The 72,089-nt window shown below is 42.6% G+C and overlaps 1 protein-coding gene across 2 annotated transcripts; it reads left to right on the top strand.

Annotated features, from left to right (window-relative positions):
- The first annotated feature begins 4,453 nt into the window (after positions 1–4,453).
- Positions 4,454–54,685, top strand: SLC16A5 (solute carrier family 16 member 5). Of its 2 annotated transcripts, none has more exons than XM_089682644.1 (5): positions 4,454–4,533; positions 32,572–32,801; positions 42,517–42,660; positions 50,669–51,481; positions 54,028–54,685. In XM_089682644.1, exons 2-5 carry the CDS (start codon positions 32,615–32,617, stop codon positions 54,258–54,260), a joined length of 1,377 nt encoding a protein of 458 aa, XP_089538770.1. In that variant the 5' UTR covers positions 4,454–4,533; positions 32,572–32,614; the 3' UTR covers positions 54,261–54,685. The 2 variants fall into 2 exon arrangements, with proteins under 2 accessions (XP_089538770.1, XP_089538769.1); XM_089682643.1 differs by lacking the exon at positions 4,454–4,533 and adding an exon at positions 29,703–29,908.
- Positions 54,686–72,089: the final 17,404 nt, after the last annotated feature.

A 72,089-nucleotide genomic window follows, 5' to 3' on the forward strand; every position in this document is an offset into this window, starting at 1 on the left:
ATATCACGTGATCAGCTATGTTGCAGGATACAGCGATCACGGAGATCGCTGGGTCTGCACCCCCTGGGGGCGCGCGGGACGGTGTGTTCTGGGAGGACGTCATATGACGCCCTTCCAGGACTGGACAATCGAATGACGGCTACAGCGCGGTTGACAAGTGGTTAAGGAGTGGGCCAGCAAGCCAGCTGATGCGCCCTTAACCACAGATGACTCATCAGCTGTCAGCGGGGAACGGAGAAACAAAAACATCCTCCTGGTCTACTCCAAGCCAGAATTAAAAAAATGGTGAGGGGGCCCCCACAAAATCCATATTAGACCCTTATCCAAGCATGCAGGCTGCTTGCTCTTCCCCCCCTCTCCTGAACCATACCAAGCCACATGCCCTCAACATAGGGGGGGCAGGGGGGCTCCCCCCCAATGCACCTTGTCCCCATGTTGACCCTGGTCAGTGGTTGTGGGGATCTATGGGCGGGGGGCTTATCAGAATCTGAAAGCCCCTTTAACAAGGGGGCCCCAGATCACACCCCCCATGTGAATGAGTGTGGAGTACATTGTACCCTAAAAAGTGTCCAAAATATATAAAAACAGACAGTTTTTGACATTAAAAAAAACAACAAACAAAAAAAATGTTGCCTCGAAGTAAATGCAGCATCGATCACGATTAACGCCGCCAAGAACCCCCACAAAAAAGGAATCTTAAGAGAAAGCTAGTGCTTCTAAACATCAATGCAAATGCTCCTAAGCGCTGCAAAAAACACTGCTAAATGCCAGCAAAAAACAGTGATTTTTATGCTGCTAGTGTGCATGGACCCTAAAGGCGTAGGGACACATTGGACGCCCAGCATAAGCACAATGTCAGCTGAGACCATCCTATGCGCCCCTCTGTCAAATTCAGCTGACGAGCATCTAGAGAAACACAGCCCCATAAGAGAGCAAGACACTCCCCTACTCCAAGCTCACAGAGTAGCTCCAGACTGCACTGACCACTGGAAGACTGGAAGTTCAGGTAAGCTGCACTGAGAGAGCAGGAGCCAGTAGCACTGAAAGTTGTAAACTTCACATGCTTGGGTAAAAATTTTACCAAATAGTTTACTGAGGAATGTTTATTTCTACATGGTTAGAAAATCATTAAAAAAATTGGTTGTATTTGATAAAGATTGGTTGAACGTGTATGTGACAATGCCATCATTCTATCGAAATATTTCCCCCAATCGTCAACATATTATCAATTGTTAACAACATAAACAATATATTTATGATGTAAACATTTTTTTATCTTTGTGAACCTTCCCACTCGCCAACTGTATTTAAAAGAAAGATCTTTCTTTTCGTTGCTTGTACTTCCAGGGGTTACATTTTACATTCTGATTGATTCCACTAGTATCATTTAGAAAATTGATCGTTTATGCTACAATAGTCCGACGTGATGGTTCACTCTCTCAATCAACATGGACTACTTTTAATCCTTATGCTGCTAGCATTAGTAAATAGATAGGGAAGTCAGATATTAAGTATCTATTTACTTTGTTTTATATTTCTTTTGTTACTTCATGGTTTCCATGCCTAGGAAAATGATATTATACATCCCAGGAGTCTTCAGGAGGGGAGGGAGGGTTCTTAGTCTAGCTAATGCCTGAGCTAAGAACAGATGAATTATAGGAAGTAAAAGATACATGAATCATCTGCCCTTACTCAAGATGGCCACTGCCAGAGATACCAGGGGATGTTTTTCAAAATGATTTCTCAGCATAATAAAGCATGGAGACACGGGTGGATGGGGGAGTTTGCTGTGAATATAAAAATGAATTAAATAGCATTTTTGGTTTGTGGTGCTCAGATGCCCTTAGGCTTGGTTCACACTACTGTGATTCACCTTTTTACAAAAAAAAATAAATGCACGTTTTTTTAAAAAAAAAGGTAAAAAAATGTGCATTTATTATTTTTTTTTTCTGGAGCTTCTAAAGCATTGCACCAGAGATCGGTAGATCATTGGTGCCATGCAAGTCTCCTGCAGATCTGTCAGTGTATCTGCTTGCTGTACGGGATGTATGAGCAAGCAGATATACTGAGAGGAAGAATGAATGAACTACCATGGGGCTCCACAGCATCGTGCTGGTTCATTGAGGACTACAAGTGACAGCTGCAAAGGTGTCGGGACTTGTAGTTTATTCATTTACAGAACGCCCTGAATGAATGATGCGGCCATGTGAGCGGAGCCTGGCACTGATGTTTTTCATTTTAAATTGTGACAGCTAGTGGGGAGGAGAAGATCCCCTGCTAGCTGTCACAACATAGATGTGGGGGGGAGCGGGGGCCGGTCTGCTCGTACCATGATACATGTTACACCCTGAATATGGGTGAAACGTAACATGTTACGAAAGGTGAATTTATGCTTTAAGCGATTCTGTGTGACTCAAGTTACATCTGAAATTGCACATGTGTATCAGGACCAGGGCTTTTGTTCAGCAGGAACTTGGGGGAACGCAGTTCTGACACCTCCAGCACTGAATGTATGTAATGCAAGCGGTGCTTGGTGTGCTGGAAGATCTATTGTTGCTGGCTGCTGAGGGAGCTATTGTCACTGGAGGGGATCTATTTTTGCATGGCGTTCTATTGTTGTTGGGGGGGTCTATTGTTACTGGTGGGAAATCTGTTATTAATGAGCTTTAGTATGGGCTTTAGAATGGCGTTAATGAGCTTTAGTATGGGCTTTAGAAAGGCGTTAATGAGCTTTAGAATGGGCTTTAGAAAGGCGTTAATGAGCTTTAGTATGGGCTTTAGAAAGGCGTTAATGAGCTTTAGTATGGGCGTTAGACAGTCGTTAATGAGCTTTAGTATGGGCGTTAGACAGGCGTTAATGAGCTTTAGTATGGGCGTTAGACAGGCGTTAATGAGCTTTAGTATGGGCGTTAGACAGGCGTTAACAAGCTTTAGTATGGGCGTTAGACAGTTAGCGAGCTTTAGTATGGGCGTTAGACAGGCGTTAACGAGCTTTAGTATGGGCGTTAGACAGTTAACGAGCTTTAGCATGGGCGTTAGACAGGCGCTAACAAGCTTTAGCATGGGCGTTAGACAGGCGTTAACGAGCTTTAGTATGGGCCTTAGACAGGCGTTAACGAGCTTTAGTATGGGCGTTATACAGGCGTTAACGAGCTTTAGTATGGGCGTTAGACAGACGTTAATGAGCTTTAGTATGGGCGTTAGAAAGGCGTTAATGAGCTTTAGTATGGGCTTTAGACAGGCGTTAACTGTCTAACGCCCATACTAAAGCTCGTTAACGCCTGTCTAACGCCCATACTAAAGCTCATTAACGCCTGTCTAACGCCCATACTAAGGGCGTTAGACAGGCGTTAATGAGCTTTAGTATGGGCGTTAGACAGGCGTTAACGAGCTTTAGTATGGGCGTTAGACAGTTAACGAGCTTTAGCATGGGCCTTAGACAGGCGTTAACGAGCTTTAGTATGGGCATTAGACAGGCGTTAACGAGCTTTAGTATGGGCGTTAGACAGGCGTTAACGAGCTTTAGTATGGGCGTTAGACAGGCGTTAACGAGCTTTAGTATGGTTGCTAGACAGGCGTTAACGAGCATTAGCATGGGCGTTAGACAGGCGTTAACGAGCTTTAGTATGGGCCTTAGACAGGCGTTAACGAGCTTTAGTATGGGCCTTAGACAGGCGTTAACGAGCTTTAGTATGGGCGTTATACAAGCGTTAAAAACGCTCCCCAAACGCCTTATGCACATTTTTGAGGCGTTTTATAAGCATTTTACAAGCCTTCAAACTGCACCACAAATGCCTATAATAAACTCCAATGGTGTTAACGCGCTGCAACCGCACTGCAAACGCCCCACAAACACCTGCCAGGGCACTTGAGGAGTATCACCATAGACTGGAATGGGAGGCGTTGAAAGTCTTCAAACTTCAAACACGACGCTAACGCTTCAATTTTTGATAATGTGCACAGCACTGTGTCCTGCCCATAGTAACATTTCCATAGGCATTTGAGAAGCATTAAAACCCCCCCTCAAACGCCTGCTTTCAAAGCCAGCGTGAACGATGCCTAAATATAACTAACAGGGAAATGTTTGAGTAAAAAGAAGACTACTTTAGAGTACAGATTGAATTTGTGATCTGAGTTCACTTCCAGTTGCATAGCCTCCCTGAGTTTCCTGCCTTCCCGGGATGCTGAATTATTGTATAGATATTGTGTTTCCCTGTGAACTATTCCTCTGCCATTACTCGGCTCTTTCCCTAGAACTTCAATTTCCTGCATGTTCTCCGGGCTCATTTCTTGAATCGCCCTCCTCTTCTTCCCATGGTCCATTCCCCGTCTGACCCTCCATCTACCCTCCTCCTCCTAATCCTGTTTTCCTCCTTCTTTCTCCTGCGTTTATCTGCAATCCCCACCCCTTCCCTACTTCTGCCTCTCCGCTGACTTTTGTCTCTGTTCCAGGGATCGGCATCTTGCACCTAGCTCCTGACCTGTGGCACAGAGGCAAAAACCTCTACAGCAAGCGAGAGGGAGAAGAGGCAGGTGAGCCTACAAGAGACACATCACCCAGTAATACAAGGAGGGAGAATAGTCGGAATCTTTTTCCATAAGCTCCTTCTTTCTAACAGCTGCATAATCCCTTCATTCATAGCAGATCTCTTTCCCCTTTCCTGCCATTATACACACGTCTGACTAATGTGAACCTTGTCGGTTCAGTAGAATCTGCCTCCGGTTGTATGTAACATGAGCGGCTGGACCTCATGACTAATTGCCATGTGTGTTTTAATATAGCCAGCGTAACCTTTTCCATAGCAGACGCCCCGGACACATGTATCCGGCCTCTACTGCACCAGACCAGGCGCTGGAGAGCAGGAGAAACTTTTCTAAGTAGATGTGCATATAGATTCAGATTTTGGGGTATTATTTAACCACTTGCTCTCCAGAGGATTTACCCCCCCCCCCCCCTTGCTGACCAGGCCATTTTTGCAATACGGCGCTGTGTTACTTTAAGTGACAATTGCGCGGTCATGCAACGCTGCACCCGAATGAAATTTATGTCCTTTTTTTCCCCATGAATAGAGATTTCTTTCAGTGGTATTTGATCACCTGTGCAGTTTTTTTTTTTTTGCGCTATAAATAAAAGACAATTTTGAGGGGAAAAAAACTATAATTTTTACTTTTTGCTATTAAACATGTCCAGTAAAAACATTTTTAAAAATCTAATTTCGTCATAAATTTAGGCCAAAATGTACTCTGCTACATGTCTTTGCTAAAAAAAAATCCCAACATGTGTAAATTAATTAGTTCACGTGAAAGTTATAGCGCTTACAAATGGCGGTATATATACTGGGATATGTTTTTAATTTTTACTAGTAATGGTGGCGATCAGCGACTTATAGCGGGACTGCAGGACTGCGGCAGACATTCTGACACGGGGGGAACTGGCTTGGTGTCACTGATATCCCCAGTGACACCAATACAATGATCAGTGCTAAAAAAAAGAACTGACACTGTACTAATCGCACTGGGCAGGAAGGGGTTAACATGAGGGGCGATCAAAGAGTTAACTGTGTGCAGGGAGTGTTTTACTAGGGGGCGGTGTGTTGGTGCTTCACTGTAATCACACTGCTCTGGATGGCTGTGTGCCCGAGCCGATAGGGAGGAGGACTGTTAGTAAACAAAACAGTCCTCCTCCCCATCGGAGATCTTCGGAAATCACCAGGTGCTGGCGAGTAATTACCGGGAGTCAGTGATTGACAATCGTGACTGTGAATGGCAGCGTGGGTAGGGTGCGCGAATGGCGGCACGGGTACGTTTACAAATGCCGGTATAGATATTGGAATTTTAAAAATACATTTTTACTAATAATGGCGGCGATCAGCGACATAGTGGGACTGCAATGGGCATTCTGACACTGAGGGGAACTGACTTGGTGTCACTGATATCCCCAGTGACACCAATACAGTGATCAGTGCTAATAAAAAGCACTGACACTGTACTAATGGCACTGGGCAGGAAGGGGTTAACATGTGGGACGACCTAAGGGTTAACTGTGTGCTGTTTTACTATGAAGTTGTGTGCTGTGCTTCACTGTAAGCACACTGCTTTGTATGGCTCTGCTATGCAGAGCCATACAAAGCAGTGTGCAGGAGCTGACAGGGGAGAGGTCTGTATTGTTTATACACAGGTCTCTCCCGTGTTGGAAATCCTCTGTGCTGGCGGGGAATCACCAGCCGGGACCCGTGATTGACAGCAAAGGCCGCGAATGGCAGCGTGGGTAGAGTGCGTGCTGGCTCGCTTGCGCCCCCTACCCGGAACTGCAAAATCACGTATATATACATGGTTTTGTGCACCCGTGCCACCCTGTAGCAGTATCAAAATGGCCAAGTAGAAAAGGATATATGAAGTTGCAGCCAATACTGTATTGATCACACATAACATTGCTCTAAAATATATAATGACAGTGACATTAAACTCTATTCAAGTATGTATTCTTAACTCAGAAAAGTCCCTTAAAAAAAGCTCTCAATCTCCTCCAAATCTACAAATTGCTGCTGTGATCTGACTTCCTGTTAGACGGTGGCTACATCGTTCTCCATGGTCCCACTGTAGGTAGGGACATAGCCACCCTCTCTTGATCACTCCCTATATAGACTAGGGACTATGGGATTTGTAGTGTTCATAGATCAGTGCACATAACCTCAACAAACCTACTCTGCTCATTCTAAGCAAGTAGAAGTGAATGGGAATAGGAGAGGTTCGGGACCTCATGAAGGATGTTATAAAGAGGCAGAGGAACACAGAAACCTTTTCATGAAAAATAGATTACAGGGCCATTAACCTCCCTGGCGGTATTCCCAAGTGTAGATCGGGATAAAGTTTCAGTACCACAAGCGGTAACCCCGAGCTACACTGGGGCTTACCATGTGGCGCTGCTCCGGGATCCCTCGATCACTTACCTTGTCCTTCGCTCCCGCGATGTCCCCCCTGCAGTGTCCCCGGCAATGTAATCCGGCGGATGCCGGCATCTGTCATCTGGGTTCCGTCCCCTGCGAGCGTTGTTACGTACGGAGGACGAAACCAGTGGGAAATTTAAAACTGACGAAAAGTGACATTCACTAAAATCACTAAAATCACATAGTAAAACATTACTGTATCAAACCATTTCACATACATTTTGTCTCTAGTGCTTTGTCCTGTCCCCTGTCTGCATTTTGACTGTTCTTTCTGCCTAGAAACTGAGAAACGTCCATGGCGTCCAAAAAGCGTCCCTTTACGTCAAAATCGGTTTTAGACCAGCTAGAGAACAGCGATAGTAAATCAGAACCACTTGCAGAATTGAGTGATAATGATTTGTGGGGAAATTCGTCATCAGACACTGAAAACAATTTTGCGACTTTGCTCAGTGAGGTGCGAACTTGGTGCGATATTTCAAATTTCAGTGTTTTTGGTTTGATTGTATTATTGAAATAAATGTATTATTATATTATTATTTTTTATGATTATTAATTAAATTATAATATATGTTTCAAGTTTTATCATACCTGGGATGTTTACTAGACTCTTGTTCGGACAGATTTCAGTGAGTTATTCCTAAGAATTACAGCCTACAATATAAAACGCCAAATTTCCATGCAAAATAATGGTACCGCATTCAGCACCAAAAATCTGAAATAATCATACCGCCAGGGAGGTTAAAGTGATACTAAAGTCTTGTTTTTTTTCCCCCTAAAAATAACAAACATGCTATACTTACCTTCTCTGTGCAGTGGTTTTGCACAGAGCAGCCTGGGTCCTCCTCTTCTCGGGTTCCCTTCACCGGTGCTCCTGGCCCTTCCCTCCTGTTGGGCACCCCATAGCAAACAGCTTGCTATGGGGGCACCTGAGCAGGTGCACTCCCAAGCAGCTGTTCTGCGTGTCCATTCACACCGCCTCTCCCTCTCCTGTTTGACTTACTGGCTGTGATCGACAGCATCGGGAACCAATGGCTCCTGCTGTTGCCTCAGCCAATCAGGAGTGAGAGTCCCCGGAAAACAGAGGCTTTCGTGGACATCGCTGGATCGGGATGGGGGGCTGGGATGGCTGCTACACACAGAAGGCCTTTTAACCTTCATGCATAGAATCCTTGAAAAAATCCTTGAGCCTTTAGGCTCCATGCACACGGGGCATTTTGATAACGCTGGTAACATTAGCTGTGTAAAGTCACATTAAAAACGTGAGTTTTTCAGCTTTTTTTAGCGTTTTTGCATTAACATTTAGGTGCGTTTTCCCACCTTTTTCTGCGTTTGCTAGCTCTTTTTTTTGGTCACAAAATGTCCAAAAATGTCGGTTTGCTGCGTTTTACCGGGTTTTTCAGCGTTAGAGCGTTTTTACAGCTAAAAAACTCCTCTAGAAACCCACTAATTCTGGAGTTTCTTCCAGCCAATAAACATCCCTGACAAAAAACGCTGATCACAGTCTATGTGTGCATGGACACATAGGATAACATGCTGGGGGTTTACTGGCTGTAGAAAAAAACGCCAAAAGCCAAAAACAGCCGCTGTAAAAATGTCCCGTGTGCATGAGGACTAACAACCACTTTAAGTAGTGGTTGTATGGATTATCTATGGAGAATAAAGATATTGTTGGAAATCACATTATCTATTGTCTATGTTGCCCATCCAGTCAATGCAACATGGTGCAGTGCGATTTTTGAAAAGTTGTTGGTGCTTCTTAGATGCAGTATAGGGCATTTATGGCAGACTTCAATGGCAGCACATGTAGACTGTATGTACATGCATTTTCAGTGCATTTTTGGCAGAGTTTTGTGTTTTAATATCCAGTCTCCTACAAAAAATGCGTGAAGCCTGAAAACGCATCAAAAATGCATTAGTGTGACCCTAAGCTTCGTGTAACTTTAGAGCAGGGGCAGACTGACCATTCGGGTACTTGGGCACTGCCCGAGGGCCCGGGGTCAGTAGGGGTCCCCATGAGATGCCCCTGGTACCTTTCATAGGCTTTTTTGGGTGTGGTTTGAGTGTGGATGAGGACACAGTGGCCCCATGATTTCCTATTGCCCGGGGGCCCCATAAGATGTCAGTCCGCCCCTGCTTTAGAATAGAATTGAAGGCAAAACTTTTTTATCTAGTTTTGGATAGAGTGGAGATGGATTAGATCCCTGTCATATGTACGCGATGACGTCTGTTTATGACAAAACGTATCAGTTGGAGTTTTTCCTGTGATGTCAACACATACAGTGGGGATCGAAAGTTTGGGCACCCCAGCTAAAAATTTGTAGTAATGTGCATAAAGAAGCCAAGGAAAGATGGAAAAATCTCCAAAAGGCATCAAATTACAGATTAGACATTCTTATAATATGTCAACAAAAGTTAGATTTTATTTCCATCATTTACACTTTCAAAATAACAGAAAACAAAAAAATGGCATCTGCAAAAGTTTGGGCACCCTGCAGAATTTATAGCATGCACTGCCCCCTTTGCAAAGCTGAGACCTGCCAGTGTCATGGATTGTTCTCAATCATCATCTGGGAAGCCTAGGTTATGTCAGTCTCAAAGGTTTTAAATGCCCAGACTCATCTGACCTTGCCCCAACAATCAGCACCATGGGTTCTTCTAAGCAGTTGTCTAGAAAACTGAAACTGAAAATAGTTGACGCTCACAAAGCTGGAGAAGGCTATAAGAAGATAGCAAAGCGTTTTCAGATGTCAATATCCTCTGTTCGGAATGTAATTAAGAAATGGCAGTCATCAGGAACAGTGGAAGTTAAAGCAAGATCTGGAAGACCAAGAAAAATATCAGACAGAACACCTCGCAGGATTGTGAGAAAAACAATTCAAAACCCACGTTTGACTGCACGATCCCTCCAGAAAGATCTGGCAGACACTGGAGTTGTGGTACACTATTCCACTATAAAGAGATACTTGTACAAATATGGTCTTCATGGAAGAGTCATCAGAAGAAAACCTCTTCTACGTCCTCACCACAAAAATCATCGTTTGAACTTTGCAAATGAACATATAGACAAGCCTGATGCATTTTGGAAACAAGTTCTGTGGACCGATGAGGTTAAAATTGAACTTTTTGGCCGGTATGAGCAAAGGTACGTTTGGAGAAGAAGGGGCACAGAATTTAATGAAAAGAACCTCTGTCCAACTGTTAAGCATGGGGTTGGATCAATCATGCTTTGGGGTTGTGTTGCAGCCAGTGGCACAGGGAACATCTCACGAGTAGAAGGAAAAATGGATTCAATCAAATTTCAGCAAATTTTGGATGGTAACTTGATGCCATCTGTGAAAAAGCTGAAGTTAAAAAGAGGATGGCTTCTACAAATGGATAATGATCCTAAACACACCTCGAAATTCACGGGGGATTACATCAAGAGGCGTAAACTGAAGGTTTTGCCATGGCCTTCACAATCTCCTGACCTCAACATAATTGAAAATCTATGGATAGACCTTAAAAGAGCAGTGCGTGACAGACAGCCCAGAAATCTCAAAGAACTGGAAGACTTTTGTAAGGAAGAATGGGCAAAGATACCTCAAACAAGAATTGAAAGACTCTTGGCTGGCTACAAAAAGCGTTTACAAGCTGTGATACTTGCCAAAGGGGGCAGTACAAGATATTTAACTCTGCAGGGTGCCCAAACTTTTGCAGACGCCATTTTTTTGTTTTCTGTTATTTTGAAAGTGTAAATGATGGAAATAAAATCTAACTTTTGTTGACATATTATAAGAATGTCTAATCTGTAATTTGATGCCTTTTGGAGATTTTTCCATCTTTCCCTGGCTTCTTTATGCACATTAATACAAATTTTTAGCTGGGGTGCCCAAACTTTCGATCCCCACTGTACATGTTTACCTGGAAGTTGATGCCCTTCATGCAGATTTGATAATCTATATGCTGATATGCACATATATGCACTTACATGTTTGTAAGTGCGGTTCATGCCTAATGAATGGTGTTTTATGATGCTACACTATGAGAGGTGCTTATCTCTTATCGTTACATGATTATATCTCCCTACTTTGTATTTGCCTTCCATCTGAGGAATGGTGCAGGATAACAGCATTTGGACTGGACTGGAGAGTTGCCACTGTGGTTGAGCAATTTGAGCGTTTACTGACCACTCTTAATAGGGGGGTCAGTACATTTGGTAAGCCCGCATTTTGCCTTTGACTGTGGTGTTGGGTGACACTGGTGTCACTGGTGTCTGCAGAGGAGAGGGAGAAGACTCTTAAAGGGGACTGTCACATAAATTTCACTGTGGACTATTTCTTCATGTGATATTCTTTGGACATTTTTTTCACTAGAGGTTATTTAGTCACTTTTTTTTTTTTAACCCCTTCCCACCGACGTCACACAAATATGCGGCCTCACTGCGCTGGGCTTTTTTCCATGGGGCCGCATATTTGCGTACCTGTCTTTGTGCTGGGAGCGCGCCGCTCAGCACGCTCCCAGCACTGACACCGCGGTGTCACTGAGAGCACCGGGTCCCATTCTAACGATCGGGACCCGGGACTCCCGGTCCCTGATCACATGATCGCTGTGATAGCCTCTGATTGGCTATCACAGTGATCAGTCACTGTGCAGCCCGGCCCCCTTGTTTTTTTTCTCTCTCTGTAAATGGCGGAGATACATTGTATCTCTCTAACCCCTGGCATAGAGAAAAAGAAAATGTTTGTAAAAAAAAAAAAAAGAAAACATAAATAAATAAATATTAAAAAATAAAATTAAAAATAAAGAAAAATACCTAGATCAAGGTTTGAGCTAGTTCAGTGCCAGGGTTAGTGTTTAGGTCAAGGTCAGGGTCAAAGTTCAAGGTCAAAGGTCAGGATTTAAAAAAAAATTGGTATCAGTGTCAGTTAGTGTTAATGTCAGTGTCAGTGTGTTTTAAGTAAAAAAAAAAGACAAAAATAAAATGCGCACTATTGTTTCTGGGCTGTACTACGGGTACAAACGACAAATAACATACACATATATGGTATCGCTGCGATCGTCAATAGATGGAGAATTTATTTTGGGTTGTTCTTTGGTGGTTGGTTATTGTCGTAACAAGAAACACAGCTAAATAAAAAAAAGATTTTTTTTTTACTATTTTGGGCCAGTTTTCCTTTGATAATAAAAAGAAATCCGGAGATATCCATTACCATTTACCACCAAATGAAAGCCTAATTTGTCCTGAAAAAATCAAGGTATAATCCACCTGGATGTACACAGTAGTTGTGATGATATGGACGGTTTTACTAACACATGTCAATGTTGCAGAATTGTGCTTAGACATTTAGATTTGTTTTACCCTTAGGTGTGAAGGGGTTAATTTATTTCACACACTTTGGAATATATTCCTTGATATATTGTTTTGCATACTGTATACTTATTTTTTTCATTCCTGGCCATGCGGGATTTCCTGCATGGTAGGGGTTGGGGAAAGAACTGGCAACCTACCCTGTAAAAATAATTGCTAAGAGAATTCATGGAAAAAGTCGCTTACAAGTGACGGTCCACGCAATCGCCAAGAGTCAGATACGACTGAATGGATAGATAGATACTTATTTTTAGTTTGGTTTCAGTCTCCATTTGTGTGCGTGTACATGCAAGAGCACAACATAACTATGTATTGTTATCCACTAGAGAGGATATCTTCTTTTTTGTTTGTCCCCCCCCCCCCCCGCCCTTTTTTAAAATGTTTATTTTTAGAACAGTTTTGCGTGGTTTCCACTTCTTACAATAACAGGGTTATAACTGTCCCTTAAGCAGCCCATAAATTATACCGTTTTCTATATCCGCTGGCAGCGATTGCATGAAGAAATCTGACTGGCTGGTTGAACTGATGTTGATCGATGGGTCGACCAGCCTGCCAATGGACGGATTAAATACCAAACAGTTCAACAGGAGTTTTGCCTTTAGTTTTACTTAAAATATTCATTTATTTGAATTACTGTTTCTTACCAGGGCTTTTTTTCAGCGGGAACATGGGGTAACGTAGTTCTGGCACCTCCAGCACTGAATGTATGTAATGGCAAGGGGTGCTTGGTGTGCTGGAAGATCTATTGTTGCTGGCTGCTGAGGGAGCTATTGTCACTGGAGGGGATCTGTTTTTGCGTGGCGTTCTGTTGTTGCTTGGGAGGTCTATTGTTGCTGGTGGGAGATCTATTATGGAGGGGCTATTGATGCTTGCTGCTAAGGGATCTATTGTTGCTGAATGGATCCATTTTTGAGTGGGGGATCTTTTGTTGCTAGGGTGGTCTTTCTGGGGGGTTATTTGTTGCTGGGAGGGATCTACTGTTGAGGGAGAGGATCTTTTATTGCTGGCTGCTGGAGGGTTTAGAGATTTGATGTTGCTGGGGGTGATCTATTGTTGCAGGGGGGACTATTATTGCTGACTGCAGGGGATCTATTTTACTGCTTTATCTGTAGTAAATTACAAATTACTTAGCACAACAATATGATACTTGGTCCTATATTCTCTAGAAGGGGCAGTACTAGGAGGTGGGTAGGGGGTGGAGACAGGAGTGGCTCAAAAGGAGGGGGGGGCGGTCCAGCACCTATTCTCTGAGAAAAAAAGCCCTGTTTCTTACACATTCATTTTACCATCTTCTTTATTTATATTTTTTATTAGATAATGCAGTTGATAATGAGTGTGGCCACAACACTTGTACAATAGAACAATACAAGAATGCCTGTATTCATTATAGAATTATATATGAAAGTTGGAGTAGTGGTACTGAGTCTAGGGATGAACACTGAGCAGTACATGTTGGATGGATGGTGGTCGGTCTGGATGGATGGCGGTCGGTCTGTCATCCAGCAATTGCAGGATGGGGGAAAGGCCTCAGATACTAGAATATAAAATATATACTTTATTTGGAAGGTTGAGGATCGATTGGAGGGTCATAAGCAGGGGCAGACTGACAACCCATGGGGCCCCTGGGCAATAGGGGATCATGGGGTCCCTGTGTCCTCACCCACACTCAAACCACACCCAAAAAAGCCTATGAAAAAGCCTATGAAAGGTACCAGAGGCATCTCATGGGGTCCCCTACTGACCCCAGTCCCTTGGGCAGTGCCCGAGACCCCGAATGGTCAGTCCGTTTCTGGTCATAAGTAAGTAGCCTGGTTTGATATCTTTGAGTATGTTGGAGTCATTTAGCTATGGATTGTTGTGTATCAGTTGGAAGGGTTTGACTGAAAGATTCCAAGATATCCAAAAATTTGTGGACCTGTGTTTCCTTTTGTAAGGAGGCCTCCACCCATTCCATATGGAAAATGTAAGACGGCTTATCTACAGACAATGAGATAGTGGGGGATCAGGGTAGATCCACTTATGCAGGATGGCTTAATATCTTTATATCCACTAATTAAAGAGGAACTTCAGTCATTCGCCTACCCCATAATATTTTTCTCCCCCTGCCTACCTGATACTGTGTTCTGCACAGTAAGGATACTGACTTAGCCATCCAGTGTTGATCTGCTGGGATCCTCCTCTCTGCAGCCGGTGCATGGGTCCAGCGCCACCATGTTGCCTCCTGACAGCTGCCGACTCTTCCAGGTTCCAGGACCACCCCCTCCTCCTTACTGAATAGGACCACAAATCATGAATCCCAGGAGGCACTGGAGCACCAGTGTCATTTGCCTAGGCAAATTCCAGAAGATGGGGGGTGGGCCAAGGTTTATACACAGAACCCACCGATATCTGTGCTGCAGAAAGGGCTGGGCGGGTTGGAGAGTCAAGCCCCTTAGTTGTCTACATTCCAGCTCTATTTATTGACTCCATTTATTGTCATACACACTCAGGAGCTGGGACACAGTGTGAGAGGTCACGTAGTACACTGGCAAGTGTCCCTTGACACAAATGGAGAAACAGAAAAAGGGCGCACCTAGTGCATTATCGTTTAAAATAATTTATTGAAGAAACAAAATAGGTATCATACTCACAATGGACATAATAACACAGGCATGTCAAACTGAACAAGATGTATGATCCAAACAACATCTGAGTCCATACGATGGAACCCTGGATGACCAACTGGCTAACGCGTTTCGAGGACACAACCTCTTCCTCAGAGCCAACCAGTGTCCCTTGACCACTGCCTTTGAAAGCGGATGCAATAAACTGTCCATACTTCGCTTGAGTGTCATATAGGATTTCAAATTGAGGCCAATATGTGGCGAATGCAAGAAAGGACCCACACATGCAGTACTAATTATACAGGTGGTAATAAATTAAAATTGGTTGCAGTAATAACAGGTTCTAATTTAACATTCAGTTGCCTGACAGGTAGTTATTAATCAAAACATCCACTCATATGTATGGAGCAACACTGGGTTAGCAGCAGCAGGTATGTAGAGTGCACATTAAAGTAGAACTAAAGACAAAACTTTTTCCATTTTGTGTAAGTGTAGCCTGTGCAGAGGACTAATCCATATACTAAAAAAAATAATATATAATTATAACACATGTCTGCTATTTAATGGCACCGCAAGCACGACCCACAATTGCAGCGACTTTATGAAATGTGTGGCAAAATGCACGTGTGTTTTGTCGCACATTTAGGAAACGTGCAGGAGTGAATGCAGCCTGAGTGGTCATACTTCCACCATAATTTGTCAATGACCACATGATTGGTGGTGTGGCAGGGGCTGGGCCATGAATAAGGGGGTACCACTAGTCTTCCTGTACAGGCCAAGGCAGCTGGGTGAATCGGATATGGGCAGGAAGGGTGATCAGTATGGCTTTGGGGCAATTACTGGAACCACAAAAACTGGCTCTCTCTGCAGCAGCTTGAAGGAAAGAGTATCTGTTCCAGTAATCGCCCACCCATCACCCTCCCTGTGCACCATATGTTTCCCCCTGATGACCAGGCCCCCCCCCCTGTATTCCCCCACCCATGCAGTGCTTCCGGCTTCCCTCCTCTCCTCTCCTTCTCACTGGCAATTGCAATCACACAATAAGATCCTTCAGGACAAAAAGTGGGAGGAAGGGTCCTGTAAACATATCACATTTACCAGCCCCTTCCTCTCCTGAATGGACACAATGAGTGATCGGTACTGATTACTTACCATGTTCATTCATAACTGAACCATAATCAACTGTGATTTTTTTTTTTGGGTGGGGGGAGGCTGGCAGGTTGGCTGTTTGGGGCCCTGTGATTTCTAACAGCAGTCCAAGGCAGGCGTGTGTCCTTTACCCAAATTATCTGTTCTAATACGTGTGCTCCTCAGAGGGATGGGGATATGATGTTTTATTATTATCTGCATTTTTCATTTTATTTTGGGGCTTTTTTGGGTATCATTCTGTATTACAAATGACTGGCAGGGAGAGCTCAGATAAAACTGAGTCATGATATGAAGGGCTGATGGAACTTTATCTTGCGTAAAGAAGTAAGTAGACTGTAAAGTAATTAGGATTAAGTCATAAAGAGCATATAGTCTTGTTATCTCTCCAGGTGTTATCAAGGTTATACTGTGTAAAGGTTCATGAACACTGCCACTTGTGTTCTGCTGTTGGCATGGGTTTCAGAATCATGACCGAAGGTCCTGGAACATGCTGTGTACATTTTGAATTAAATCCTATAAAGCAGTGATTAGTTGTGGTTTATATGGGTTTTTATTCTGCAGTATGCTTGATACGGTAAAAGTGTCCATAGGAATGCAGTGTGAACATATGACAAGTAAATCTCAAATATATTTTATTCACGTCTCAAAATGCATCTCAAGTTCAAGCTGTTTTCTCTAACAGCACCAGGACAGACATGGAGACCTTCATAGCGGGTACACAGATAGCAATAACAGCCTGACCCTGCTTAACTTCATCCAAAACTGAAAAACACACAGAAAGTTTTGGCTTCAGAACAGGGGCGGACTGACAACTCATGGGGCCCCCGGGCAATAGGGGATCATGGGGCCCCTGTGTCCTTGCCCAAACTCAAAAAAGCCTATGAAAAAGGTACCAGGGGCATCTCATGGGGCCCCCTACTGTCCCAGGCCCTCGGGCAGTGCCCGAGTTTCCAAATGGTCAGTCTGCCCCTGCTACAGAAACACTTGAACCACTTCCATACAGGGCACTTTTACCCTGTTTCTGCCCAGGCCAATTTTCAGGTTTCAGCGCTCTCACACTTTGAATGACAATTGCAGGGTCATGCAACATTGTACCCAAACTAAAATTTTATTATTTTCTTCGCACAACTAGAGCTTTCTTTTGATGGTATTTAATCACCACTGGGGTTTTTATTTTTTGCTAAATTTTGAAAAAAAAAACAACACGTTTTCCTTTGTTTCTGTTATAAAACTTTGCAAATAAATAATTGTTCTTCATAAATTTAGGCCAAGATGTATTCTGCTACATTTCTTTGGTGAAAATAACCCAAATCAGTATTTATTATTTAGTCTGTAGGAAAGTTATAGAGTTCACAAACTATGGGATATATCTGAAAATTGATCAACCCTGAAGTACTGACAGCCAATCTAATTTCTTGAGGCCCAAAAATGTCAGAACAGTACAGATATCCCCCAAATGACCCCTTTTTGCAAAGTAGACAGTCCGACGTATTTCATAAGAGGCATGGCGAGTTTTTTAAAGTTGCAATTTTTTGTCATAATTTTTCGGAAAATGAAGAAATTAAATTTTTTTTTACAGTTTTACATATTGTCACTGCACGTACAGCATCATCATATAACTGGTGTGGCGGTGACCAGGGACTCTGACTGGTGACCGTACAAAAAAAAAAAAAAGATAATTTTTTTCAATTTTATTTATTTATTTATTTTTATTAAATTTTTTCTCTTTTTTTAAAGATTTTTTTTTTTCATATTGCACTATGACCAAAGTAGTAAAATGTTACCTTAGTAAGTCAGTATATATATTTTTTTCTTTTACACAATTTGATTATAGCAAAGAATTTCTTTGCTATAAGCAAGCATTTAACTGAATGAAACCGATTAATTCAGGTTTTTTTTGTTGTGATTAGCTGTGATTGGCCACGGCTAATCACATGACACAGATGGGTTGTGATTGGCCCAGCCTGTGCATGTGATCGGTGACCATTCACAGCTAGACACACTTGTATACAATGGATGGCATGAAAGGAAGCCATCGATTGTATACAACTGTCATGTGACTTGCTGTGATTGGTCACAGCAGGTCACATGGTACTGGCAACGGGGCCAGTACACAGATCTGTCATTGCCCTGCTGGCAAAGCGCACTCCGGGAAGGACGACATATGACACCCTCCTGGAGGGACAAAGTGTTCGTCCGGCCATCATTTAACCATAGGGCGGGCGGCAAGTGGTTAAAAGCTATATACAGTCATGTAAAAAAATAAGTGATTGTAAACCCTCACCCTGTAAAACAAAGCATTCAGTTTAAAATAGAAATGAAAGGCATAACATTTGTCTGTATTTATAAAAATCGTTATAAATACCTTTTCTCCCTTTTTTTTAATAAGTGATCACATTCCCTCTGTTCTCAGCTGCATAAGAGCTGGGGAGGAGCAACGGTATCACACTGATCTTCCCAGTGAATGGCTGTGCAGGGAGTGGGGTCAGGACAAGTCTGATCATTGAGTTCCCAGTATAGCTAGAGAAATTACCATGATGTGTTCTCCTGCTTAGTGTGGTCAGTTTTAATAGGAAAGTAGAGGGACTGGCAGGAACACCAGGGATTTCACACAAAGGAAGCCATACAAAGAAAACAGGATACTTTTTCATAGGAGTACATGGTACAGCAGACACATATAAGGAATATGAAATGCTGGGTTTACAAATCCTTTAAGTACACCCTATAGAAAATTGCTGACATTTTTACCATCATTTGAACAGGCAAACATTAGATCTTCATTCACACAGTGTTGACAGATAAAGATGATAAACTTGAATGCAAACACAAGAAGAATTTGATCCTTTACTTATTTATTCAACAAAATTAAGTACACCCTTGGCTTCCGAAACTGTTGTTACTTTTAGCAGAAGTTATAAATGCCCACTGGTCTCTGACATTAGCCCGGCTACATTTTTGATCACTTACATGAAAAATTTCTTCAATTGCGAGATGTTTGTGGGTATCCTTGCATTACCTGCCCCCTCCCCCTCCAAAACATAAATGAAAATCAATTTAGGGCTTTGACTGGGGCAGTACATAAGCCTCTCTTTCTTCTTTGTGAGCCATTCCTTTGTGAATTTGCTAGTGTGCTTTAGATCATTGCTATGTTGAAAGATACATTTCAGGTTCACAGTCAACATTTAGACAGCTGGCCTCACCTTAAGCCAGTGTTTCTCAACTGCAGTCCTCATGGACCCCCAACAGGTCATGTTTTCAGGATTTCCCTCAGATGAAACAGTTGTGGTAATTACTAAGGCAGTAAAACTGATCAAATCACCTGTGCAAAATAATGGAAATCCTGAAAACATGACCTGTTGGGGGTCCATGAGGACTGGAGTTGAGAAACACTGCCTTAAGCACACTTTTGCCTACGTCATGAAGCAGCAAAGCAATGCCACAGGCACACCATAATAGTTACACCACAATGCTTCACAGTTTGTATGAGGTTCTCCTGTTTTCAGTATGTGGCAAACATGCCTACCATTACCAAATAACTCTACCTTTAATTGATTTGTGGTTAGCATTTTCATTGCACTACAAGTCGTGATCTTTGCCAGTGTAAGAAAATAAGAGATGTTAAACAAATAATAATATGGGCATTAACCACTTTCCTATTACCCTATAGCAGAAATACTGCTGCAGGGTGGCAGGGCTGTGTACAATCATGTGTATATATATACGTGATTTTGCATTTCTGGGTAGGGGCGCGCACGCCACACACACGCCCTACCCGTGCCGCCATTGGCAGCTTCAGCTGATGATCACCGGGTCCCGGCAGTGCACAGGGGAGAGGTTTGTATGTAAACAACACAGATCTCTCCCCTGTCAGCTCCAGCACACTGCTTTGTATTGCTCTGCATAACAGCAATATAAAGCAATGTGCTGACACAGTACAACACACACATACACAATAGTAAAACAGCACACAGTTAACCCTTTGATCGCCCCAGATGTTAACCCCTTCTTGCCCAGTGCTATTAGTACAGTGTCAGTGCTATTTATTAGCACTGATCACTGTATTGGTATCACTGGGGATGTCAGTGACACCAAGTCAGTTTCCCCCCAGTGTCAGAATGCCCGCCGAAGTCCCGCAGTTCTACTATACTAGTATGAAAAAAAAAAATCCCAGTATATATATTTTTTTGTAGCAAAGACATTTTGGCCTAAATTTTTGACAAAATTTGATTTTTTAAATTTTTTTTACTGGACATGTTTAATAGCAAAAAGTCATAAATATAGTTTTTTTCTCAGTCTTTTTTTGTTTATAGCGCAAAAAATTAAAAATGCACAGGCGATCAAATACCACTGAAAGAAAGCTACATTTGTGCAAAAAAAGGACATAAATTTCATTTTGGTGCAGATTGCATGACCGCACAATTGTCAGGATTTATTCCCAGTGACACCGGGGTATTTTCTACTCCCATGGGCCACAGTCTGGCCCCCCTGAAGCCTGAAGTACAGTAAACTGGCCCTTTGTTTAGAAAGCTTGTAGACCTCTGGTGTATATCATAGGGCTACCTTACAGTGGTTATAAAGGTTGAAGGTTTTTTACTTTATGTGTGCAGCAGATCCCCCAGGCCCTTCAATACTTACCTGAGCCTCATCGTGATCCAGCGATGTGAATGACAGCTTCGGCTGTCACTGCTCTCTGCCTCCTCATTGGCTAAGACAGCAAGGGGGAGCCATTGGTTCCTGCTGCTGTAATTCACAGCCAGTAAGCCAATGAGGAGAGAGAGGGTGTAGAGCCAAGCTGCGGCTCTGTGTGAGAATGGACACACAGAGCAGCGGGTGCCCCCATAGAAAGCTGCTTGCTATGGGGGCACCGGACAGACAGGAGGAGCCAGGAGAGCCTGTGGGGGACCCGAGAAGAGGAGGATCCAGTCTGCTCTGTGCAAAACCACTGCACACAGCAGGTAAGTATATTCATGTTTGTTATTTTACACAAAAAAATTAACCTTTAGAATCGCTTTAAGTATATATATATCTTTTGATGACAGTTATTCAAAGTGAATTAGCAAGACATGCATCTTATGTTGAAAGCTAAACACCAATTCATATAACTTTGTAAAATCATTGCCTCTATTTTTGTATTTTTAAAATAATCCTGTGTATGTACCTAAATTTGATTTGGTATCAGTCTTTTGTAATCCCCTGTGCAATAAATGGGAGAGGGGTACAACACAAACAGTCATTTATTTATGGTGCAGTATACATGTACTGATAAGAAGCATTCAGACTGAAGGAGAGAATAGAATGAGCAGAGGGAGGAGCCTATCAGTCTGCTTCTACTCTTTACCTGTCCAATCACAGGCTGGTGTTGGGAAGCTGACATAGCTGTACTGCTCAAACTGCAGTAGAGAAAGTCAGGTCACTTGTCTGTGCTGGGTAAATCTAAGAACTGGGTGGACAGAATTACAAATACCCTGGCAGGTAAAGCAGCTACAATATGTGTATTTACCTGATTGTATGAAATCCAGCATTAAACGGGTTATGGGTGAGAATAATAAGCTTTGTTGATCAGTGGGCAGCATGCAGGGTTTGATTAAGGGGCTGAATGTCTTCAGAGTTGGAAATGATAGACATTAGAGGAGAAGATATTAATCACCACTCCGCTGTAAAAGGTATGCATCCAAATCAATGGTGGAGAAGGATCTGGGAGTTCTGGTAGATCACAAGCTTAATAATGGCATGCAATGCCAAGCTGCGGTTTCTAAAGCGAGCAAAATCCTCTCTTGTATTAAAAGAGGTATAGACTCCAGAGAGAGAGATATCATATTACCCCGGTACAAATCATTAGTAACACCTCATCTGGAATATGCAGTTCAGTTTTGGGCACCAATTCACAAAAAGAACATTGGGGAACTGGAGAAAGTACAGAGAAGGGCAACCAAACTGATAAGAGGCATGGAGGAGCTCAGCTATGAGGAAAGATTAGAGGAACTGAATTTATTCTCTCTTGAGAAGAGGAGATTAAGGGGGGATATGATCTCCATGTATAAATACATCAGTGGTTCATATAGTGAACTCGGTGTAGAGCTATTCATCCTGAGGTCATCACAGAGGACAAGGGGGCACCCTTTACGTCTGGAGGAAAAGAAATTTAATCTCCAAACACGGAAAGGTTTCTTCACAGTGAGAGCTGTGAAAATGTGGAATAGACTCCCTCAAGAGTTGGTTCTGGCCAGCTCAGTGGATTGCTTCAAAAAAGTCCTGGATTCTTTCTTAGATACACAGAATATAACTGGATACTAACATTTATAGGTAAAGTTGATCCAGGGAATATCCGATTTCCTCTCGGGGGATCAGGAAGGAATTTTTTTCCCCACAGGAGCAAATTGGATCATGCTTTGCTGGGTTTTTTGCCTTTCTCTGGATCAACTGTGGGTATAGAATTATAACTTTTTTGTTTTTTTCTATGCTTGAACTGGATGGACTTTTGTCTTTTTTCAGCCAGACTAACTATGTAAGTTTATAACTATGTAAAGTGGCTGGATGTAAGTAAATCTGGACATTATAGCCAACGTTCATGAAAATTCCCATCAGTTATACATTTGTTCATTCAAGAAAAATCTTCGATCCTGATCCTTCACTTTCTTTCATCACTGTAAATGAAAATAAACAATTTAATTGTAAAAAAAAATTAAAAAAAAACAAAAACCCTCAAATATGAAAATGAATGTTCAAACGTAATTCTGCTAGTGTACAGCCAGCTTACAGCAAAGCTAAACTCCAGGATACTTACCTCCCTTCAATCAGCCGGCATCTTTTATCTGGCTTCTTCCAGGTGCAAGGTCATCTTCATGGCCGACAGGGGATGACACCATTCCTGTGCATTCATAGAAGTGCAGTTATTCCAGCATATAGGCATTGTGCCAGAATGTAAACTGAACCTACGCAGCTCAGTGTACATTCCAAAGAATAATGCGAGTTGGCAGTTAGGTTTATTTTATTGTAGAAGAGACTTTGCATATCTGGTCTGCAATAAAGAGCCTACCTGCTCACAGCAGGACTTTAGTTCCTCTTTAAGAATGCATTGAGGGATACTTGGATAATTTCAATGGTGCTGTCAGTCCATTTCTAACAAAAACTATAATTGGTGAGAGTTACCAGTTAGTAGAGAGTTTTATCCCTCTCTTGGCAATGTGAAGGATCACATTGATAGATATTATTATGCCATTCCATGGATAATGTTTAATTATAACTTACAATGAGTTCAGACAGTCAGAGGAGAAGTAGACCCTCTCTTGGTGATACCTTCTAGGCTATCAGTTTAGGTGCTGGTGGATCTTTATGGTGGTGTTGCTTGAAATGTATATGATCACTTCTTAGTGCCACAGCTTTAGGCCTCAGTCACATATGCATACCGATCCATACGCCCGTGCGAAGGGGAAATTTTTACCTACACAGGATGCACTGGTGTTCCATACAGACCTGTGCAGGCATCTTGTTCAATCAATGACAGGCACCTGGCTGCATGGACCTGCACAGATCTTCATGTGCATCCTGGAGCGTACACATCTGATCCACATATTTCTCCCTGTCTGGGATGTGTATAGCAGGGCTGACTTAATAGCACCATGGGCTCCTGGGCAAAGTAATGCAGTGGGGCCCCTATCAGCCTGCCCCAATTTATGTACTTACTCTTAAGAATTAAAGTTGATAGAATTAAACATATATTTATTAGTACTTTCAATAAAATTGATTTTAAACAATAAGAAAACATGCCATAAATCAAAGAACAATCAATACAAAAGACACATTATAGGGGTGGGGGTGGGGGAGCTTAAGGGCACAGTACCCCATATGGAAGAAAAATGTATTTGAAATATATTTTAAGAATATTCTTCCCAAATATATTGACATATATTTGAAATGCTACAATTTTGGCCATATTCAATATATTTCAAAATATATTTCAATAAATATATATATATATATATATATATATATATATATAGATTGCATGTTGAAATGCATTTTTATTACAAAATATATGTATATATTATATATATATATATATATATATATATATATATATGTGTGTGTGTAAAATTATATGTTAAAATGACTTTTTTATATGTTAAAAAAATATGAAGAATATATTTTAAAAATATATATTTTTAAAAATATTTTTCATATATTTTGTAATACAGAAAAAACACATTTCAACATGCATTATGTGTGTATGTGTGTGTATATATATATATATATATATATATATATATATATACATTGAATTATATATATATATATATTGAATATGGCCAAAATTGTAGCATTTCAAATATATGTCAATATATTTGGGAATAATATTTTTAAAATTTATTTCAAATATATATTTCTTCCATGTGGGATAGGAGGAGGAGGGAAGGTACAGTACAGGTTCTGGGATGCTGCCTGGGCCGCTCTTGGACGGCTTAGTAAAAAGCGTGACTGTGCCAGCAAATCCGGGACAGTTGGCAAGTATGATGTAATGTAAGATTATCATGTGGCCCCTAAGCACTTGGGGCCCCTGGAAGGTGCCCAGGGGTACCCATTCATTAAGACAGCCCTGATGCATAGAGATCCATGCAGGTCCACTCAGTCCGCCACCTGTCATTGATTTGAATAGGCTGCCTGCAAGGAACATCAGTGCATCCTGTTCAGGTGAAGATGGTCCCTTGTGAATCAGGTCCTGCGCTTACAACCTCACACTTCCACTTTGGTGAATCTGTTATCAGCAAGGCAGGGTGAAGAGGGTAAATCCTCGTACACACAGTCTGAAATCAGCCGATACAGTGGATACCGGTCAACATTTGGCCTGTGTGTACGGGTCCTTGTTTGACAGGTGATCTCTCGGCCAGCAGCTGTCAAATGAGCATACTGGCAAACCAGCAGCCGATCTGCATCCAAACTGACATGGATGGCGGCCCCCTGTCAGAACACAATAGCTCAGTGGGGAGATCCCTGTACTAAAATCACATCATTAATACAGTGACCTCCTGGCGAGCTCCTTAGCGGGCTGAACAAAAAGAAAAACTTAACATGTGTACCATTCTTGAATCCTGCTAACATAGCCTCAGCTTGACATACACCTTAACCTAGTAAGGGTTCATGTACACTGCAGCTGATTTTTTTTTAACTCTTCCAGTTCCCGATGCTGTCTAGAGCCTTTTTTCATCATGAAAAATGCATGCAAAGCGTTTTCAAGGTAACCAAATGGACAAAACACTGAACACAGGATGTTCCTACCAAGCTTGTCACACATTGTAATGACCGATTCACACCTCAGACCTCTCCCACCCTTGGAAACAAAAGATATGTTAATGACCATTTACACCTCAAATTCCTCATGAAGACCCCCTGCCAGGTGACCTTAATGACTCACTCCACCAGACACCTTTCCCACCCTTGGAAACAAAAGAAATGTTAATGAGCAACTCACATCTAAGCTAATCTCAACATATACTGCTCTCTCTGCTTCTACTCTCTGTATTTCTCTGAAATAGTTAATAATTCACCACTTTTCAGTGCATTCTAGGCATTTGGGAGGTTCTCCTGTGCTTATCTTTAAAAAACGCTTCTAAACTCAAACGCGCATAAACGCGTTATACAAATGTGGCTAAACAGATGTTTTTTAACCTACGTTTTCCAGCAGTCAGTTTCCATCATTCAGAAGTGTCCCGTGCACATGGGGCCTAAGAGTTACAGTTTACTTAGTGTAGCAGGAAGGGAAATCCACATTTATATTTTTATTGTACTGTCTACAGCGATAAGTTATGTGTGCTAGATCTGCTAGAAAGCTGGGCCAAAGGTAACACAGGGTAGTGCATATGAATTTCTACCAGCACTGTGTACTAAATAACTGGCTATGGCACGATACAGTGTTAAAGGGACTCATGGTCTTTTTACAATTTTTAACTGAAAAACCAGTTTCTAGTAATGTGAAGCACCCACAATTTTCCAGGTTTTCAGAGACCTTGTGAAATTTGCCCAGACATTAGGCCCCAGGAAATGGCTTGGTGCCAATGTTGTTTTATTTAAGATACTGTATTTTTTTTTTCTAATTGAAAATAATCATGGCATTTAGTAATAATGACACATGCTCTATTTATTCATGCACATTGTGAGCAGGATATTTGGTAGATTAGTGTTGTTGGGCATATAATCACCTGATGTAACCATTAAAGTGTTACTAAACCCACAACAGTAAAATCAGTCTCTATATGCAGTAAAGCATGCTTGTTATACTCACTGTGGAACCTTAGGAGTTATTCTTCTGAATTGTGAAAAAATGCTGTTTGATCCTGACTTCCCTGATCCTCCCCTTCTTTCAGTGTCCCCCTTTTATCTTATCTCTTAAGACATATTGTGTGGAGTCACTCTGCACATGCTCAGTTTAGTGAGTATTGCTAGAGAGGTTTTTTTTCTTGGGAGAGTGCATGTGATCAGCACAGGGCCAACCAGTGCTGTCCAGACAGAGGTCAGGGGTTTTGCATCCTCCTAGAGCACAATGAAAACTCCTCCTACAAGCTTTAACATGTGCTTGGCTGGACACTGATAGAAGTCACAAGACTGCTCTAACTGCTTATGAGGAAAGGTATTTAGCAGTTTATATTTACTAAAATAATTGCATTTCTATGTTGTGTGTACTGTGTTAGACCAGATATAGTGAAGGCAGGGTTCTGGGTTTACTAACACTTTAAGTAAAACCTCTGGAAGCTATGTACAAAAAGTCAGACAGAGACCACAGGCAACCAGTATTGCAACCAGCAGATCTTCTCCCCATTACTGACATACCATGCCTTGTTCTGCCTTGTCTCTGCGCAGGAGTGGCTATCTTGGTAGTAGAGGCAGGATTTTGTCATATCATAGCAGGGCCAGACCTAACCTATCTGATCTGGGGTTGCAGTAAAAAAAAAAGTCAGGGGGCATAATGTCAACACTGTGTGTGAATCACTGACAGTCTGTCACACAGTGTCACAACCTGGGAAACACTAGTATGTTTTAGGCCAGGGCTTAAAATTTAGACTGGTCTAGACCTACTAGCCAGGCACAAAACTTACTCTCCACCAGTTACCCCACCCGACTTTGCCCAGGTCCGCCTCCAACCCCACCCCTAGCCTGTCCCCCAACCCCACCCCTGGCCTGTCCCCCAACCCTGCCCCCAGCCCTGCCCCCAACCCCGCCCCCTTAAAGCTTATGAAATTACCTCGTGTTCCCCAAAGTGGTGTCGAGTGGGCCTCGTGTCCCCCAAGGCAGTGGAGAGCGGGCCTCGTGTCCCCCAAGGTGGTGCAGAGTGGGCCTCGTGTCCCCCAAGGTGGTGCAGAGCGGGCCTCATGTCCCCCAAGGTGGTGCAGAGCTGGCCTCGTGTCCCCCAAGGCCGTGGAGAGCGGGCCTCTCCTCATGTTCCCCGCGGCGGCGAAGAAGAAACCGGAAGTCGGAAACTGGAAGTCGGCTTCACAACGAGGCTTGAAGCGCAAGTGGAACGCAAATCAATCCCCGGGGCCTGGGGATCACATTGCAAGCCACCCGCTCCATTGCAAGCCACTCGCTCCATCTGTGCTTACCACAAAGGGATTTCGCCTCGCATTTGGCGAGCGGGCGAGTGGAAATTTCAAGCCCTGCATTAGGCTATGATTTGATTAGGATAATTAAATAGAACCTGTGCCCCCTTATATTAGATGTCCCTATCAGAGTCCCCCTTTACATCAGGAATCCTCCTCATAGTCCCCCTTTACATCAGGTTACAATCAGCTTGCTTCCTTACATCAGGGTCCTCGTCAGACTGCCCTCGTACATCAGGTGCCCCCTTACATCATGGTCCAGATCAGAGTGCCCCCTTACATCTGATATCCCCATCAAAGTGCTCCCTTATATTAGGCGTCCCCATCCATGTGCCTCCTTACATCAGAGTCTCCCCTTACATCTATTGTCCCCAACACAGTAGCCCCTTACATATGATCAGTTATCTCCATCAGAGTGCTCCCTTACATCAGGTGTCCCCATCAGAGTGTCCTCTTACATATGACCAGAATGTAAGTGTACAATCCAAATGCACATGTTCCTGCGTTAAAAATGGCTGTGTGTATAAGTGGGTGCTGCAGTGACCGTTGGCTTGAACAGAATCAGCAAGGGAGAATGTCACCAGCACACTGAGGATCACAAATATGGGTCCATAAATTTTAATGAACGATCACATAGTTGAAGCACGCCACCACTGGACTCTAGAGTAGTGGAGACATGTTCTAAAAAGTGACCAATCATGCTTCTCTGTCTGACAATCCGATGGACATGTCTGGGTTTGGCGGTTGCCAGGAGAACAGTACTTGCCTGACTGCATTGTGCCAAGTCTAAAGTTTGGTGGAGGGGGGGGATTGTGGTGTGGGGTTGTTGTTCAGTGGTTGGGCTTGGCGCCTTAGTTCCAGTGAAAGGAACTCTTAAGGCATCAGCATACCAAGACATTTTGAACAATTTTATGCTCCCACCTTTGTGGGAACAGTTTGGGAATGGTCCCTTCCTGTTCTAACATGACTGCGCACCACTGTACAAAGCAAGGTCCATAAAGACATTGATGAGCCAGTTTGGGGTGGAGGAACTTGACTGGCCTGCACAGAGTCCCGACCTCAACCCAATAGAACACCTTTGGGATGAATTAGAGCAGAGACTATGAGCCAGACCTTCTCGTCTGACATCAGTGCCTGACCTCACAAATGCACTTCTGGAAGAATGGTCAAACCTTCCCATAGACACACTCCTAAACCTTGTGGACAGCCTTCCCAGAAGAGTTGAAGCTTTTATAGCTGCAAAGGGTGGACCAACTCAATATTGAACCCTATGGACCAAGACTGGGATGCCATTAAAGTTCATGTGCGTGTAAAGGCAGGCGTCCCAAAACTTTTGGCAATATAGTGTATAGGTTCCATTCACACTTGTGTGACTTGTCATGCGACTTTGGAGACATAGTCGCATAACAAGTTGCAGCCCATTGTTTTCAAAGGCACCTGTTTGGATCTATGTGACTTAAAGCCACAGCGACTTTGAAAAGGTTCCTGCACTACTTGCGACTTGAGTGCCAGAGAGTGTAAAGTCACACTCCAAAGTCGCACTGGAAAGCATGCAACTTTGGAGTCACAGAAGTGTGAAAGGAGCCTAAAGCTTACCAAAATCTGATTGAACAATCTCCTTTAGATCTCACAACAGCTATGTAATGGATACAAACTGATTGGATAGATCAGGTAGGTCCTTATGTTACAAAGTTTTGGTAAATCAGAGTTGTTTGTATGGTCAGCTTGTCATTGCATTAAATATTTGTGTATATGTAAATACATATAGTGTACAGATTTAGCACCCTATCAAAAAAACAACTGGTAAAATCCCAAAAAATAAAAAGACTAAGACTTTAAATTCTATTCCCTTTCGAACAGTTGGCTTGATCCATGTTTTGTGTACACAGGTCCCGGAGAATGCTGCTTTTAGTAAATACTGGATGAAATGACAGATTGTGTGCCCTCTTGATTACTGTGTGTGAGAGGTGATGTCCACTACGCCCTGTCCTGTACCACGGATCTCAGTTTACGCCCTTGTATTGCATAGATGCTGTGTCACGATTACCTGACGCCAGGTGTCCCTGGGATCCAGGTAAGGGGGGAGGGGAGGTCAGAGTGAGCTCTGCAGGCGTGCTTAGAGGGAGGAGAACAGTTATCACAAACTCCACAGGTAGAAGAGAGGAAGAAGGCTCCAGGAATAGTGACCAGGAGATGACTCAACCAGCAGAAGTAATGCGGTGGTGTTAGTGTACCGCTGTACACAGAGTTGTGCTGGTGTGTTGGATTGCAGAGGTATGCAGACAGAAGAATACTCCCTGAGTTATAATGGGGAGGGATGGAGAACCATAAGTCTGGGAGATATTCGTATGGGAGATGTGTATGGGAGATGTGTGTATGGGAGAGGTTCGTATGGGAGATGTTCGTATGGCAGAGGTTCGTATGGCAGAGGTTCTTATGGCAGAGGTTCGTATGGGAAATGTTCGTATGGCAGAGGTTCGTATGGGAAATGTTCGTATGGCAGAGGTTCATATGGGAGATGTTCGTATGGGAGATGTTCGTATGGCAGAGGTTCGTATGGCAGAGGTTCGTATGGCAGAGGTTCGTATGGCAGAGGTTCGTATGGGAGAGGTTCGTATGGGAGATGTTCGTATGGGAGATGTTCGTATGGCAGAGGTTCGTATGGGAGATGTTCGTATGGCAGAGGTTCGTATGGGAGATGTTCGTATGAGAGATGTTCGTATGGCAGAGATTCGTATGGCAGAGGTTCGTATGGCAGAGGTTCGTATGGGAGAGGTTCGTATGGGAGAGGTTCGTATGGCAGAGGTTCGTATGGCAGAGGTTCGTATGGCAGAGGTTCGTATGGGAGAGGTTCGTATGGGAGAGGTTCGTATGGGAGATGTTCGTATGGGAAATGTTCATATGGCAGAGGTTTGTATGGGAGATGTTCGTATGGGAGATGTTCGTATGGCAGAGGTTCGTATGGCAGAGGTTCGTATGGCAGAGGTTCATATGGCAGAGGTTCGTATGGGAGAGGTTCGTATGGGAGAGGTTCGTATGGGAGAGGTTCGTATGGGAGATGTTCGTATGAGAGATGTTCGTATGGCAGAGGTTCGTATGGCAGAGGTTCGTATGGCAGAGGTTCGTATGGCAGAGGTTCGTATGGGAGAGGTTCGTATGGGAGAGGTTCGTATGGCAGAGGTTCGTATGGCAGAGGTTCGTATGGCAGAGGTTCGTATGGGAGAGGTTCGTATGGGAGAGGTTCGTATGGGAGATGTTCGTATGGGAAATGTTCATATGGCAGAGGTTTGTATGGGAGATGTTCGTATGGGAGATGTTCGTATGGCAGAGGTTCGTATGGCAGAGGTTCGTATGGCAGAGGTTCATATGGCAGAGGTTCGTATGGGAGAGGTTCGTATGGGAGAGGTTCGTATGGGAGAGGTTCGTATGGGAGATGTTCGTATGGGAGATGTTCGTATGGGAGATGTTTGTATGGCAGAGGTTCGTGTGGGAGATGTTTGTCCTGTTACAGTTAGACAATTAATGCAATTCTCTAGGTATCAGTCTGTATGTTGAAGTGAGTATGGAAAACCACCCTGTTTTCTATAGGTTTATGTTCAAGTTCCTCTTTGTATAGGGGCTTATGTATACCAGGCGGTGGCGGGCAGGAGTGCGTTTGTGTAGGTAGAAGTTCAAATGCAAGTTCACAAAATCCTCCACTTTAAATGTCCGATGATTCGAATGTGTTGGTCTGTGAAACTTTATATGTGTGACTGCAATTCTTTATACCTATTTGTAAAAGTTTAATCCTAGGTCAATGTATTTTCTTCCTAATGTAATATACTGTAAATACAAGTAATGATGATCTTATTGATACCTAACATGAATGACAGTAGTAGATACATTGTGGTACCAGGCAGCACAGTGGCTAAATGGTTAGCACTTTAGCCTGGCAGTACTAGGGTTGTTGGTTGGAATCCCAACCACGTCACCACCTGCCTGGAGTTTGCATGTTCTCCCTGTGCCTATGTGGGTTTCCTCTGGGTACTCAGGTTTCCTCCCACACTCCAAAGACATGCTGGTAGGTGAATTGGATCCTGTCTAAATTGGCCCTAGTATGTGTATGTATGAATGTGAGTTAGGGACTGATGTGAATGTACAATATATATATATAATGTAAAGCGCTGCATAAAATTGATGACACAATACAAGTACCTGAAATAAAAATAATGTCTGGGCCTAAAGTGCATCTAAACCCAAAAGAACATGTAATATATTGCAGCTTACCAATTCTTAGATGTGGTGGCTGTATTTGTTTCCTTTTTTAGGCTTCTTTTCCTTTTTTTCACCCGGTGATCCAGCCAGTAAGTCTGTTGTTTTTCAACTTCCTCTAACAAACTAAGCCATCCAGGGTTGAGACAAACTATTTACCACTACAATGATTAGCTTTTATTTATTCATTTAAAACCTTTATCTCAAAAAGTAAAACTGTTGCTGTAACTGCCTTTACAGTGTTGGCTTGAATTCAGATTTAATATGTCAGACAAGTCTAAATCTAGTGCATCTAAGGCAGCCCATAGATGAGTCAGTTTCTCAACCCTCTGGTTGAATGAAAAAAACAGTCCCGATTCCCCCATCCATACACTTGATGTGGATGGGGGAATTCTCCCTGCTGAGCTATTGTAATTTGACAGTGGAGAGATTTCCAGTATTCTGCGCTAGCATAGTTGAGGAATACTGGTCATACACTGGCAGATTTTTTTCCTTTGACCTGTAGACTGCACGGAAAAAAAATCAGATTCCTCCATCCACAATAACAAAACAGCCAGATGACTCGCGCCTGCAGGGCTAGTCTGACAGCCGATGCCAATTTCATCACATCAGATACATTTTATTTAAATGTTGTCTTGCTAAATATGGATTAGTACAGACTGTAATTACATCTTCTCGTTGTGCAGGTTACACCACAGGAGATTGCCTGTGGGGGGGAAAAAAGGCAAAATGGAAACCCCGGATGGACAATGGGCATGGTGTGTTCTGGCTGCTTCTATGGTGACCTATGCAATGACCTTAGGATTTCCTTCATCTATTGGAGTATTTTATACAGACCTCCAGAAATCTTTTAGTGCAACCAACCAAGAGACCTCCTGGTTTCCATCAATTATCACAGCTGTCCTGCATGCTGGAGGTTAGTATGTTCTCTACATTGACATAAATAGTAATGATCCATAATGTACTTTTACACACAATGTCTGTTAACAATTTTAATGTTTAATTATAGCAAGTTAATGTATTTTAATGAAATATTTGTGAAAAAAACAAGCAAACCAATAACACAAGCCTACTCAGACTAGCCATGCAAGCAATGAGATAGAGGCTATTGAAGCAACTGGTTGTAGCACGGACATGGACCTACTGTTTGCTTAACACCATTCCTGCTTTATGGTCTGTTGTTAAAGTATATCTAAAGGAAAAAAAACTTTGAGATTTATATAGAGTCAGGAGGTGTTGGAACCCCTGTTTGTCTTTTACTTGCTGCTCAGCAACTGCTGTCAAGTTGTTCCTACATATGAAGAGCTCAATATTGGTTCAGATTGGCGAAGTCACTGTTTTCTCCGAGTACATCCAAATTTTATCCTTTGTTGAGCCTTGATGAAAGGAGAGTAGTATTGCCCCTGAAACGTGTTAGATGGTTTTATATGACTTTTTTTTTTTTTTTAAATGATCTTGGACTTTTTGGTTCTGCTCTGGTGCTATGGATGTTCCACTGTTGGGTGCCCATCAAAGCCCAGAAAGCCTTGCTGTGTGGAAGCCACCTCACCAGATCTGTTGAGCTCAGGGGCGGACTGACCATTTGGAGACTCGGGCACTGCCCGAGGGCCTGAGGTCAGTAGGGGGCCCCATGAGATGCCCCTGGTACCTTTTTCATAGGCTTTTTTCAGTTTGGGCAAGGACACAGGGGCCCCATGATCCCCTATTGCCCAGGGGCCCCTTGAGTTGTCAGTCCGCCCCTGGTTGAGCTCGTTTGAGGTCTTCCTTCTTCTGACTACACGTTCAAGTCTAACAGTTCCCAGTGCCTCTTTGAGTATGCTGTTCTGGTTTTTATTGCTGTCTGTGTCCCTGCTGGGGAGATTAAATCTCCCGGAGTCCTTTGTCATTAGGACTGAAAGTGAAGCAAAATCTAAAATTTTGAGTTCCACCAGAAGAGGACCAAAGGGGAAATCCTCCAACAGGGGCACATGTTTTGTCAAACTGTCGAAGAGGAGAGAGATTTGGAGAGATTTGTTTTTACTGTTGCGTCTTCAGGACAGGAAATGAAAGAATATCTCTTAAACGGAACATGGATGGCGAAAAAAAAAATGTGTTAACCATTAACTATTGTATTTAAAGAGAAAAAATTGGGCTTCAGATATATTTTAATAACTGAAGCACTGACACTGTCCTGGTTGTCTCCTGTGGTTGGCCATGTGACATGTAGATCACATCATCAAGTATAGGGGATGCATGGAGAGGATCACTGTGCGGATCATTTTCAGTGTCCTTCTTTGCTGTGGAGGATCTTCTCTGCCTGATGCTCGGTTCATATTTTGTTTGACAATGGTGTGGAATGTGTTACCATTGGCTGCAAATTGGCACTGCAGTATCTGGCCAATGAGGTAAGCATTGATCCATAAACTCAGGTGATAGTTTAGATTTTGAGGGTTACATAAATTAAATACTTGTCTACCAAGGTACATTTATAAATGCCATTGTAGGCAAGTGATTAAATCAAACTCACAGCTGCTGCTGCAGACGTGAGCTTCATACAGGCTTTAAAAGCTGATTTATTTCAGGTACTTATATAGCGCTGTCAATTTACGCAGCACTTTACCTATATATTGTACATTCACATCAGTCCCTAACCCTCAAGGAGTGTACAATCTAAGGTCCCTAACTCACATTCATATATACACATACTAGAGCCAATTTAGACAGGAGCCAATTAACCTACCAACATGTCTTTGGAGTGATGAAGGGCTCTCTGCTTAAAGTGAGTCACCTGACCACCTGTGTGTACCCTCCAACCCGCAGTGGATTCTGGACTCTCTCATTCCACCAGGGAGCCTCAGCCGCAGGAAACAACTTCCTTAGTGAGCGCAGGAAGAAATCCCTCCTTTATTAACCACTTGCCCTCCAGAGGATTTACCACCCCTTCGGGACCAGACCATTTTTTGTGTTACGCCGCTGAGTTACTTTAACTGACAATTGCGTGGTCATTCAACACTGCACCCAAATTAAATTTACGTCCTTTTTTCCCACGAATTGAGCTTTCTTTTGGTGGTATTTGATTGCCTGTGCGTTTTTTTGCTCTATAAAAAAAAGACTGACAATTTTGAGAAAAATACAATATTTTTGACTTTAAAATTTTTTTTAAAAAAATCTAATTTCATTATAAATTCATACCAAAATCTATTCTGCTACATGTCTTTGCTACTAAAAAATCCCAATACGTGTAAATTAACTGGTTTGCATGAAAGCTATAGCGTTTACAAATGGCGGTATATATACTGGTATTTTTTTTTTTAATTTTTACTAGTAATTTTTATTTATTTATTACAGGTACTTATATAGCGTGATCAATTTACGCAGCGCTTTACATATCTATTGTACATTCACATCAATCCCTAACCCTCAAGGGGTGTACAATCTAAGGTTCCTAACTCACATTCATGCATACATACGTGCATGCATTCATACACATTCATGCATGCATCCAAATTAGACAGGAGCCAATTAACATACCAGTATGTCTTTTGGAGTGTGGGAGGAAACCAGAGTACCCGGAGGAAACCCACGCAGGCACAGGGAGAACATGCAAACTCCAGGCAGTTGGTATCATAGCTGGGATTTGAACCAGTGCCCTGAGTGCCCTGAATGGCAGTGATCAGCGATTGATAGCGGGACTGCGGTGGACATTCTGACACTGGGGGGGGAACTGACTTGGTGTCGCTGACATCCCCAGTAACACTAAAACAGTGATCAGTGCTAATAAATAGCACTGACACTGTACTAATGGCACTGGGCTGGAAGGGGTTAACATCTGGGACGATCAAAGGGTACAGTTTTACTATTGTGTATGCGTGTGTTGTACTGAGCAGAGCAATACAAAGCAGTGTGCTGGAGCTGACAGGGGAGATATCTGTGTTTACACACAGACCTCTCCCCTGTCCACTGAGAGGTGCTGGCAGGGAATCACCGGCTGGGACCCAGTGATCGACAGCTGAAGTGGGTAGGGCGTGTGTATGGCGTGCGTGTGTGCGCCTACGCAGAAATGCAAAATCAGTGATACCAATATGGTGATCCTCAGTGACACCAATATGGTGATCAATGCTAAAAAAAAAGCACTGACTGTACTAATGGCACTGGGCAGGAAGGAGTTAACATGAGGGGTGATCAAAGGGTTAACTGTGTGCTGGGTGTGTTTTAATAGGGGGTGGGATGTGTGTGATTCACTGTAATCGCACTGCTCTGGATGGCTGTGCTGTGCACAGCCATCCACAGCAATGTGCCCGAGCTGACAGGGAGGAGGACTGTTAGTAAACAAACCAGCCCTCCTCCCCATCGGAGATGCTCGGAAATCACCGGGCGCCGGCAATTGACAGCCGCGGCCATGAATGGCGGCGCGAGCAGCGCATGTGTGAGCCCACCTGGAAATGCAAAATCACGTATATATACGTGATTTTGCACACTGCTGCTGCCCTGTAACAGTATTTCTGCTATACGGTGGTCGGCAAGCTGCTAATGACCCCAGGAGCGACATGTATTATGTCATTTCCAGGGACACAGCTGTCATTCCTCTGCTACTGTAGCTGAGGATGCAGCTAATCAAACACAATCTGTGTTTGAATAGCTGCATTGGTCGGCAGGGGAAATATTGGGGGTCTAATAGGCTCCCAATGTCTCTATAAAAAAGGACCAGACACTTGACCAAGCTATCACATATGAGGCTTGTTAGCCCTCTTGTGATAGCGGTAAAGTAAAAAAAATAAAATGTGTAAAAATAAATGATATAGAATAAATAAAAACAACAAATTACTTTAAAGCACTCCCGCCACCCCTACACACACCCCATATAGGGTGAGCACATGTATGTAAATATGAATTACCCCGCACATGTCCGGTATTGACATGAACATCGGAGTGAAAGCAATAATTCTAGGACCATAGTTCACAGTTAACTCTAAACTGATAACCTGTAGAGGTTTTTAACCCCTAGCCCACAGGGCACTTATACCCCCTTGCTGCCCAGGCCAATTTCCAGCTTTCAGCGCTGTCACACTTTGAATGACAATTGCGCGGTCAAACAACACTGTACCCATATGAAATTTTTATCATTTTTTTGTGACAGATAGAGCTTTCTTTTGGTGGTATTTAATCACCTCTGGGCTTTTTATTTTTTCTTAAACAAACCAAAAACCACTGAACATTTTGAAAAAAAAAAGTTTTTCTTAGTTTTTGTTATAAAATTTAGTAAATAAGTGATTTTTCTCCTTCACTGATGTGCGCTAATGAGGCTGCAGTTATGGGCACTGATAGGCTGCACTGATGGACACTGATAGGTGGTACTGATGGGCACTGATGAGGAGGCACTGGTAGGTAGCACTGATGGGCATTGACAGGCATCACTGATGGGCACTGATACATGGCACTGATATATGGCACTGTTATGCGGCACTGACTGGCACTGTTATGTGGCACTGACTGGCACTGATAGGCAGCACTGACTGGCACTGTTAGGCGACACTGACTGGCACTGTTAGACGACACTGACTGGCACTGATAGGTGGCACTGATGCACACTGATAGGCGGCAATGATAGGCGGCACTGACTGGCACTGATAGGTGGCACTGATTGGCAGCAATGATAGGTGGCACTGATTGGCATTGATAGGTGGCACTGACTGGCACTGATGGATGACACTGAAAGGCAGCTCAGATGGGCACTGATATGTGGCATTGATGTGCACTGGTATGCACTGGCACTGATTGGCACTGACAGCTGGCACTGATGGACTTTGACAGGTGCCACTGCTGGGGCTACACTGATCATCAGGGCACACTGATCATCAGGGCATACTGATCATCAGTGCCCTGATGATCAGTGTATATGTCCCCTCCGGAAAGCCGATTACTGGCTCTCCTCTCCTCTCGAGCTGTCAGCGTGACAGCTCGAGAGGAGAGAAATGCCGACAATCGGCATTTCCCTGTTTACATGTGATCAGCTGTGATTGGACACAGCTGATCACATGATCGAGCCGACATCTTCGGCTCTTTTCGTGATCGGTGATCCGCTGAGGGACACAGCGCACCGCCGATCACCACGCTGCGCGCTCCTTGAGCCGCGCATGTGCGGTGAGAATGGGAGGACGTCATATGACGTGCTCTCAGAACGAGAGAACCACCTTGCACCCGTCATTGGTCTATATGGCGGGCGGGAGATGGTTAAAGTATCACGTATGAAAAATTTTTGGGTACCATAGTTTTGGTAATTCCACAGGCATGCACAACTTAAGACTTGACGTGTTTGGTATCTATATATTCGGTGAAACACAATCTTTTATATTCTACCAAATATTGTGTATAATTTTGTGTTTGCTGGCACTAAAATTAATTTTATTGTATTTTTTCCTAAAAATATGTGTTTGATAAATAACTGCATATCATCCCCTTCATCAGGAAAGAAAATATAAAATCGGATGGTATGGACTTGGAGGTTGTGATTTAAAAACTGTATATTTAAAAGAACTCGGTCATGTTCAGCAGCTGGTTAGGCCAAGTTCTTTTAGATATACAGTTTTTAAAAGCACAACCCCAAATCCATACCAGCTGATCTGATGTTTTTGTTAATGTGTTACTAAACCCACAACAGTAAAATCAGTCTGTATGTGCAGTATAGCATGCTTGTTATCCTCACTGTGGAACCTAATGGGTTAATCCTTTGCATTGTGTAAAAAGGCTGTTTGATCCTGTCTTCTCTGCCCCCTCCTCTTGTTGAAATGTCCACTTGATACAGTCTGAATCTGTAGTCACATACACATTTTCAGTTTGGTGTGTATTGCTAGAGAGGTTTTTTTTTTCTTGGGAGAGTGCATGTGATCAGCACAGGGCCAATCAGCACTGTCAAGACAGAGGTCAGGGGTTTTACATCCTCCTAGATCAGAAAGAAAACTCCTCCTGCAAGCTTTAACCAGTGCTCTGCTGAAGTCACAAGACTGCTCTAACTGCTGATGAGAAAAGGCATTTAGCAGTTTATATTTACTAAAATAATTGCATTTCCATGTTCTGTGTACTGTGGGAGACCAGATATAGTGAATGCAGAGTCCTGGGTTTAGTAACACTTTAAGCCCTGAAGAAGAGGGTGATGTACGGCATCCAAAACATGTTGGCTGTTGTACCCTTTTACATGTTTGAAATAAAACCCTATTTTGAACTCTAATATTTCAGTGTGGTGCTTCAATGTTTTCTACTCAAATATTGCTTTCACATTCCAAGGTTTCTGTGGCAGTTCCTTGGTGTATGAAAGCAGCCCACATATCACCCAGATGCCCCAATGGGTCATTAATTAATACAGTTGTGATCAGGGGCGGACTGACCATTTGGAAACTCAGGCACTGACCGAGGGCTCAGGGTCAGTAGGGGGCCCCATGAGATGCCCCTGCTACCTTTTTCATAGGCTTTTTTGAGTTTGGGCAAGGACACAGGGCCCCATAATCCCCTATTGCCTGGGGGCCCCATGAGTTGTCAGTCCGCCCCTGGTTGTGATAAAATCAATCTCAAGGTTACAGTAGCTGGTATGGTAGATTTTTCCGTTCTCTTTAGCAAGGATAGAGGAATCTGTTCGATTTTTATTGTTCATATTGCAGAATACCAGTGTCCTTGTTAATACCTGTGCACTGAAATGATATACAGTATCAAACAATGATATCCGTTTTCCAGTTATCTTGTTTGAACCCCCCCTATCTATTAGAGATGAGGCATGGAGGAAGAGTTAGTAGTCCAAATCAGGAGTGCAGGCTGGATAAAACCATGGCTCCTCGATAAATACAGTGAGTGTTGCCACCCTAGCATAGGAAGTGTGTTCACAGTATTACCAGGTAAACATACTCTAAAGAAAAAATCCTGAGAAAAAAAAAACTAATGCAGACATCACATCTGAGGAGTTGTGAACTGTAAACCATTACATTAGATACATACAATACATTTGTGTTTTTGGGTTAGATACATTTTTTTAATACTTGCAGTGCCTACAAATCTATGAAAAAATACCCTTTGAATTTTCACTCGATGTAGTAGCATAGTGTTGGCAATGGGATTAGAGAACTTTGGAATGTATACTTCAGAAGCTGGAGCACATTGTTCTTTTACAGTCCATTACAGCCAGAGAACAATAGAATGCATTCATCAACATTTCAACATATCAAGTTATTCCATGGTCATGGAAACATCTAAATGTGTTTGTGTTACAATATGATTTACATTTTACTATTTATATTTAAAGTGGATGTAAACCCTAACAAGTAACTTCAACTATTTGCTGCCTTTTGTTCCGTTAAGCCACTGGAAGGGTTTTGTTGCTTCTGTTTGATAAGTAAAACAAATAAATAAAATCCCGTCGATCCTGCCAGAAATCTGGTGGTTTGCTAATTTCCTGTGCTCTCTGTGCCAACCATTGTTAGTTCCATTGTTTTTAGTTGGCTCTGAGGGCTACAGAACCGCATCCCTCTATGTTATGAACCATAGGAGAAGGGCAGGGTTCTATAGTCCCATCCTGTTTCTGTTCTCCTGATACAAAAGGGTGAGTGAGTGTTGTCATCTTAGGACAGGAAGTGTGTTACTGGCAGGATCACCAGATGACATAAAGTAAAAAAAAAAAAGCCTGAAAAAAGAAAACTAATGCATCTACTATATTCAAGGACTGCTATGCTGCAATATATTACATTTTTGTTCTTGGGATTTAGATATGCTGTAAGGTCGTAAAGTATTTACAGTAAATATCTGTAAGACCTTCTTTTTGCAGACCACCTCTTTCAAAAATGCCAATTTACTGGCTGCCTTGCTGACACTTTTGCTTCAAAATCATTGAAGCAAAACAAGAATGTAGACAAGGAGTTCTGCCCTTACTCCAGCTCTCCTGATCTGCGCTAACTTGTTCCAGGTCATTGAGTCTGAAAGTCTGGGGCTAGCATGACAGCCAAGCAACAAGAATTTTTTGGAAGGAGGTCCGCAATGGCCCCATTTTCTATCTTAACAGGTTTACTTTGACTTTGAATTATTATTTTCGTATGAATTTTCCTAATAATTTTCATACAGATTTTGTTCGAACTTCTCCTTGTGTATATACTGTATAGCTCTATCACTTTCTGGCAATGGTCATCAGTACAACTAAAGTGGGTCAGTCTCAGAAGTCGGAACACAGACAGCAATAAAAACCTGACAGAGGGTCTGACCTAAAAAACATAGTTTGGCCAGGGGCAGACTGACAACTCATGGGGCCCCTGTGTCCTTGCCCAAACTAAAAAAAAGCCTATGAAAAAGGTACCAGGGGCATCTCATGGGGCCCCCTACTGACCCCGGGCCCTCGGGCAGTGCTCGAGTTTCCAAATGGTCAGTCCGCCCCTGATTTGGCCTTCACATACATTGTAAGATAAGTTAAAGTGCTTGTGAACCTCTAACATGAAAAATGAACAAAGTATTCCTTCTATAATGTGTATTAACCTGAATTCAAAGCACTGTCATTTCTCTCTGATCTCTCCCCCCTCTGCTAGTATTACCCACTGATAATACTCTATGCTGACACAACAGCCTCCTGGGTGACTAACAGCCTTAGCTGCGTACAGTATATTTACCTTTTGATTCTAGGTTCACACATATGTGATTGGTGTGTGCTGTATTTGCATGGGCTCAGCAGCCCATTTGTTGATTGGGTTGCTGTTTATGTGTGAATGCAGAAAAAAGCTACATGACCCTTTTCCCAAAACACACCCCCATGGCAGCCACAGGCAACTGCACCATGTGATTTCCCACACCCGAAAATGTGCTGTGTTTTCAGACATTAAGAATGAGTGGCACCCCTGCGTATCTGCAAAGCATTTTTCCTGCAGGTGTGGGAACACGTGTAATTTACAGTCTCCCGTGCCTAGCCTGAGTATGTGTACTGGTGGTGCGTCCCTTCCCTCACTCAGGTTTCAGATTTCATTGAGCTCTGAACTCTAGCTGTGCAGTGTGTATGATGTCAAGTCCCCACTCCCTTTCTTTTACTGTTGAGAAATAGCCTTTGATTTGTGTGTGTTTAAGAGGATATAGAGGAGATAAACAGGTACAACTTTATTTAATCTCCATGTATCACCTAAGGCTAGTCACTTCAGTGGGTATATGTAGGGGTTTACAACTACTTTAAAGCAGAACTCTAGCTTCCCCCATCCCTCATGCCATACAATTGCCTTTGTGATTTAACTTTAGAAAAAATTCCCTGTGTGTATCTTTTTTTTTCTGCAGTCTTCAGGCTGGTCTGGATTAAGGTAATCACTGCAGCAAAAGTTGTTTTTTTTTTTAATTTTTACAGAGGCAAGGCAGCATTTTTACGAAAGAGAGTCCAGGAGTTTCACATTATTTGTAAAATACTCAAGACTTCAATGTATTAAATACAAAACTATTTCAGATTTGTTACCTCCAAGGACAGCTTTTGAGCAATTCACAGAATTCCCTTTGCTTATTCAAATATCACATTACTGTATTGTAAAATTTGAGCATACAATTTACTAGGAAACAAAATGTTCAAGAGATTCTGATCAGAATGTAACAGTGTCTGGAAATGTTATTTTGTGATCCAATTTGTTATTTCTAACATTTCATCTCATCTACAGGTCCATTATGCAGCATAATGGTGGAAAGGTTTGGCTGCAGGATAACGGTCATAGTCGGTGGTGTTCTTTGTGGAATTGGATTGGTTACCAGCTCCTTCTCTCAGAACATAATACACTTGTACCTAAGTGCAGGGATTGTTGGAGGTGAGGAGATGTTTGGTTTTTTACCTTTTCTTGAAAAGTCTCAAATCTTTGAGTACCAAAACACAAGCACAGCCCTTGTAGAAGCCCTCCTGTGTATGGGTTGCCCATTGTTTCTGTCCATGCTCGATCTGATAGTTGATTAAGCTTTGCTCAGTAACAATAAGTGCAGTCCTTGATAATAAACATGATGTCTTTGATAACAGTCAGTGGTCATCTATGCAGTCATTCTCAGCCAGGGTTCTGTGGCACCCTAGAGTTTCTTCAGACATTCAAAGGGTTCCTTAAGCTGTGGCTGATTGAACTCCCATATGATGGTGCCTCCATAGTTCCAGGTCCAACACCACTTGGCAGAGCCAATGGCATGACATCTTATATAATGATCTTATTTAGCTGTGTGTAAGGGTGACATTCTGGCAAGCACTGTAAGGCAGGCATCCTTGCCACTGACCACCAATGTCCCAATGGCCCCATGATGGACTAATCTTAGCAGGGGTTCCCTGAGACTTAAACCTATTTCAAGGGTTCCTCTGGGGTAAAAAGGTTGTGAAAGCTTGGCTATACTGTATTCGACAACAGACCATGCTGTACTTGAAGACAATACATCCCATCCTAGATGACAATCCATATCATTTTAAGAAGCCAGCTATACAGTCCATGCTAACAGTTCATAATACCTCAAAACCCATCCACACTTTTGTAAAAAAAAAACAGTACATACAATTCTTGAAGCCGAACCAAAGAACAAACATTTTATATATTGCAATCCCTAGATGCAATGGCCACATTATTTTCATTTTCTGCCTGTACAGAAATACTGTCCTTGTCACCTCACGTGAAAAAGAAAAAAAGAATCTTAGCTCTCCTCTGTGAACTACCAGTCTCTCCACCCCAAGTTTAGTATAGATGAACAAAACTAACCTGGGTGACAACCATGACTCCTTCCATAGATGCAGTGGAGGAGTGAGTGTGGCCATCCAAAGATAGAAAGTGTGTTATTCACAGGATTATCTAGCAAAAATTAAAGAAAAAATCCTCAAAACAGAAAGCTAATGCAGCCACCTCATCCAAGGACTGGTAACCTGCAATATATTACAGTTTTGTATTTAGTTTTAGATATGCATTAAAGAGGTTCTGTCACTAGGATACAATTATTGTTATTATATAGTACCAACAGTTTGCAGAGCACTCATATAAAGGGAGCTCAGTTTCAATACAAGAGGGATAGGAGCAGGGGCGGACTGACCATTTGGAAACTCGGTCACTGCCCGAGGGCCCAGGGTCAGTAGGGGGCCCCATGAGATGCCCCTGGTACTTTTTTCATAGGCTTTTTTGAGTTTGGGCAAGGACACAGGGGCCCCATGATCCCCTATTGCCCGGGGGCCCCATGAGTTCTCAGTCCACCCCTGGATAGGAGGGCCCTGCTTATAGGAGCTTACAAACTTAAAGGTTGGAGCAGGTGGTACAAAAGATAATAACCTGTAGATAAAGTAACAGCTCAATGTTTATCTGGAGGTGGTGTAGGCTTCCCTGAAGAGATGAGTTTTCAGGGATTTCCTAAAGTATGAGATAACCATACAAATTGGGGTAGGGAGTTTCAGAATATAGGAGAGGCTCTGGAGAAGTCGTGGAGCATGAGATCTGGTGATGAGGAGCACTTTGAACCGTTTATTGAATACTGTAAAAAATGTATTTTGGTATGTTTTGACACTTTTTGATTTCTTTTTTTCTATTAGTTAAAAACACTGCAAAGGTAATAGGAATCCAATTCTTCTAGGATGGTTGAATCTCACGAATTGGCGATGGGCCCCCTCCTGTAACATTTATGCCATATTTATGGTTGTGAATTAAACATTCTCACTCCTTATATAAAATGACAACAAATTATTTTTCTCAATAAATACTTATCTGGATTAAATGGAAACCTTATTTACGGAACGTTTAGTTATAATGATATCCTGATCTTCAGTTCGGAGGCAGCAAGTTTTTCAGGTTTGCCCACACCTTGAATATTGTGCTATAAATGTTGCCCTCCTCCCTACTTTTGGGTTAGGACACTAATGAGTGTATTGTTATTGTTTCAAACATTTCCCACCAAATGGAATGTATCTTTACATTTACAGGCTTACAGTGTATTCGTCTCCTCTAGTGATGTTTTTAAACCTTTCCTACAGTAGTTATTAACAATGGTTGAACCTAATTCCTTCAATGCAGGTGTTTACATGTATTTTTTGGGCTCATCCTTTACAATTAGGTATTTTTGTTATGATGATTAATACATCTTTGGCAAACAGAGCTTGCACTCTATTTAGACAGCAATGATTGCATGCAGACTATTTTCTGGCTGGTGTTGTTGACATTCCATGTATCTATCCGGCAATGGAACGAGGCTCAGAGTGGAGTTAATGGGCCAGTGAATTCTATAATAAATTGACCTACGCATTGTTAATTGGAAACAATGTTGCCTGACACATCCTTAACCTCCCTGGCGGTATGATTATTTCAGATTTTTGGTGCTGAAAGCGGTACCATTATTTTGCATGGAAATATGTCGTTTTTTTATTGTAGGCCTGTCATTTTTAGGAATAACTCACTGAAATCTGTCCAAACAAGAGTCTAGTAAAAACATTCCAGATGTGATAAAACTTGAAACATGAAATCATAAATTATAATTTAATAGTATAATAATAATAAATTTAATTCAATAATATAATCAAACCAAAAACACTGAAATTTGAAATATAGCGCCAAGTTTGCACATCGCTGAGCAAAGTCGCAAAATCGTTTTCAGTGTCTGATGACGAATTTCCCCCACGAATCATCACTCAATTCTGCAAGTGGTTCTAATTTACTATCGCTGTTCTCTAGCTGGTCTAAAACCGATTTTGACCTAAAGGGACGCTTTTTGGACGCCATGGACTTTTCCCAGTTTCCAGGCAGAAAGAACAGTAAAAATGCAGGCAGGGCACAGGACAAAGCAGTAGGGACAAAATGTGTGTGAAATGCTTTGAAACAGCAATGTTTTACTAGGTAATAATCGTTTTAAAAAAAAATGACATTTTTTAAAACTTTCAAATTTGCCGCCAGTTCCAGCGCCTGCACGTCCCGACGTCACAGGAACACGGAAGCCGGATGCCGGCACTAGCCGGAGGAAATGACCGGGGATGCTGCAGGGGACACATCGCGGGAGCGAAGGACAAGGTAAGCTCTGCAGGGACTCCCTGAGCAACGCCGCATGGTAAGCCCGAGTGTAGCTCGGGGGTACCGCTTGTGGTACTGAAATTTTACCCCGAGCTACACTCGGGAATACCGCCAGGGAGGTTAAAGGCCAACTCCACTTTTTTGGAAAAAAAATATAGCATATCAAAAGAAAATATAACATATGCAATTACTACACAAGACATGTGATATAATGTTATTTAGCCTGGGTTCACGCTGATGCGGTCCAGAATTTGCAGTGTTTTCTGTGCGAATTCTGCACCGCAACAGAATCGCACCCCGTTCATGCGAACCGCTGCAGATGTGTATGTTAACAACACCCCGAAATCGGTCCACAAAACGCGGTGCGATGTGCAGAACCAGATCGCATAGGTGTGAATACCAATGCGATCTGATTCTAGTGCGAACCCAAAAAAGGGTCCTGCACATTTTTGGTGCGGATGCGGTGCGATCTGAGCCATACATAATGTATGGCTCAAATCGCACCGCACACAATTCGCATGTGATTTGCACAGGAATGCGGTGCGGTTCCTGTGCAAATCACATGCGATGTACCGCACTGCATGAGTGTGAACCTAGCCTCAGTTACCCTTTCTTTTCAGTCTACAGTTGCTGTAACTTTATGTAAAGCCAGTTGCAATATGGCAACTAACATTTGGTGTACAGAATGCCCCCAGATATGCCATTTCCTGCTTGTGTGATTGGCTCACTGTTGTGCGTCTGTCTGCACTGAAATTCAAATCGAATGTTAGGCATCCCAAGCAATAGGAATTTCAGTTTTTATTGAAATACACCCTAATGGTAAAATACTTCTAAAGGGATGCAAACCCTGCAACCTTCCTCATTAGAACATTGAGGGGTTGATTTACAAAAACTGGAGAGTGCAAAATCTGGTGCAGCTATGCATGGTAGCCAATCAGCTTCTAACTTCAGCTTGTTCAATTAAGCACTGGCAAAAAAAACCTAGTTGATTGGTTTCTATGCAGATCTGCTCCCGATTCTGCACTCTCTAGTTTTAGTAAATCAACCCCTGAGAGTGCACCAGGTGATTATAATGAATCAGACCCTCCCATCCAGAATCAGACATGGTCAAATAGCTATTTCTTCAGAGCAACAAAGGGTTGAAATCTGCTACAAAGATTGGTAAAATTCCAACAACATACATTGAAGGATTTTTTTTAACCACTATCTGTCTGGCCCATGTAGCTAAACGGCTGTACGGGACCTCTGTGTGAGGTCCTGATTCATGTGATCACTGATTGGTCAATCAGTGATCACATGAATAGTAGTAAACAAGATGTCATTCCTGACATCATTGCTTACTATGTGTGAAATTTGTGAATGATCACAGAGGTCACATGCTACAAAGCTATTCACAACAGCCTTGTACCATGTGAAAAGCTGTGACCAATCACAGCTCTCACAGTATTTCTCAATGGCTGCAGGAATGCAGCCAGAGAGGAGTAATGATTGCTTTTACAGCCTTTATGGGTATAAAAACAATCAGTTTAAAAAAAGAAAAAAAAATCTTCATCACCCCCTACAAGTAGTACAGTGTCAATATGGTATGTTAACAAAAAAACCCATAAATAATAATATAAAAAATAAAAGAAAAATGTAAAAGAAAAAATTAGAAAAATTATAATTTTTGGTTATAAACTAATTTGGGGTTTTTTATTCTACTATAAAGATAGATAAATACATTTTGGCCAACATGTTTTCAAAATTTGTGGACTTTTTCATTTATACAGTGAGGAACAGAAGTATTTGAACACCCTGCGATTTTGCAAGTTCTCCCTCTAAGAAATCATGGAGGGGTCTGAAATTCACATTGTAGGTGCATTCCCACTCTGAGAGACAGAATTTAAAAAAAAATTCAGGAAATCACATTGTATGATTTTTAAAGAATTTGTCTAGCACTGCTGAACATAAGTATTTGAACACCTAAGAAACAGCAAGAATTCTGGCTCTCAAAGACCTGTTACTGTACCTTCAAAAAGGCCACCTCTACTCCACTCATTAATCTAACTTAGTAGCACCTGTCTGAGCTCTTTAAAGACACCTGTCCACCCCACAGTTAGTCAGATGCCAACTACTACCATGGGCAAGACTAAAGAGCTGTCAAAAGACACCAGAGACAAAATTGTGGACCTCCACAAGGCTGGAAAGGGCTACGGGGCAATTGCCAAGCAGCTTGGTGAAAATAGATCAACTGTTGGAGCAATTGTTAGAAAATGGAAGAGGCTAAAGACGACTGTCAGTCTCCCTCGGACTGGGGCTCCATGCAAGATCTCACCTCGTGGGGTATCACTGATGATAAGAAAGGTGAGGAATCAGCCCAGAACTACAAGGGAGGAGCTGGTCAATGACATGAAGAGAGCTGGGACCACAGTTTCAAAGGTCACTGTCGGTAGAACACTACGCCGTCATGGTTTCATATCATGCATTGCACGGAAGGTTCCCCTGCTCAAGTCATCACATGTCCAGGCCCGTCCGAAGTTTGCCAATGACCATCTGGATGATCCAGAGGAGGCATGGGAGAAAGTCATGTAGTCAGATGAGACCAAAGTAGAACTTTTTGGTCTAAACTTCACTCGTCGTGTTTGGAGGAAAAGGAAGGATGAGTTGCATCCCAAGAGCACCAACCCTACTGTGAAGCATGGGGGTGGTAACATCATGCTTTGGGGGTGCTTTTCTGCGAAGGGGACAGGACGACTGCACTGTATTAAGGAGAGGATGAATGGGACCATTTATTGTGAGATTTTGAGCAACAACCTCCTTCCCTCAGTCAGAGCATTGAAGATGGGTCGTGGCTGGGTCTTCCGACATGACAACGACCCAAAGCACACAGCCAGGATAACCAAGGAGTGGCTCCGTAAGAAGCATATCAAGGTTCTGGAGTGACCTAGCCAGTCTCCAGACCTAAATCCAATAGAACAGGAGGGAGCTGAAACTCTGTGTTGTTCAGCAACAGCCCCGAAACCTGACAGATCTAGAGGAGATCTGTGCAGAGGAGTGGGCCAAAATCCCTGTTGCAGTGTGTGCAAACCTGGTCAAGAACTACAGGAAACGTTTGACCTCTGTAATTGCAAACAAAGGATTCTGTACCAAATATTAACACTGATTTTCTCAGGTGTTCAAATACTTATGTTCAGCAGTGCAAGACAAATAAATTCTTTAAAAATCATACAATGTGATTTCCTGAATTTTTAAAAAAAATTATGTCTCTCAGAGTGGAAATGCACCTACAATGTGAATTTCAGACCCCTCCATGATTTCTAAGTGGGAGATCTTGCAAAATCGCAGGGTGTTCAAATACTTCTGTTCCTCACTGTATAGCTAAAAAAAAACTCAGTGGTGAATAAATACCACCAAAATAAAGATTTATCTGTCTCAAAAAAATGTTAAAAATGCATATGAGTACAGTGTTGCATGACTGCGCAATTGTCATTCAAAGTGTGATAGCACTGAGAGCTGAAAATTGGCCTGGACTGGAAGGGGGTGAAAGTGTCCAGACTTAAAGTGGTTAAATAAAGGTGAAATCCCAAATACCTGGAGACCCTGCGACTCTGCTGTATGTTGGCCAGCTTCTTTTTTCCTATCAATGCTTTCGGCGGGTTCAGACTTGTAGTAGCATTGACAGACAGATACAACGAGCCTGCAGATCTGCAGTTAGCCTGTGACATCACATGCAGATATGCTGATAATACATACTGCCCTACTGGGAATGAATAACAGCAGAGCGCTCTATCTCCAACTACAGCATGGGGAGCCTACAGCTATCTTCATGGAGTAAAAGAGCTTTTTTAATATGTGGAATTGACAGAAGCTGGTGATTGTGACAAACTCTGACTGTACTCTCCCGGCAGTTGAACGGGTTGGCAGGGGAGTGAAGGAAAAGCGAGTATGTGATGCTGGAAAAATAGGATGAAAGCAAATATGTTGGATTGACCTGCATGGACATAGCACAGGCTAACTGCAAGAATCTGAATATTTTGGTTGTGTTGTGTAGGCATACCTTGACCCCCCGATTTAGCTTTATTTATGTTGCCTGTGCCTAACGCGCCCTGAGTTTCAGAGGTCACCTGAAGCCTCATATTTGCTGCCATCATAGCTGACTGACCTTACAGACCACTTCCCAGCTCCAGAGAGTGTATAACATTGTCAAATATGGCCAAACGTTCCAGGACACCTGACCATCACACTTTCTTATATGGTCATAAATATGTGGACACCCCTCCAACTGATTAAGCTCTGGTGTCTATGATGAAGTGTACTGTTAATGAAACACCATACAAAGACATTTTAGACAATTATCTACTTCCAACCATGTAGAAAAAGTTTGGGGAAGGAACTTTCCTGTTCCAGCTAGCTTCCTAAATACATGGTTTGATGAGGTTGGTGTGAAAGAACTCAAGTGGCTTGCAAAGAACCCTGGCCAACCTTACTAAGCCTCTTTGAAAAGAATTGGAATGATGACTGTGAGCCAGATCTTTTCTCCCAACATCAACCTTACCTCACACATCCTCTTTTTTTGGCTAAATTAACACACATTCCCACAAACACATGCCAAAATCCTGTGGAAATCCTTCCAAGAGTGGAGGCTGCTATGGCCACAAAGTATGTGTGGGCCGCGTATTAATGCTCCTGGTTTTGGAACGGGATGTCCAACAAGCTTATATAGGTGTAATGGAGAGAAGTCAACCAACATTTTGCCATATAATGAAGATTATGTTTCATGGAATTGCCTGGGTTTACATAATAAGTTGTTTAATTTTTCTTTTACTTTTAGGTTTAGGGCTGTCGCTCAGCTTTCAAGCATCAGTCACGGTGCTTGGCTACTACTTTATCAAGCGACGAACTTTGGCTAATGCTCTTGCCTCAACAGGAGCCTCCATAGGCATGGCTCTTTGGCCGCTGATTTCCCAGTACCTCCTAGAGACAATGGGTTGGAGAGGATCCTTTTTGATATTTGGAGGTATATTGCTTAACTGTTGTGTATGTGGAGCAGTGATGAGGCCAGTGAAAGCTCCGCCATCTGCCCCTGTTAAAGACATGTCTTCTTCAATGCACAATGGAACATCTGGTGGTGTAACAGAATTGGAACAGCGAAAAGGAATACAGAGGTACATGGCTTTTGACCTATTGCTTAGACACAGGCGATACCAGATTTACACAATAGGTGTGGCATGGATGGTTCTAGGCTTCGTTTTGCCACTTTTCTACTTGGTACCATATGCAACCAGCAACGGCATAGAGGAAAGCACTGCTGCACTGTTGCTCTCTCTTATTGGTTTTATCAATATTTTTGCACGCCCAGTGGCTGGAATCGTATCACAGCACAAGGTGTTCTCTGGAAAACTCATTTACCTTTTTAGTTGTGCTGTAATTACTAATGGACTCAGTAACCTGGTATGTGCAGTTTCAGCATCATTTCCAGCACTTCTGGCATATTGTGGCCTGTATGGTGTCTCTATGAGTGTAATTGGAGCGCTGGTCTTCCATGTGTTGATGGAAATAGTAGGAATGAAGAGATTTCCTGGAGCTTTTGGACTTTTTACCATCCTTGAAAGTGTTACAATCTTGATCGGACCACCATTAGCAGGTAGGTGTTGAAAGAAAATGTTGTTTTTTAGTAATATAGCCATGTAGTTAATTATGTTGTATACACAGGACACAAGTTGATCTTTTTTTTCAATTTGTTTTTAGGAAATGTAGGCCAAACAATGTATAACCTTGTCCTTGTAGATTAGTTCGTCATAACACTTCTGCGTTCACCAGTAAAGCAGTTTCCAAGTAGCTAGCAAGAAAAACCTGAATTTTAGCATGCCACAACTGAAGTGATAGGCAGTTACTGCAATCAAGTTTACTGCTCAAACTTTTATTTCTCATAGTATAAAATTAAGTATTACAGTATTTTTCGCTTCATAAGACGCACCTAGGTTTTAGAGGACAAAAACACTGTACTAATGGCACTGGGCAGGAAGGGGTTAACATGAGGGGCGATCAAAAGGTTAATTGTGTGCTGTTTCACTGTGTGCTGTGTCCGTGTGCTTCACTGTAAGCACACTGCTTTGCATGGCTGTGCTGTGCCTCACACGCACCCCCTGCCCGGAAATGCAAAATCACACACATACATATATATGTATGTGATTTTGCACACCTGGGCTGGAGTCTGCAGAGTGTTGAGACCAGGGTAGGCTGAGATGAGGGGGTGCTGCAGCTGCACAGAGAAGTGCAAGATTTGTCGGAGGAGTTTTGTTCTCCTGTTTGTGGCCAACTTCTGAGACAGGGAAGGGGATTGGGGGCAAAGACAGGCCTTTCCGCAGCTGCACAGAAAGGTGCAGGATCTGGTGGAGGAGCTCTGTCCTCCTCTTTACTGCTGATACAAGGCGGGGGCGGAGGCAACGGGGTGCCGCAGCTGCAGGAGAGGTGCGAACGCCAGGTGAAATGGCCTGGAGGGCTGGATTTAGCCTGCGGGCCTTGTGTTTGACACATGTGCTATAGGTTATGATAGATGCTTGCAGTAATAATAAGAATAATAATATAACTGAAATTATATATATATTTGCTTGGATTCCTGCCCCAAGATTTGCAGATTAATGTTCCCCAGCATAATTCAGACAATTCTCTATTGTCAGACACAATTACAATAGCAGCACAGTTGCTAAATGGTTAGCACTTCCACCTGGCAGTACTAGGGTCCTTGGTTCAAATCCCAACCACAGCATCACCGGTCTGGAGTTTGCATGTTCTCCCTGTGCCTGTGTGGGTTTCCTCTGGGTACTCCGGTTTCCTCCCACACTCCAAAGACATGCTGGTAGGTTAATTGGATCCTGTCTAAATTGGATCTAGCATGTGTATGTATGAATGTGAGTTAGGGACCTTAGATTGTACACCCCTTGAGGGTTAGGGATTGATGTGAATGTACAATATATATGTAAAGCACTGCGTAAATTGATGGCGCTATATAAGTACCTGAAATAGATAACTCCAAATTCAGGTCTTCTGTATAGCAAAAGCATTTTAAATGCAGTCCATTTTTACTTAAACTTACAATGGCTACTAGCACTAGGGACAATCATTTTTCAACACCCACAGACCCTCAGAAATTACTAATGGGCGTGGCTCACACAGCACCAAATTAAGGGTGTGGCCAAGTTGTGCTTACAGTGGGAGTTGCTTAAAGGGCCATGACTACCTGAAACCTGAACCTACTTACTGTGAGCACAGCGCACATATGCCAATGTACTTGTACTGACCCTTTTAGGAGTGTTGCGTTCAGATTCAGTGGAGGAGTTTCAGGAGGCGGAGTCAGTTCAGGAATCACAGCTTGCAGATAGTAAGGTACCATGGGATATGTAGTCCTTAGTAATTGAAAGTAAACAGCAGAGGAGAAGCTGCAAAGCATGCAGGGAACCCAGGAAGTTGTGGGAAGAGATGGCCAGCAGACAGGCAGAACTCACAACATGAAAGGAGATTTTTCAAGTAAGCCCATATTGGATTGTCAATAATATAACTAATGTTTGTACCAGGGGTGGACTGACAACTCATGGGGCCCCCAGGCAATAGGGGATCATGGGGCCCCTGTGTCCTTGCCCAAACTCAAAAAAGCCTATGAAAAAGGTACTAGGGGCATCTCATGGGGCCCCCTACTCACCCAGGGCCCTCAGGCAGTGCCCAAGTTTCCAAATGGTCTGTCCACCCCTGGTTTGTACTGTTACTACAATGATGTTATAGCAGAACTAAAGTCATTGATTTAACGGTTTCAAAAGACAGTTACGTTCCCAGTAACTGTCACATTTGCTTGTGTTCTTAACCAAAGTGTCAAACCATCCAATTGCTGGTGTCATAACTGATCACATGTGCAGCACCATGGCAGTTGCAGATCAAACAGAGGCCAAGATGGCAGCTTTCTTGGCTGAAAAAGATAGAGCTTAGTTCTACTTTATAAAATGAAAATGTGTTCTGTGATCATAGATCTCCTTTAAATCCCACCCCTTTTGTCTTCCATTAGAAATTGGCTATCTCTACCAAGTAGCTTTGGACTGTGTATATGTTCTAGGCCAAACTTGGTCATTTTCTAAGTTCTGTTGGTTACATTGTTGGTGTTTCAAATTTTTGTTAATGTGTCCACCCCTATTTCTGCAGGTTTCCTTGTAGACATCACTGGAAAATATAGTCTTGTTTTCTACTTCACTTGTATTGCTGTGTGCTCATCCGGACTTTTCATGCTCATAGCCTCCTACATCATTGACAGAAAGGAGACACAATCCAATCAGAAACCTGCGAACATATCAGATGAAAAAGCCAATGACAGTCACAAAAATGTTATCTATCGACCCGCCAAACAGGAGAATTGTACACAAGCCAACTTGGTATGAAGTATGATGTGTTCTCCAAAGACTCATCTAGATTCCATGAAGAGGAGTCATTGTGGACAATGTAAGGTCAGCACTTTCAGTGAGTACTGGGAGTAGTTGGTCATGGTACGTCTTTATAGCGTAGCACAATGCCTACGCTCCAAGGGAGTAAAGGTATGTATAGAAGAAAGAAGCTTGAGCTTTTAGATAGATGAATTTTTTTACTGATGGAGGTGCAAACCGGGTTTTAATAATGAGTATCTCTCTATACCTCCGAAGTAAGCCACGGCTTTATATCAATGGAAACTGTTACAACTTTCTGATTTCGACCTGCAGCACTTAACATACACTGGTATGGATAAAACATAGAGATGAACTGAAATATTACTGGAAAAAAAAAATTAAGATGAACTCCAGGCAGATATTAAAAAACACCAATGGATGCAGTTATGTATTTATTATAAAATTATTTAATGTATATGTAAATGCATGTAGCATAGACATCTGAATTTGACTTAATTTTTGGCCTCCTGTTATCCCCTCTACAGTAACACTTCCACTAAGTGGGACTCGTGTCTGCTGACAAGGAACATGCTGACTGGAGGAAAGAGCAGAGAGATTACCTCATCTGTGTATTGCTGCTCATTCATTTTCAAATCACAGGCTGGGGTGAGGAGGTGTCCAAGCCATGTTGCTTAATTGTAGCAGTAAAATGTCAGGTCAGGTCACCAGATTGGCTATTCTGGGTGGTGGGCCTATGTATACCTCAGGACTAGAATGGACAAGTAAGACAGGTCTCATATATACAGTGAAGGAAATAAGTATTTGATCCCCTGCTGATTTTGAATGTTTGCCCACTCACAAACAAATGTTCAGTCTAAAAATCAAATGCTAGGTGTATTGTAACACTGAGAAACAGAATAGCAACAAAAACGTAAAAGAAATGCATGTCTAACAAATTATGCACTGATTTGCATGTTCATGAGGAAAATAAGTATTTGATCCCCTCTCATTCAGCAGGATTTCTGGTTACCAGGTGTCTTTCATACAGGTAACAAGCTGAGATTAGAAGTAGTCTCTTAAAGGGAGTGCTGCTAATCTCATTTTGTTACCTGTCTAAAAGACACCTGTCCACAAGAGCAATCAAACAATCAGATTCCACACACTCCACCATGGCAAAGACCAAAGAGCTGTCCAAGGATCTCAGGGACAAGATTGTAGACCTACACAAGGCTGGACTGGGCTACCAAACTATCGCCAAGCAGCTTGGTGAGAAGGTGACAACAGTTGGTGCAATCATTCACAAATGGAAGAAACACAAAACAGACTGATCATTTCTGTGTGAGTGGGCAAACATTCAAAATCAGCAGGGGATCAAATACTTATTTCCTTCACTGTATACTTATTCTGTGTAGATAGGTGTTTGCTTTGCTGACCACAGCCCCCTCAACTAACAGTAAAAGTAGCAGATGCAATATGGTATATAACCTGTACATTCCACTCCCAAAGTCTGATGTTCTGTGTTGAACTCCAGCCTTCCCTTCAGTCTTGCACAGTTGTACAGGCTCCTCTTCTGTACTGAAATTGCTTACTCTGATTTCACAGTATGCAGTAAAAGCTGCAACAAGTCAGATAAAGCCTGTCTAGAGGATATCCAACATCATCGAACCCTTTCCGCCCCCTGTCTCTGGCCCATCCTTTTATTTTATTGCATTTCAGTTCTTTCAGTCCTCCAATCCTCTAGATCAGGGGTCTCCAATTTGCGGTCCGAGGGCCAGATATGGCCCTTCGCTACCCTTTATCCAGCCCTTGGGGCACTATTCCTCCCACTAGGACCAACAATGGGGCAGCACTTCTTCCATTGAAACCAATGAAGGTGTACTATTCTTCCCATGAGATCCAATGGTGGCGTACAATTCTTCCCACTAATACTAATGATGGCGCATTATTCCTCCTCCTACTGACCATCAATCCTGAGGCCATGTTTATTCTCACTGATGCTGGGGCCCAGACATTTTATACTCCCACTGGCCCTAATCCGGCCCTCCTAAAGTCTGAAGGACAGTATACTGGCCCTTTTTTTAAAAAACGTTTGGAGACCCCTGCTCTAGACTGAGATCTGTCCATCAAAGAATTTAGATTTTTGCATATCTCTTCTCATGGGCTCCATGAGCCAACCTACTGCTTGCATCAGGGCTTCTGAGAGGAGTACTGAGGCAGACTGCTGTGATGTTTTCAGGAAGCTATCTGTGTACAGTATCTTACTGATCCCTCCCACCAGTTATGATCTGCCTGCATTCCTTAGAGAAGCACAGAGACCCAGTGATGATGCCATTGGGTCTAAAATAAGGTATGTAATGAAAATTCAAGACATGAGAATTAGCAGTACCAGGACAAGAAATGAGGGGAGAGTGTGTCAGCAGAACAGGCACAGACAGCACGAGAAAGCGCTTTGGCCGAAGTTGCCTTTAAGACTCCATTCACACCCGGTGCAACTTGACAGATCAAAGTTGCATGACAAGTCGCATTGTATTTGCATCTATGGAACCAGTCAAATCGGTGCGACTTGAGTCACAGCGACTTTGTAAAAGTTCCCTGTGCTATGTTTGTGCGGTTTCATGTGCGACTTCCATTTACATCTGTGTAAGATGTTGCATAGATGTTGGTAAGCCGCACATGAAGTTGCACTGATCAGCAGCCTTGAAATCGGGCTGAAGTAGTGCGACTTTAAAGCTGCACCCGGTGTGAGCCGGGACGAAGACTGTAAATGAAATGAAACAAACTGTTCATAGCAATACATTTCTAAGGTGATTTCTATGGATTATGAGAAATGCAAAAAAATCTACTGCACTGTTCATATTGTAGCATTTTCCTTGTAAACAGCATTGCATCCTGCAGTGCAATGCATTACAACCAAACTATCAACCACAAAGGGGTCTCCACCATGGACAAGAAACGGGAAAATCCCTCTGTGTGTGGGAGACTTCCAATCAGCATGGCTTGGCCCTCAAGTCACAGGGCCCCACTGAACAGCTGAATGCTGAACAGGGGCGTCCCTAGGGTTGGTGTCACCCAGTACGATAACACTTGGTGACACCCCCTCGACGATCCCCGCAGAATGGATCGGATCTGTGGATTGAGCATAATGGATTGGACTCCGATCCATTATGCTTCCCAATCCGCAGATCTGATCCATCCTGCGGGGATCGTCGGCATGCAACCTATATGGGGTGACACCGGACCCGCTCCACAAAAAGGTAAGTTGTAAAGAAAGCCGACGATCCCCGCAGGATGGATCCGATCCATCCTGCGGGGATCATCGGCTTTCTTTACAACTTACCTTTTCGTGGAGCGGGTCCGGTGTCACCCTGTGCGGTAGGTGTCACCTGGTGCGGGCCGCACCCCCCGCACCTGCCTTCGGGACGCCACTGATGCTGAGCACATTTCGGTGTAACAATCAGGCTGGCAATGGCTTGGAGATGCTCCCTTGGAAGGCTCCGTTCACACCAATGCGTTTATAGTGCTTTTTGCAGAAACACACTACAGTCCATTTAACATGGTTTCCTATGGAATGTGTTCACATCAATGCTTTTTTGAGCTGCTGCGTTTTTGGAAACGGTCAGGGACTTTTTTAAAAGCAAAAAGCAGCATTTTTGCTACAATAGAGTAGCTGCTGAAATGCATGGTAGTGCATTTTTGCCGTGGTTTGCATTTTTATTCTGCCCAGCAAAAAAAGAAATTCCACAAAATAAGCTGAACAAAACGCAAATCGCAGCAAAAACATGTGTAGAAAACGCAAAACGAACTGCAAAAAGCACTGCAAAACGGACAAAAAGCAAACTGCATGGGTGTGAACGGAGCCTTGTCTCAAAAAGCCATGGGCTTCTGAGAACTGAGAAATTTTAAGTCCTCATGCACATGGGACGTTTTTACAGCGGCTGTTTTTGACTTTGACGTTTTTTCTACAGCCAGTAAACCCCCCAGCATGTTATCCTATGTGTCCATACACATGTGGACTGTAATCAACGTTTTTTGGCTGGGACGTTTTTTGTCTGGAAAAAAAAAACAGGACTAGGAGGATTCTAGAGGAGTTTTTAGCTGGAAAAATGCTCTAATGCTGAAAAACGCGGCAAAATGTGGTAAACCGCCACAAGCCGGCATTTGTTGGATTTTTTTTGACCAAAAAAGAATTTTTTTTTGGTAAAAAAACCCCGCAAATGTGGGAAACCGCCGCTAATCACAGAAAATTACTGCTAAACGCTAATGCACAAAAGCTAAAAAAAAGCTGAAAAACTCACATTTTTAATGTGACTTTACACCTAACGTTACCAGCGTTATCAAAATGCCCCGTGTGCATGGAGCCTAAAGGAATCGATTAGTGGGACACCTTGGAAGGGGTCAGGGGCAAGCAATTTGCTGAATGTATAAACCCCTTTATTTTTGAAAATACAACAATGTAATATATTGCAGCTTACCTGCTCTTACATACGGTGGCTGCTTAGTTTTCTTTTTTTCACTCTTTGTTTCCTTTATTTTCACCTGGTGATGTAGTACACTTCCTTTCCTAGGATGTCTGCATTCTGGATGGAGGACAGAGACCCCTTTGGATAGCAGCATTGTCAGTCTGGGGCAGGGGTGGACTGACCATTCGAGCACTCAGGCACTGCCCGAGGGCCTGGGGTCAATAGGGGGCCCCATGAAATGCCCCTGGTACCTTTTTTATAGGAATTTTTGAGTGTGGGCAAGGACACAGGGGCCCCATGATCCCCTATTGCCCGGGGGCCCCATGAGTTGTCAGTCCGCCCCTGGTCTGGGGGGAGGGTAGTGTTAGGTTCAGATTTAGGTGGATTTGATTAACAGCTTGTTTTGTTAAAGGAAGTTGAAAAATAACAGATTTACTGGGCCGAAAATAAAGGGAAAAAGACTAAAAACAAGAAAACGAATGCAGCCATCACAGCTACGAACTGGGTAACTGCAATATATTTTGTATTATTTTTGAGTGCAACACTGCTTTAAAGTAGAAGGAAAGGCATCTCTAACTGACTGGTTACATGTTGCTCCCCCTTACCTCTGACCCACCCCACCCTGTATACATTTTGTAATAAATGGCTTCCTGAATACTGTCTTTTAAAATTTTCTAGGCGGTCACATGACCACAAGCTATGGACAGCGGTAGGATGAAGAAATAGCTCCCTAATATTCATCACTGTTAGCAGACTCCCCCCCCCCCCTCCAGAAAAATGCCAGAGCTTTGCAGTCATATGACCACATAGAAAAACAAATTTAAAAAAAGCAGTATTTAGAAAGCTATTTATTAAAAAATGTATACAGGGTGGCTCAGAGATAGGGGGAGCATATATATCCAGTAAAGCTGGCCATACATTGGTAGAATTAAAGTGTTACTAAACCCAGGACCCTATATTCACTATATCTGGTCTCCCACGGTACACGCAACATGGAAGTGCAATTATTTTAGTAAATATAAACTGCTTTTTAAACATACTTTTACTCATCAGCAGTTAGAGCAGTCTTGTGACTTCTATCAGTGTCCAGCTGAGCACTAGTTAAAGCTTGCAGGAATTTTCATTCTGCTCTAGGAGGATGCAGGACCCCTGACATCTGTCTAGATAGTGCTGATTGGCCCTGTGCTGATCACATGCACTCTTCCAAGAAAAAAAAAGACCTCTCTATCAATACACACCAAACTGGGCATATGCACTCTGTGTGTGGGAGACTTCCAATCAGCATGGCTTGGAGATAAGAGGGGGGTACTGGAAGAATGGGAGGATCTGGGAAGTCAGGATCAAACATCCTTTTTGCACAATGCAGAGGATTAACTCCTTAGGTTCCACAGTGAGTATAACAAGCCTGCTTTACTGCATATACAGACAGATTTTACTGTTGTGGGTTTAGTAACACTTTAAATTTCAAATTTTCCATTTCAAAATTATCCGCCAGATTTTCTAAACAATAGTGGGGTTGAACTGACATTCAATTTTGACCTCAGTGATGAGAGAAATTAAAAGGAGTAGGATGGAATTTTTTTTCTTGAACAAACAAATTTACAACAGTGAATGTATTTTTTGCTCAGGGAAGTATAATAATTTCAAACTTGAATGTTAAAAGCAAACGAAATGTTGAAGCACTTTCCAACGACATTTGTCCAGTTGTCGAATGTACAAAGAATTTTTGTATGAATATTCATTCAAAAATCTATTTTTTTGCCAGTTTAAGTATGCAGTGCATCCAGAAAGTATTCACAGCGCTTAACTTTTGCCACATTTTGTTATGTTACAGCTTTATTCCAAAATGGATTAAATTCATTTTTTCCTCAACATTCTACAAACAATACCTCATAATGACAACGTGAAAGAAGTTAGTTTTGAAATCTTTGCAATTTATTAAAAATAAAAATCAAAGAAAACCACATGTACATAAGTATTCCCAGCCTTTGCTCAATCCATTGTTGAAGCACCTTTAGCACTAATTACAGCCTCAAGTTGTTTTGAGTATGGTGCTACAAGCTTGGCACACCTATTTTTGGGCAATTTCTCCCATTCTTCTTTGCAGTACCTCTCAAGCTCAATCAGGCTGGATGGGGAGTGTTGGTGCACAGCCATTATCAGATCTCTCCAGAGAAGTTCAAGTCTGGGCTCTGGCTGGGCAACTCCAGGATAGTCACAGAGTTGCCCTGTAGTCACTCCTTTGTTATGTGGCCTGTGTGCTTAGGGTTGTTGTCCCGTTGAAAGATGAACCATCGCCCCAGTCGAAGGTCCAGAGTGCTCTGGAACAGGTTTTCATCAAGGATGTCTCTGTACATTGCTGCATTCATCTTTCCTTTGATCTGACTAGTCTGCTAGTTCCTGCTGCTGAAAGACATCCCCACAGCATGATGCTGCCACCACCATGCTTCACTGTAGGGATGGTATTGACCAGGTGGTGAGCGGTGCCCAGTTTCCTCCAGACATGATGCTTGGCATTCAGGCCAAAGAGTTCAATCTTTGTTTCATCAGACCAGGGAGTTTTGTTTCTCCTGGTCTGAGAGTCCCTCAGGTGCCTTTTGACAAACTCCAGATGGGCTGCCATTTATCTTTTACTGAGGAGTGGCTTCCATCTGGCCACTCTATCATACAGGCCTGATTGGTGGAGTGCTGCAGAGATGGTTGTTCTTCTGGAAGGTTCTCCTCTCTCCACAGAGAAACACTGGAGCTCTTTCAGAGTGACATCGGGTTCTTGGTTACCTACCTGACTAAGGCCCTTCTCCCTCGATCGCTCATTTTCGGCGGGCGGCCAGCTCTAGGAAGATTCCTGGTGGTTCCAAATTGCCTCCATTTACGGATGATGGAGGCCACTGTGCTCATTGGGACCTTCAATGCTGCAGAAATTTTTCTGTACCCCTCCCCAGATCTGTGCCTTGATACAATCCTGTCTCGGAGGTCTACGGACAATCCCTTGGACTTCATGGCTTGGTTTGTGCTCTGACATACACTGTTAACTGTGGGACCTTATATAGACAGGTTTATGCCTTTCCTAATCATGTCCAATCAACTGAATTTCCCACAGGTGGACTCCAATCAATTGCTGTGAAAACTTTCTGGATGCACTGTACTTCCACTTTAAATAGATACTGTCATAACAATAAGTTGAATTACACACAGCTTTGTAAAATATATTATAATACTTACCAATGATCAAAATCTTTGCAGAGCATTAGAAATTCTGGGTGTGTTTGGTGCCTATGGGCTCTTTCACACAGACGTTCCAATCGGGTCCACCTGCCTGTATTTCAGGCGGAGCCGATCGGAAACCTCCTTTCTCCTCTATGGCGTGGTGGGTGTAAACGGACATGTGTCCATTTACCCCCTGCCGACATCCGATCTGATCCGCTAAAAAGGGACACAATCCGATTACCCTTCTGTCCATCGATTCGGATGAAAATGGGCAGGCGGTACATTTTCATCTGACTGCCCATCGAGGAGAGCGAGCAGCTCTGTGTCTGCTCTGCAGCAGCGGAATGGACACAGAGCTGTCATCCACTTGGAGTGGAGAGATCCCCCACTGAGCAAGCGGATCCGCCACACGGGTCTGCCCCGTGTGAAGGAGCCCTATGTGTCCCCACTGTGGAGCCCTCCACCTGCCGGGTCACTAGTGTTTGAGCTTCAGGGACATGCTAGTGATGTAGAGGCCTGGGAAGGTGGACGGGGTACAGCAGGTAGCGCGGAGACATATGCAACGGACACACTCAGAAGCAACAATGACTAACATTGCAAGAGAGCAATGATTTGATGAAATGAAGGCACTAATGGTAGAATTTATGTATTATTTATGGTAAGAGTTTATTTTGCAAAGTTGTCTGTAATTACAATTTTTATTTGTGTGCCGGGTTCTTTTTTAACCTCTTCCCGCCTGCCCTACACTAGAGTGTAGCCTCTCAGCAGGTGGGCTTTAATGCTGAGCAGCCGCATATATGCATCCCTATGTAAACACATTACTGTTCTGAGACCAGGAGCTCTCCATTTCCCTCCATCAGTCACAATGCCATCACTAGCTCCAATTTGGATGGGGGGGCACCCAATTTTACGTTTGCCAACGGCAGCATGAAACCAAAATACACCACTGGCTGAGAGTGCGCTTCATATGCCCTCCAGGCACAGTAACCAGGGGTTATGCATACTTGCGACCTTTCCTATCATGTGACCACTGTGACTGCCAATCACAGCGGTCACATGATCAGAATGTCAGCCTTCCACTTCATGGCATTTAGAACCTCTTAAAGCAGGGGTCTCCAAACTATGGCCCTCCAGGCAGTGAGGAAATGCAAGTCCCATTAGGCCTGGCAAGACTCTGACAGCCACAGGCAAGACTCCCGGAGGCAGAGGCATGATGGGACTTGTAGTACTTCAACAGCTGGAGGGCCATAGTTTGGAGACCCCTGACTTAAAGGGTCGGGAGGTGGGAGTGGGACGGGGATAAGGTGCTACTGGAAGAAATCCGGACTGTGGTGTGCATAAAGTCTACTGACGAAGTCTAAGGCCTAGGCCCTAAGTGAATTTTCCAATAGCTTTACCATTTAGTTGGCTCTATGACGAGTTAAATATATAAAAGTAATTTTGATATAAGCATCAGTCTACATTTGTGTTGCTCATACCTATGAAGAATACTCTCAGCATCTCCTTATTTATTTTGTGATGTTGTGCAATGTGATACTTATAATGCACTACTAAAAATTAGATACATCTTCCAAGCATACTTGGATGCACATCCATGAAATTTATTGATAAAAAGTAAAATACTCACAAGAGAAATAAAATCAAATGAAGAGCATGGCACAAGAAATGCAGTGTGGTCCAATACCCCTGAAAGTAGTCTGGTGGGGGACTGTAGACCTCTGGATAGCTGGAACTGACGCGTTTCGAGGTTGTACCTCTTCCTCAGAGGAAGAAACGCATCAGCCATCAGCTATCCAGAGGTCACCAGACTACTTTCAGGGGTATTGGACCACACTGCATCTCTTGTGACATGTTCTTCATTTGATTTTATTTCTCTTGTATTTTACATTTTATCAATAAATTTCATTTATAAAGATAATGCACTTGGCCTGTGCGCCCTCTTTTTGTCTCTTCATATACAGATTTGGATATCTGCCTGGGATGAGTTCTTTGCAAGTGCAAGCTTCAAGTTCAGCCATTTTCAACCAGGGTTCCATGAAACCCTAGGGTTCCTCCAGAAGTTGCTAGGGGTTTCTTCAGCTGTGGTTGATTGATGGTGCCTGCATAGTTCCAGGACCAATGTCAGTTGGCAAAGCCTGCGGCATGACCCAAATATTTTTGTAGCTGTCTGTAAAGGTGGCATTCTGACCCTCAATGTAAAAGGCATTTTTGTCACTGACTCCTGATTAATTGATTTTATTACGTTTCCTGAGAACTACATATATTTATTTTAGGAGTTACTCTGGGGTAAAAAAAAAAGGTTAAAGTGGAACTTTAGTCAGAAAACTAAGTCCTGCTGGAGCACTTCAGGCTGGCCCTTTTTGCAGGTATAGCTATGTAAAACATTACAAATAAGTGCCCAAACTGTTTAAAATCCAGTAATGCCATGTCTCATCCTGCTCTGCACATGCTCAGTTGCTTTCTATTTTTCATCATTGTGCCAAAAATGTAGAGGCCGATCTGCTGACAACCTAAAGATTTACTGCTGCTCAAGGGCTCTGGTCTTCAGCTAAATGTCAAGCAGAAACAGAAGCAATGCTTGAGGCAATTTACGGCTCACATTAATTTTGGTAGGATAATTATTAATGTGGAATGTATGTTCCTTGCTGAAGAACATTATTTGTTAGCAAGTTGTTCAGCTTTAAAGGATAAGTTCACCTTTGGGAACATGTTACATGTTCCACCTCTTTTTTTGGGGAACGTGTAACATGTTCCTACTGCTGCAGCTGCCACCCACTCCCCTCTCTGTGACAGTAGTACGTGGAGAAGTCCCCTGTACTAGGTGTCACTTTTTGAAAACCATGCAGGCGTACGGGGCTCCACCCATGCGGCTGCGTCATTCTTTCATAGAGTTCTGTAAATGAATGAACTACAAGTCCCAACAGCCTTTGCAGCTGGCTTATTGTAATCCTCAATGGACTACCATGGCGCTATTAAGCTCCGTGGTAGTTCATTGAATCTTAATGTCACAGTGTATCTGCTTCCCCGTACAAGCATATAGACTGACAGGTTTTCAGGAGTCCTGCATGGCACCAGTGAACTGCTGATCGCTGGTGCAATGCTTTTCAGAAAAAAAAAATATTGTAAATGCACATTTTTATACCTGCAAAAATGAACTTATCCTTTCAGAAAGACTATATTGGGTCTACCACCAATGCTATATCTATTGGTTAGAGTCTCACTCTTCCTGCTGGAGCGTTTTATTTATTTTACATTATATTGAATGCAACAAGAAGAATGAGCAGTGCAAGGAAAAGCTGATCATGAAATGCTGACAATGAACACTTTGTAAGAAGGGAAATGTGATTCTGCCTATCTACCAGTAAGAGACTTATCAGCTGTGGGTGGACTGACCCTCCAGGGACACTTGACTGCAAAGACTGTATCATATGGCTGTTATATCTTTAACTCTTTGTCATCGGTCTGAAAAAAAGGGAAAATATCAGTACATTATGTGCCTTTTTATCCGAATTGTTTCTACTATTCAAATTGTACTGATTTAGATGCTTCCCCTATACTAGGGGTCCTTAAGCTTTTCACAGACACTCAATGGATTGCCAATATGTCCCCATACCCCCTTAACTAGAGTGTCAAAATCATCATAATCTCCAGTCCCATTAGGAACTGATATATTAATAGCTTGGTTTTACTTTCCATATGGATAGCTAGGACTAGAACAGCTAAAAGAAAATGATATATATTTTTTTAAATTAAAATCATATTTATTTATATAAAAAAATATACAAGCTGGCTGCAACGAGTTTTTTTTGTACACTGAAAACACTGAATTTAGGTAGAGTTAGTGACAATGTTCCTTGTGTGTCATCTGACACATCAAGTGGATTTCTGCACTTTGATTTCAGGTTCAGTAATGCAGAGAATCCAGTTTCTGGTTTTTATTTTTAATTATTGAAATAATTAATCCCATATCCCCAGTGTTTGGTTACCCCCTGCTCAGACCCCATTCAGTCTTTGTGTTCACACATTAACCAATGGCAGTAAAATTAAAGGGTATTTCCAATTTTGTAGTCAATATATACAGTATGTTTGTTATATGTTCCCATTCACACAAGAAAAAAAAAAAAAAATATATATATAATATATATATATATGTGTATGTGTGTATATATATATATATATATATATATATATATATATGTGTATATATATATATATATTAAAAGTAGTAGGTGTCATTTTTGATTCTAAGAATTCCTGGACAGGCCTAGGTTGGCTATACCTGGGTGGAAATTCAACTGGTTCAGCAGAAACCAGGCAAATTTTGGGCATGTACTGTATAGTCAATGTGGTCAGTCTAATGATCAATCAACTTCTGTACAACTACCTTGACAGATTTGTTTCCGCTTGATCAGCACTGTCGGTTGTAGCTTGCAACACTGAGCAGTGTATTCTGATGATGGAGAAGTCTCCCTGCTGTCATATTACAAAGGCTCAACGGGGAGGATTCCCTTATCCATATAGAGTGTACGGATGGGGGAATCAAGTCAGTTTTTTTCATTCAACCAGCCAAATCTATGTTAAGTAAAACAAAATAATACAATGAAGTGGTGAATAACTGGAACTGGCAAAGCATGGGTGAAATAAATGAAATCAATTGTGTTCGAGGTATACTGCTCGAAATTCTGAGAAAAGTAATACTTGGAAAATCAAAAGCCTTTTCAGCTAATAGATTTGACACTTGTATGTATTACTGTCCTTTATGAATGCAGAATCTGTACTTTGTAGAACAAACAGGTGTAATATTTCACAATTCATTTTCTTTCTGCGAATAAAGAGCTACATATTTATGTATCATGCCTTTCACAGAGTCTGTATTTTGTCCTTCACCTATCTGTGCACCATACATCTTTTATTTGCTAGTCAAACAACTAATCTACAGATATCACTCATAAGGTTTACAGAAGAGGACATGACATTTTTCAGTGTTCATATTGATGAATAATGCAGATGTACAGTATCTCAGGCTGGCCGTAGATGGATCTTTTTTTTTTTTTTGCTCTGCCAGAGGGCTGAATGAAAGTAATAAATGTATTCCACCATTCACAAAACTGAGGAGGATGGAGGAATCTCCATCCCCAGGACAATGTATTTAGACAGCAGGAATCTCTGCTTTCAGAATACACTGATTACTGTCTGCAGCCACTAATCAAGAAAAATTTTCCAACTACCTCATTTGACAAAAGTCAATCATTAGATCAACTTCTGTCAAGCAGTAGTGGCCACACATGGATTGAAATTCGATCAGTCCCTGCTCAGTTTGACGCATTTTGGTCCATCTATGGCCAGCTTTATTCAAAGGCAGCAGAGCAAAATTCTTAACAGCTGCTAAGAAACTTCAGTTATTTAAAAGTGTATGCCCAGTCACAACTTTTTTTCATTGTTTTGAATAGAGTGATGAAGATTGTTAGTTGTTATTGCTATCTGGGGCTTCGCTAGAGAGATTTTTTCTCATTTCCTGTTCTGCTGATAACATTTTACCAGACAGGAAGTTAGGGTGAGCTTTTTGCTCACTTCCTATCTAGTGACACCAAAGTCAGCAGGACATTAAATGAAGGTAAATCTCTCTAAGGTCTCATTCTCACAGGAGACAAGTGCAAGGTGCGTGAAAGATCCAGTGGATTCATGTGGCTGGATGTACCAGTGGATGTAGACAGTTGCAGCCATGTACAAAGCAATGACAGGCTGACAGTGGCTGCAGCTGCTTAGCTGCAGGTGGTGACAGATGATCACCCATGGGCACAAGCTGTCCATCCAGGGGCAACCAACTGTCCATTCACTGCATTCAAATGAAAAATGCCATGTTCAACAAGAAATTAAGTTTAAGCTTCATACCTAAAAAGTAAGTAATGTATCCACCTGCGCTGCTGCGTTTACAATATATGATATAAAATATAAAGACAGCTGCCAACATCCAATCCTCACCTTTTAAATGGACATATATATACAAATATTCAATATTGATGTAGCGCTGTGATAATTAAATATCCAATCAATAACGATTAAACACAATAGCTGTATCACTTAACAATAGAGTGGATTTCAACTGTGAGAAAACAGTGTATTCTGTGTCAAACAGCCCACACAATCTCGGCACACAGTGATTCCCTCTATAACATATAAATCGCTATTTATAGATGGTAAAGACAAAAAATTACAGTCCACAGTATCCAGTGTAGATGTATAAACACGCTTTTAGAGGACACACATGCTTCTGTGCTCGTGCAAGTGGTAGGTGACAATCCTTATATGGCTAGCATGCCCGCTCACCTTCCCCCTGCGACCCACAGGGGCCAAATAGCCTTACGGGTCACACCTGGACCCTATGCGTTTTCTCCAGGTGCAAGGTACTCCTCACTCTCCAATGCTCTCTCCTTCACCATCTGCTATTCCCCCTGAATAGGTACCGCTGTGCATGTACTTAAAAAACTCATGAGATGGTGGCAGTCATGAAACAAAAACACAAAGATCCTCCATAGTGCAAAACTGTATATAACATTTATTCTGTTTAAAATCGCCAAGTTGCAACTCACATTTCAGCAGACAAAATATCGCTTGTAACACCTCTCATGGGTGTACTGAGGCACTCTGGTGTAGCAAAATGAAGCCAACCCGGAAGTGCGTCACCACGTCAACTACGTCACACTACGCGTTACGCCACGCCCCTCGTAGCTTCGTCATTGGAGAGTGAAGGGTATCTTGCACCTGGAGAAAACGCATAGGGTCCAGGTGTGACCCGTAAGGCTATTTGGCCCCTGTGGGTCGCAGGGGGAAGGTGAGCGGGCATGCTAGCCATATAAGGATTGTCACCTACCACTTGCACGAGCACAGAAGCATGTGTGTCCTCTAAAAGCGTGTTTATACATCTACACTGGATACTGTGGACTGTAATTTTTTGTCTTTACCATCTATAAATAGCGATTTATATGTTATAGAGGGAATCACTGTGTGCCGAGATTGTGTGGGCTGTTTGACACAGAATACACTGTTTTCTCACGGTTGAAATCCACTCTATTGTTAAGTGATACAGCTATTGTGTTTAATCGTTATTGATTGGATATTTAATTATCACAGCGCTACATCAATATTGAATATTTGTATTTAAGCTTCATACCTGCAGTTCAAATGTACCTTTTAAATTCTTTAAAAATCTTGTTAAATCCCCCAGGGACACAATTTAGATATGTGCAGTGGCTGCTGAGCAGTGGTCCGATAGCTCTACCTCTAGCCCCCCCCCAACTGATTTTCAACCAGACTGCTAACAAGGAGATGCATACTTAATTAGCTATGACTGACAGCGCAAGAAGAGAGGGAGAGTGATAGACAGTACATTGTGAGTGTGTACAAACCCCATCCCCACCATCTGTGAAAGCTGTCAGATGGAACATCTGCAGCCCCACTTTTTAATTTTGCTTCCCATACCCATACCGGCCCACCAGTTGTCTGCTAATTTGGAGGAGAGAGTCTAGAGTAGTAGCTGTAGACTTGCTGTGCTGTGAATGATGGAGGCTGGAGAGGAGGGCACAAGCCTAAAACAACACACTCCAGCTACTACACTAGTCTTACACAAGTCTAGCTCCTCTCCATTGCACCATCATTCACAACCAGGGGTGGACTGACAACTCATGGGGCCCCCGGGCAATAGAGGATCATGGGGCCCCTGTGTCCTTGCCCAAACTCAAAAAAGCCTATGAAAAAGGTACCAGGGGCATCTCATGGGGCCCCCTACTGACCCAGGGCTGTCGGGCAGTACCCGAGTTTCCAAATGGTCAGTCCGCCCCTGTTCACAACACAAGCCATCAGCTACTACCGCAGTCTCTTTCTAGCTAGTGATTGTGTGTGAGCTTGGTCTTTTCTGTCGTTGTGTATAAAACCTTTTCAGGACATGGAAGTCGGCACAGGAGAGTAGAGAAGGCCCAGGGCTGCAAAATTACATAGAGGGCTGCAGAATAAAGAGGGGGAGGGGGAGTTGAATGCTTACTATAGCTCCCTATAAGAAAGTCCATAAATTGGGCTTCAGCCTGGGGTGGAGCTACAGCACAGCAATGACAAAAAATATGTGATTTAATTTCTAAACCATTGCACAGATTTGCAATGTGCACTGCTCCCTTGGGAAATTTAACAAACATTTCTGGGGATAGTTCTTTAACAGGACATGCTGCACCCAAAGAAAATCAGGGCACTGCAAAGCTCAAATGTAGTCTCTGAATTGTCATATGTATTACTCTATTTACCTCAGTAGTTTTTTTGACTGACCTGTGGTTGAGGTGTATTTGGGATGTCGGTAAACATTGCCCATTGACAAGAGTCCTAACAGAGCCCTGGAAAGCAGTAAAAACTCAACAGGACTTAACATCCTTTTCCACTCTTCATAAAATGAGAAAAAAATGTATCTGCCAAATCCTATCCCAGATTATATGTTGAAATAAATCATATGCACTTTGTCCATAAACTGTACTTGAAAAAAATATTTCATAGCCACTGCAAACCTTGCTGAAATTTTAATTGTTTTTTGTGCTCATCTATGGCTTCTAAACATTCTGTTCACTGACCTGGAACAAGAAGGTTAATCAGCAGTTCTGACTTGCTGAATACTACCACATCACCCGTCATATACATCTCAGCCTGGGTTACCTTTAACACAAGCCTTCACTGATCACCGTAGCTACAGGCACTGTTGAGTAATTCATTCTTTCAGTTCACAGCTGAAACACTGAAGGTGTTCCCTCAGCAGTTCAGTTCCCCCTTGATACCCCCTTCGATCAGTGACTTGGCAGCCCACTAGCATTCTAATCTCTAACCTAAACACAAAGTAGCAGCTCTGGGAGGGGGGATCAGGGTGAACTAAGCTGCTGACAGAACAACTTCAGTCTTTCTGTGGTGCGTGTAGTAAAGATTATATATTGCTTGTTAAGAATATGTAAATATTTCAGTGTGTCACAGGCTGACTTTAAAGCCCAACTGACCTATCAGTAAAAGTTTATATTGAACTCAATTTAAATAAAAACAATGACAGGCAGGGTTTTTATGAGATAATGGTCTTTTCTGTCCTTAATGCATTTTTGCATTAGTGTTTAGCATTTTTTAGCAGTTGTTTTTACCCCCAAAAATATTTTTTTTGATAAAAATAATTCCAAAAACGCTGGTTTGTGGCATTTTACAGTGATTTACCGCGTTTTGCCACTTTTTTCAGTGTTAGAGCATTTTTAGTCCTCATGCACACTGGATGTTTTTACAGCTGCTGTTTTTGGCTTTTGACCTTTTTTTATTTTTTTTCTACAGCTAGTAAACCCCCCAGCATGTTATCCTATATGTCCATGCACACACAGACTGTAAGCAACATTTTTTGGCTGGGACGTTTTTTGCTGAAAAAAAACCCAGGACTAGTGGGTTGCTAGAGTTTTTAGCTGTAAAAACACTCTAATGCTGGAAAATGCAGGAAAACGTGGTAAAATGTCACAAACCGGTTAAAAAAACCCTCAAAATCGCAAATGCAGAAAAACATGGGAAAACTCTGCTAAACATGGCAAAACGCTGCTAAACGTGGCAAAACACTGCTAAACGCTAATGCAAAAACACTAAAAAAAGCTGAAAAACTCATGTTTTTAACGTGACTTTACACAGCTAATGTTACCAGCGTTATCAAAACGTCCCGTGTGCATGGAGCCTCAGCCTAGGTTCACACTACAACGCTCTACAAATCACATACGATTTGTATGCGGTGCAATTAGAGCCATGCATTTTGTATGCCTCTATTCACACCACACCCACACCAAAAACATGTAGGACCCTTTTTTGGTCCACACTAGAATCGGATCGCATGAGTATTCACACCTATGCGATCCAATTCTGCACATCGCACCGCATTTTGCGGACCGATTTTGGGGTGTTGTTAACATACACACCCACAGCGGTTCGTATGAATGGGGTGCAATTGTGATGTGGTGCGGAATTCGCACTGAAAACACTGCGAATTCCGCACTGCATCAGTGTGAACCAGAGCTTACAGCTAAAAAAAACGTTGATTACAGTCTATGTGGGCTTGGACACATAGGATAACATGCTGGGGGGTTTACTAGCTGTAGAAAAAAATGTCAAAAAATGTCAAAAGCTAAAAACAGCA

The sequence above is a fragment of the Staurois parvus genome, unplaced genomic scaffold (genome assembly GCF_062004578.1).
Source record: "Staurois parvus isolate SC_StPar_1 unplaced genomic scaffold, SC_StPar_1.0 ptg000293l, whole genome shotgun sequence".
Taxonomy (NCBI): Eukaryota; Metazoa; Chordata; class Amphibia; order Anura; family Ranidae; genus Staurois; species Staurois parvus.

What these genes read in the sequence shown, in the direction of transcription:
- SLC16A5 (XM_089682644.1), top strand. Translation starts at nt 32,615, where the DNA reads ATGGAAACCCCGGATGGACAATGGGCATGGTGTGTTCTGGCTGCTTCT. An exon ending in AAGTGCAGGGATTGTTGGAG is followed by an intron (nt 42,661 to 50,668) that starts GTGAGGAGATGT and finishes TTTTACTTTTAG; the next exon opens with GTTTAGGGCTGTCGCTCAGC. An exon ending in GATCGGACCACCATTAGCAG is followed by an intron (nt 51,482 to 54,027) that starts GTAGGTGTTGAA and finishes CTATTTCTGCAG; the next exon opens with GTTTCCTTGTAGACATCACT.